This window comes from Sciurus carolinensis, unplaced genomic scaffold (genome assembly GCF_902686445.1).
Source record: "Sciurus carolinensis unplaced genomic scaffold, mSciCar1.2, whole genome shotgun sequence".
Lineage (NCBI taxonomy): Eukaryota > Metazoa > Chordata > Mammalia > Rodentia > Sciuridae > Sciurus > Sciurus carolinensis.
The window spans coordinates 74,600-146,688 of NW_025920273.1; the positions used below are offsets into that span (position 1 = coordinate 74,600).

A 72,089-nucleotide genomic window follows, 5' to 3' on the forward strand; every position below is an offset into this window, starting at 1 on the left:
TTTAATGATTAAATGACTATGGGTCAAAGACAAATTAAAAGGTAGAATTTGTTTAAATGATGACAACTTATGTCAGATTCAATAGTGGAGGAAAGCAATAATTCAATACAAGTTATATCAAATATGAAAGACTGCAAAGAAACATCAAATTGAATTGTAGAAAAAACAATAAAACAATAAAGAAGAAAAGATGCATAATAATATCAAATCAGTTATAAAGCTTATTAAGTTGTAAAGCTTGTTATAAACAGAAATAAAGAAAAAATATGAGTCCTGGGGCTGTAGCTCAGTGGTAGAGCTCTTGCATTGCATGTATGAGGCACTGGGTTCAATCCTCAGCACCACAATAAATAAATAAATAAATATATTTTGTCCATCTGCAACCAAAAAATATATTTTAAAGAAGAAAAAAGTATGTGAGGAAATGATTAAAACAGTGAGAAAAAACTGGAATTAAAAAGACTGGTATATTTCCCATATGGAATAGCATTATTTTCCATGAAGATGTCAATACTTCCCAGTTTGAAAACCTTTTGTGATGGGCTGACAGATCTGGCTCCATAAGAATGTTATAGGCCAGACTCTAAGAGAAATGACTGAACAGACTCCATTTTGTTCTGGGACCCCATGATATGTAGGAAATAATTTTCTCCCACGGGAACACTCCGCCTCTTGCCCATCATCAGTTACTTAGTGTGAAATATTCAACAATACAAAATGACAATTCCTATGTAAAGAAAAACTGCTCTCTTTTGATTGCTATTACTCCTTAACAATGTACCATGTGAACAGTGATTGTGTGGATGTTAGTAAACATTCTTTAGTTTGTACCTAGGTAAGGGTCATTTTGCAGGCTATAGTGTTAATCAAGTCTAGAGTTCTCAAAGTCAGTGGTTTCACAAGGCACATAGGCTACCCAGTTCACTTATTTCTTTCATGTCCTAGGGGGTATGCAGGCAGTAGTAGTAATTCAAACCTTGGGTACTACACAGGTAATAGGAGCTACTCAGATCATAAAGACAAAGCAGTTTATTATACTCAGTAAAAATAAGTAACCAGCCATAGGGGCTATGTAAGTTATGGAGGTTGCACAGGCCATGGAAGCTTCTCAGTCCACCAAGGTTACTCGGAGCATGCAGCCAACCAGGAGATTTAGGCAACTCATTCATAAAGGCTATTCAGGCATAATGGGGTATTTGACAATAGGATTATCCAGGTCATAAATATTAGACTGATAATAGAGGTTACTCAGTTCATAGAGGCTAATCAGGCCATTGAGACTATAAATTTTATAGCGGTTACTATGGTCATTTAGGCTACTAAATGGGTAGGTCATAAGGGTACACAGGTCTTAGTGTATATCCAGTATCCAGAATATCTGACTGATTTAATCAGTTATTTTCTGCTGTGACTAAAATACTTGAGAAGCACAATTAGAGGAGGAAAATTCTATTTGGGTACTCATGGTTTTAGAGGTCTCAGACACATAAAAGAAGGTTTCATTCCTCAGGTCTTGAAGTGAGGCTGAACTCATGGCAGCAGAGTGTGGTGGAGAGAAGAGGCTCAAGACATCACACTAAGAAATGGGGACTTTGCTCAGTTTTCCAAATATAAATTCCAATGACCCACTTTCTCCAGTCACACCCTACCTGCCTGTAGTAACTAGACAGTCAATCCCTATTTGGATTAATTCACAGGTTGGGTTAAACTCTCATAACCCAATCATTTCACCACTAAATATTCCTACTTTTTTATATACTGAAGTCATTTAGACGACTCAGGTCATTAAGTTTAGGCAGCTCATAAAGATTGCAGCAATAATTGAGGGTAATGGGGTCTTTGAGGCTATGCATGCCATAGAAGATAGAGTGCATGCAGGCTAATTAGAATATAGAATATTTGCACATTGAGGTAATTTGAGTGATAGAGGCAATTCATGCCATAGAATTTATGCAGGACATCAGAGCTACTAAGGTTTTTTAGGCAACTCAAGACGTAGACATCACAGAGGTCATAGAGGTAATGCAGAAAATAAAAGTTATGTGATCATGGAGACTTTAATTGTCATAGGGGTTACTAAGATCATTTTGGTTACCCAGGTCATAAAGGCAACAATGTTCATAGATGCTAACCAGGCCATAGATCTACTGACATCACAATGTCTCTTTTGGTCATCTAGGCACTTCAGGCCATAAAACCCATGAAGTTGATAATGTCTATGCAGTTCATAGAGGCTCTTTTGGATATAGAGGCCAGAAAGGTCATAGAGGTTACTCAGACCTTAGAGAAAAACAGGACATAGAGTCTACTCATGACATAGAACTTACACAGGATGCTAAATAGGACACAGAGGCTACATGGTTATTGGATTTACTAAGGTCATTTAGGCTAATAATGCCATATACACTAGGCAGGAATTTTAGGATACTTTGGCTATAAAATCTACAAAGATCAAAAGACTGCTTCTGTGATAGAGGCTACAGAGTTCAGAGAGGCCACTAAGTCACAGAAGCAGTGAAATCATGATGACTACTGAAGTTATAAAGGATACTGACATAATTTAGGCTACACAGGGCTTACTGGTCACCCAGGTCAGAGGAAATACTCAGGTAGCACAGGCTTCAGTTCATACAGGCTACTCGAGTAATAGAGAATCCACAGGTTTGTGAGGTAGCTCAGGTCACTGAGTCTACTTGATCCACAGAGACTTCACAAGCCTTACAAACTACTATGATCATTTAGGTCTCTGAAGCCACACAGGTTACACAGGCCACAGAGACTACTAACATATTTTATGATATAAAACACAGTCTATTGTGATAACCAAGGTTATTCAGGTCATAGTGACTACTGAGATCAGAGAGAAAATAGAAGTTATTTAGGCTACTTGGACCATAAATGTGACAGAGGTCAGAGGGGTTTCATAGTCATACAGGCTTTTCAAGCCATAGAGGCTATATAGATTATTGAAGCTCTGCAGGCTATAGAGGTTAGACAGGTTTAGAGGCTTCAAAATTATAGACATTGTGCTGGTCATTGAGCCTACTCATTTTATACAATCTGCTAAGGTAATAAAGGGTTCCAAAAAAAAGAGGCTTTATAGATCACATGTGCTATGGAAGTCATAAGGAATACTTGAAGTTACATGTGACAAAGGTGCTGGAGGAAAATCAGATCACAATCATTTATCGAGTCGTAACAGCCATACCACTTATAGAGATTGTAAATGTCATTGAGGTTACTCAGGTCTTAGAGTCTATGCAGGTGATGCAGGCTAAACATCACATAGAAACTACACAGGTCATAGATGCTACTCAGGTCATAAAGTATATGCAGGTCATGATCATAGAAACTATTAAGGTCATGGAGGATGTACTATTCATAAATCTAGGCAGGTCATAGGAATTATTAAAGGTCATTTATGTTATGAAAGCCATATATGCTTAGCAGATTATTTAGGCTCTTCAGGAAATAAAAGTTATACAGTTATAAAAGCTGCTCAGATGATAAAGGATACACATGCTTAGAGAACATGCAGTATAGAGAGGTTTCTCAGGTCATGGAGAACATGAAGGTCATGGTGGTTACTTATGTCCAAGAGGATAGTGAGGTCATTTAGACTACTCAGGCCATGAATTTTTGGGGAACACTTAATACATAAACCATATAAATAGTCATAGAGACTACAGAAAACACATAGGTTGCACAGGTCACAAGGATTACTAAATAAGTTTAGGATATGCAGGCCATGCTCTCTAGGTAGGTCATACAGTCTTCTTTGTCACAGAATCTGTGCCAGTTATAGTGGTTACAGAGATCACAGAATTTTGCAAGTCATACAGGATTTTCAGGCCATAAAGGACATGCAGAACATATAGGCCATATAGCCTACACAGGTTACTGAGGATACACAGTTAGAGAGGTTACACAGGCCCTACCAGCTAGTAGGTATTAGAGGTTACTCAGTCTATTCAGACTACTCAGGCCATAAAAATTATATGTGCCACAAATACTATGAGGTCATAGAGGCTATGCAGGTCAATGCATATATGCACATGAAGCCTCACTCTAGTGTGTCATTCACTTAGTACAGCACACAACACTCCCACAATATCTAACATCATTCTCTCCCACTCCATGCTGGAAAAAAGACCTTATTTATTTGTTGTACAGGGGGATGTTGGAAAGAGTTTCTGTTTTGCTTGCTGGGGCGGTGGACATCAAGAACCCTCTCCCCAATGCTTATGCACACTGACAGTGTCTTCAATCTTTCTTTGTCCATATTTGTTTTTGATGGAGATACTGTACTTCCCAGAGTCCTCAAAGATCACCACCACCTTGATGGTCAGGCTGACACATTTGGTGGGCTCCACCTTCAAAGAAAAGTATTTACTGAGTTGTCTTTGTCATTTGTCATTCTTGTACTGAACACTTCAGGTTCAGGATTTCCAAACAGCATATGGGTCAGATTCAATGCCTTCAAAGGGAAATGGTGGGTAGAGAAGGAAGAGGTAGAAAAGGGAAGGTCAGCTGTCTCCCACAGGAAAGTAGTCCTTGGGCTCACTCAATAGTAGTGTTATTGTGTTCAGTCTAAGAATTTCCTACACCTTGTCAGTGAGTCCTATACAGCATCACAGTGCTCTATCTATGCCATGACAGCATTTCTACAAACATCATAGAGCCCTCCCTATACACCTCAGAAAGTCATCCCTACTCAAATCAGCTAGCTCTCCCTACACCTAAGAGAACTCACCTATGTATTTCAGTCCACTCTCCTTACTTACCTCAGAGTGCCTGTTGGGACTAATGACATGTTAACTAACTCAGGCTGACTCCTTACTCCCTGGTGGATGAGCAAGATTAAGGCCTCAAAGGCGGTTTCAATAGTTAATGATAATAAATCAGACCACTGTCAGGGATTGGTTAACAGTTCCCCAAATATGATCAGCTCATGCTTGACATATAGTGCTATGGGACTTTCACCTGTGTGAACCCCCCATGCCTTGCTGACCTTTAAGCTGATTGGTTCTCACCTAGTCCCCACCCTACATAAAAGTGTGTGTGAGTTCCTGCTGTGACTGGTCTCCCTGATGCTCTGATTGTCCTCTGCCTGGAGGACTGGGTGCAGGCAGTCAGTCAGCCCTACCTATCCTGGTCTGGCCTTGTTGGGGAGTGCCCCCTTCCCTTGCTGCTAGACAAGAAGAGCAAGGGAGCTTAAGACCCTGACAAGTGCCTTCCTACATAACTCAGAGAACGCTTCTACACACCTTGGAAAACCCTCCCTACACATCTCAGAGACCCTACTATACACACTTAAGAAAGCCTTTCCTAAACATTTGAGGGAGCCCTCCAACACAACTAAACTATACACTTCAAAAATACCTCCCCCCATAACTCAGTCATTTCTACACACCTCATGGAGCCCTCTTTATACAGCTCAGAAATTTCTCCCTACATAAGAGAATCCTCCCTACACACCTCAGAGACCCTTTTTTATACAACTCAGATAACCCTCTCTACTCACTTCACAGTACCCTCACCATTAACCTCATTGAGTCTTCCCTATATGTGTCAGAGTGCCCATGCTATACACCTCAGAGATTTCCCCCTACATATCTCAGGCAGCACTCCCTATAAACCTCAGAGAGTCCTCCTTACACCTCAGAGAGTGCTACTTGTAAACCTCAGAGAGCCCTGCCTACACACCCTGGAGGTTCCTCATACACTGCTCTGACAGTCTTTCCCATTCACTGTCAAATAGCAGGGGCAAGGAGTGCTCAGTTCATGGCAGCTCACCCAGAAACTACAGGAGGTCTTTATTTCCAGCCATAAGCCATGCCTAAGTCAGTAAAGAATATGTGTGTAGTTAAGCTTTCTATTTCACAGCAAATATATAAACCTGTTTCTACATTCCCTGTTTTTAAGACATGAATCTCTTATCATTTCTTCTTACAAATCCAGAGAATATATTGTCTGATAGCTAGCAAACTGTATGAAGCAAAAGCATTCTTGATGCTTGTTTAAAACATTTTCAGCATATGGTAAAGCAATTGCTATTTCTCAATTACTTCTTTATATGATAGCCATGGTTATTCCATTTCAGGGGCTCTCTGGGCCTTTATTAATTGCTAAAGGGAAGGTCTCTAAATTTTTGTATTTTGACCTAATAAAATTCTAATAAGTATCTATGTCCCTGTAACAATTAATAAGAATCACTGGAGCAACCAGAGAAATACCAATTAGATATCAATAATTATATCGATAGGCAAACATTAAATTTTTAATAAGTGATTTCTCATTATATATTCCAAAATGACCCTGAGAAGAGTGAAGAATTTCTTTCATATGTTACATAAAAGTCATGACTGCTCACACTAAAGGGGGTTTTCACGTTAAAAGGGAGGAGTATGGGCATGTGGATCCACCTTCCTCTTTCTCAGCTATTTCTGAGTGTCCTCAAACCAGGGGCATCTGTCCTCATGGGCCCTGAGGGATAAAAAGAGCAGGTGAATGAGTGACAAATGTCTTCTGTGATCTCAGAGGTGCTGTTTGAGGATTCAGAATACTGAGCATTTTTCTTGATTTTGATTTTGATATTGCAGTGCTGAGGATTGAACACCAAGACATGCATATATGAGGCAGGCACTCCACCCCTGAGTTATGTCCAGAATATGAGGCCACTCCATCCTCTGACATTGTAAGGAGGATCACAATGACCAGAGAGAAGCAGGCAGCATGGTGGAGGGAGATCACAGTGACCTGTGGTCTGAGCCCTGATGCATCCTTCTGTCTCTTGTGCTCCCGTGCTTGCCATGAGGCATGGGCTCACATGCCCCCTGCATGACTGCATACTGCCTCAGCTCCTCATGTGGCAGCCTGCTCTCACATTGCCTACCATTATGGTCACCACATCAGGCAGGCCATGAATCACCTTGCTGCAATCTGTAACAAAATTAACTGAGATAGGAAGGCAACGGCAGTATATTTCTTAGCATCATGTGGCACCAAGGTGGAAATGGGAAAGGGTATGTGCTCCCTTGGAGAGGATGGGAAAGAAAAAGATACATCCATTTTGAGAAAGGATCCAAAAGTCATGGGCAAATAGACAAGAATAGCAGGTTTTGTTCAGGGGGCAGGTGAGAGGACATGTATTTCATTGGTTTTAGAGGCCATAAGATGGGTGTCATATTAGTATTATAAAATACAAGGGAGCTAGTATATTAGTTTTAGATGCTAGGCTAGGGATAGCATATTAGATTTAAAGGTCACAGCACAACTGCATAATCAATTGGATTTTATATCATATTAGTATTCATATCCTCTGAATGACTCTGGTATCCATTTCTGATACTGTAATAGGCAAACTATATTAATATTAAAGGCCGGATTCAGTTCTAGGCTTCACTCTCCTGCTTAGGAGCCCCAAGTTACTCTGTTGTAAAGGGGATGAAGATCCCTAGGGAGAAGGTTTGACTCCCGAATACCCAGAAATGGAACTGTTGACATTCAAGGATGTCACCATTGATTTCACTGAAGAGGAGTGGAAATGCCTTCAACCATCTCAACAAAACTTATATAGAGATGTGATGCTAGAGAATTACAGAAACTTGGTCTTCCTGGGTTAAATATTTTGTCTTCAATATCTGAGGTTGGAACGGAACTGGCCCGCTAGTGAGAGCCTGTCTGAACAGAGCACGCTCCGAGTCCCGGAGCCCCTGCAGTGCAGTGTACTCCTGCAAAGAACCAGCGGAGAGGCTCGATCTGCAGTCAGCCTCAGGGATAAGGGCAGGGCAGCCGGAGACCTCTTCAGGCGGCTCTCCCCACTCCAGCTGCAGGCTCTCTTCACGGGGCGATCCAAGATGGCGGTCTAGAGGGAGACTGCACCTCCGGTCGCTCCACAACCCAGGAGTTAAGAAGGGGAGGCATTGAGAGACTCGGACTGAAGTGGAGCCACGGGGCGATCCAAGATGGCGGCCTAGAGGGAGACTGCACCTCCGGTCGCTCCACAACCCAGGAGTTAAGAAGGGGAGGCATTGAGAGACTCGGACTGAAGTGGAGCCACGGGTGAGTCTGCCCACTGGGTAAAGCTCGGCCCGGGTGGCAGGCCCAGATAGAGGTGGCTTATCGGAGCCGGGCAGGGCAGCTAGAGTCATCCACAGGCAGTCCTGCGCACTCCGGCGGTGGGCCCCGCCCACACAGCCAGCTTCTCCAGGTTCTCGGAACGGAACTGGCCCGCTAGTGAGAGCCTGTCTGAACAGAGCACGCTCCGAGTCCCGGAGCCCCTGCAGTGCAGTGTACTCCTGCAAAGAACCAGCGGAGAGGCTCGATCTGCAATCAGCCTCAGGGATAAGGACAGGGCAGCCGGAGACCTCTTCAGGCGGCTCTGCCCACTCCGGCTGCGGGCTCTCTTCACGGGGCGATCCAAGATGGCGGCCTAGAGGGAGACTGCACCCCCGGTCGCTCCAGAACCCAGGAGTTAAGAAGGGGAGGCATTGAGAGACTCGGACTGAAGTGGAGCCACGGGTGAGTCTGCCCACTGGGTAAAGCTCAGCCCGGGTGGCAGGCCCAGATAGAGGTGGCTTAGCAGAGCCGGGCAGGGCAGCTTGAGTCTTCCCAAGGTAGTCTTCCACACTCCGGCAGTGGGCTCTTCCCACACGGCCAGCTGCACGGTGCAGGCCCACAGTGAGAGCATTTCCGCACAGAGCCAGTTCCAAAACGTGGAACCAGTAGGGGGCTAGGGGCAGTATTCTTCGAATGAGCTGCTTTATCAGATTCCTCCAAGACATCAGGCTACTGAAGGCTGGGAGGTGATACACTGGAAATCTACTGGGACACTATAAGCCAATAGTGGAAAACTGCAATATCTCAGGGTCCCACTGACAACTGACCATTATGAGAAAACAAGGGAAGAAAATGTCCCAAACAAACCTAGATACTACATCAATAAAACCCAATGACAGCAGAGCAGAAGAAATGTCAGAAAGGGAGTTCAGAATGTACGTAATTAAAACGATCAGGGAAGCTAATGAGGAGATGAAAGAGCAAATGCAGGCATTGAAGGAGGAGATGAAAGAGCAAATGCAGGCATTAAATGATCGCACCAATCAACAGTTAAAAGACCAAATACGGGAAGCAAGAGATCATTTCAATAAAGAGTTAGAGATACTGAAAAAAAACCAAACTGAAATCCTTGAAATGAAGGAAACAATAAACCAAGTTAAAAACTCCATAGAAAGCATAACCAATAGGATAGAACACCTGGAAGACAGAACCTCAGACATTGAAGACAAAATATTTAACCTTGAAAACAAAGTGGAACAAACAGAGAAGATGGTAAGAAATCATGAACAGAATCTCCAAGAACTATGGGATATCATGAAAAGGCCAAATTTGAGAATTATTGGGATTGAGGAAGGCTTAGAGAAACAAACCAAAGGAATGAACAATCTATTCAATGAAATAATAACAGAAAATTTCCCAAATCTGAAGAACGAAATGGAAAACCAAGTACAAGAGGCTTATAGAACTCCAAACATACAAAATTACAACAGACCCACACCAAGGCACATTATTATGAAAATACCTAACATACAAAATAAAGACAGAATTTTAAAGGCCGCGAGAGAAAAGAATCAAATTACATTCAGAGGGAAACCAATAAGAATATCAGCAGATTTTTCAATCCAGACCCTAAAAGCTAGAAGGGCCTGGAACAACATATACCAAGCCCTGAAAGAAAATGGATGCCAACCAAGAATCTTATACCCAGCAAAACTTACCTTCAAATTTGACGATGAAATAAGATCCTTCCATGATAAACAAAAGCTAAAGGAATTTACAAAAAGAAAGCCAGCATTACAGAACATTCTCAGCAAAATATTCCATGAGGAAGAGATGAAAAACAACGATGCAAATCAGCAACAGGAGGCGCTAGCCTAAAGGAATAGCCAAATAAAGGAGAAACCAAATCATGTCAAAAACAAATATGAGTCAATTGACTGGGAATACAAATCATATCACAATAATAACCCTGAATGTTAATGGCCTGAATTCATCAATCAAAAGACACAGACTGGCAGATTGGATTAAAAAGAAAAATCCAACAATATGCTGCCTGCAAGAGACACATCTCATAGAAAGAGACACCCATAGACTAAAGGTGAAAGGATGGGGAAAAACATACCATGCACACGGACACAGCAAAAAAGCTGGAGTATCCATCCTCATCTCAGATAATGTGGACTTCAAACCAAAACTAGTCAGAAGGGATAAAGAAGGACATTACATACTGCTTAAGGGAAGCATAAATCAGCAAGACATAACAATCATAAATATCTATGCCCCGAACATTGGCTCATCCACGTACGTCAAACAAATCCTTCTCAATTACAGAAATCAAATAGACCACAACACAATAATACTAGGCGATTTTAACACACCTCTCTCACCACTGGATAGATCGTCCAAACAAAAATTGAATAAAGAAACTATAGATCTCAACAACACAATCAGCAATTTAGACTTAATGGACATATATAGAATATACCATCCAACAAAGAATGAATACACTTTCTTCTCAGCAGCACATGGATCCTTCTCTAAAATAGACCATATTTTATGCCACAAAGCTACTGTTAGTAAATACAAGAAGATAGAGATACTACCTTGTACTCTATCAGATCATAATGGATTGAAATTAGAAATAAATGACAGAATAAAAAACAGAAACTTCTCCAATACCTGGAGACTAAATAATACACTATTATATGATGAATGGATAACAGAAGACATCAGGAGGGAAATAAAAAAATTCTTAGAAGTAAACGAGAACAAAGACACATCATATCAAAATCTCTGGGACACTATGAAAGCAGTACTTAGAGGAAGATTTATTTCATGGGGTGCATTCAAAAAAAGAAGTAGAAATCAACAAATAAACGAGTTAACACTACAGCTCAAAGCACTAGAAAAAGAAGAGCAGACCAATACCAAAAGTAGTAGAAGACAGGAAATAGTTAAAATCAGAGCCGAAATCAACGAAATCGAAACAAAAGAAACAATCGGAAAAATTAATAAAATAAATAGTTGGTTCTTTGAAAAAATAAATAAAATTGATAAACCCTTAGCCACACTAACAAAGAGAAAGAGGGAGAAAACTCAAATTACTAAAATTCGGAATGAACAAGGAAACATCACAACAGACACGAGTGAAATACAAAACATAATTAGAAGCTATTTCGAAAATCTATACTCCAACAAAACAGAAAACCATGAAGACATCAACAAATTTCTAGAGACATATGAACTACCTAAACTGAACGAGGAGGACATACACAACTTAAATAAACCAATTTTAAGCAATGAAATAGAAGAGGTCATCAAAAGCCTACCAACAAAGAAAAGTCCAGGACCAGATGGGTTCTCAGCCGAGTTCTATAAAACCTTTAAAGAAGAGCTCATTCCAATACTCCTCAAACTATTCCATGAAATAGAAGAGGAGGGAACCCTACCAAACTCGTTCTATGAAGCCAATATCACCCTGATACCTAAACCAGACAGAGACACATCAAGGAAAGAAAATTTCAGACCAATATCCTTAATGAACATCGATGCAAAAATTCTCAACAAAATTTTAGCAAATCGCATACAAATATATATTAAAAAGATAGTGCACCACGATCAAGTGGGTTTTATCCCAGGGATGCAAGGTTGGTTCAACATTCGGAAATCAATAAATGTCATTCACCATATCAACAGACTTAAAGTTAAGAATCACATGATTATTTCAATAGATGCAGAAAAAGCATTTGATAAAATACAGCATCCCTTCATGCTCAAAACACTAGAAAAAATTGGGGTAATGGGAACATTCCTAAACATTATAAAGGCCATCTACGCTAAGCCCATGGCTAATATCATTCTAAATGGTGAAAAACTGAAAGCGTTCCCCCTAAAAACTGGAACAAGGCAGGGATGCCCTCTTTCACCGCTTCTATTCAACATCGTCCTTGAGACTCTAGCCAGAGCAATCAGACAAACCAAAGAAATTAAAGGGATACGAATAGGAAAAGAAGAACTCAAACTATCCCTGTTCGCTGATGACATGATTATATATTTAGAGGAACCTGGAAATTCCACCAGAAAACTTTTAGAACTCATAAGTGAATTCAGTAAAGTAGCAGGTTACAAGATCAATGCTCATAAATCCAATGCATTTTTATACATAAGTGATGAATCTTCAGAAAGAGAAATTAGGAAAACTACTCCATTCACAATAGCATCGAAAAAAATAAAATACTTGGGAATCAATCTCACAAAAGAGGTGAAAGACCTCTACAATGAGAACTACAGAACACTAAAGAAAGAAATTCAAGAAAACCTTAGAAGATGGAAAGATCTCCCATGTTCCTGGATAGGCAGAATTAATATCGTCAAAATGGCTATACTACCTAAAGTTCTATACAGATTCAATGCAATTCCAATTAAAATCCCAATGATGTACCTCGCAGAAATAGAGCAAGCAATTATGAAATTCATCTGGAAGAATAAAAAACCTAGAATAGCTAAAGCAATCCTCAGTAGCAAGAGCGAAGCAGGGGGTATTGCAATACCAGATCTTCAACTCTACTACAAAGCAATAGTAACAAAAACGGCATGGTATTGGTACCAAAATAGACAGGTAGATCAATGGTACAGAATAGAGGACATGGACACAAACCCAAATAAATACAATTTTCTCATACTAGACAAAGGTTCCAACAATATGCAATGGAGAAAAGATAGCCTCTTCAACAAATGGTGCTGGGAAAACTGGAAAACTATATGCAATAGAATGAAACTTAACCCCTATCTCTCACCCTACACAAAACTCAACTCAAAATGGATCAAGGACCTTGGAATCAGACCAGAGACCCTGCATCTTATAGAAGAAAAAGTAGGTCCAAATCTTCAACTTGTTGGCTCAGGATCAGATTTCCTTAACAGGACTCCCATAGCACAAGAAATAAAAGCAAGAATAAACAACTGGGATAGATTCAAACTAAAAAGCTTTCTCTCAGCAAAGGAAACTATCAGAAATGTGAAGAGAGAGCCTACAGAGTGGGAGAATATCTTTGCCAACCATACCTCAGATAGAGCGCTAATTTCCAGAATCTATAAAGAACTCAAAAAACTCTACACGAAGAATACAAATAATCCAATCAACAAATGGGCTAAGGAAATGAACAGACACTTCACAGAAGAAGATGTACAAGTAATCACCAGATATATGAAAAAATGTTCAACATCCCTAGTAATAAGGGAAATGCAAATCAAAACCACCCTAAGATTTCATCTCACCCCAATTAGAATGGCGATTATCAAGAATACAAGCAACAATAGGTGTTGGCGAGGATGTGGTGAAAAAGGAACACTCATACATTGCTGGTGGGGTTGCAAATTAGTGCAACCACTCTGGAAAGCAGTGTGGAGATTCCTCAGAAAGCTTGGAATGGAAACACCATTTGACCCAGCTATCCCACTCCTTGGCCTATACCCAAAGGACTTAAAATCAGCATACTACAGAGATACAGCCACATCAATGTTCATTGCTGCTCAATTCACCATAGCCAGATTGTGGAACCAACCTAGATGCCCTTCAGTTGATGAATGGATAAAGAAACTGTGGCATATTTATACAATGGAATATTACTCCGCAATGAAGAATGATAAAATTATGGCATTTGTAGGCAAATGGTCGAAATTGGAGAATATCATGCTAAGTGAGATAAGCCAATCTCAAAAAACTAAAGGACAAATGATCTCGCTGATAAGCGGATGAGGACATATAATGGGGGGTGGGAGGGGCTAGCATTAGGTTTAGGGTTAGGTTTAGAGTTAGGCTAAGGAGAGCAGTAAGAATGAAGGAAAGAAGGACTGTGTAGAGGGAAAAGAGGGGTGGGAGGGGTGGGAGGGGTGGGAGGGGTGGGGGGGAGGGGAAAAATATAATAAACATCATTACCCTATGTAAACGTAAAAAAAATAAATAAATAAAAAAAAAAAAAAAAAAATATTAAAGGCCACAGAACAGTTCAGCTATCTGTTTTCCATGCTATTGTATGCATATATCTGTAAAAAAATATGGGAAGCACAAGGCCCTGGGTTGGATACCTAGTACCACAAAAAATAAAAAAAAATTAAAAAAAGAATATGGGACAGCACTATGGATACTATAATATATTAAAGGACACAGGGAATGTATTTCAATAATTTAACATGGCTTAGTAAGAATATATCTTTAGTAATAAAGACCACATGGAAGTTATTAGTTTAAAAGGGCATGTATTTATTATATTCATATTAAACGCCCCAGGTCAGGGCTTTAATTCTATTAGATTTTGGTGTGATAGTATGCACAGCGTATTATCAGGAACAGTCACAGGGCAGCAATTATAGCATTTGGGATGGTTTAGTATGGATAAAACATCAGTATTGAAAGACCACAAGACAATTTTTTTTTATTGTAAACAAATGGGATACATGTTGTTTCTCTGTTTGCACATGGCGTAAAGGCATACCATTTGTGTAATCATAAATTTACATAGGGTAATGTTGTTTGATTCATTCTGTTACTTTTCCCTTCCCCCCCACCCCTCCCACCTCTCTTTTCCCTCTATACAGTCCTTCCTTCCTCCATTCTTGCCCCCCTCCCTAACCCTAACTCTAACCCTCACACTAACCCCTCCCACCCCCCATTATGTGTCATCATCCACTTATTAGCCATATCATTTGTCCTTTGGTTTTTTGAGATTGGCTTATCTCACTTAGCATGATATTCTCCAATTTCATCCATTTGCCTGCAAATGCCATAATTTTATCATTCTTATGGCTGAGTAATATTCCATTGTATATATGTACCACAGTTTCTTTATCCATTCATCAATTGAAGGACATCTAGGTTGGTTCCACAATCTGGCTATTGTGAACTGTGCAGCTATGAACATTGATGTGGCTGTATCTCTATAATATGCTGATTTTAAGTCTTTTGGGTATAGGCCAAGGAGTGGGATAGCTGGGTCAAATGGTGGTTCCATTCCAAGTTTTATAAGGAGTCTCCACACTGCTTTCCAGAGTGGCTGCACTAATTTGCAGCCCCACCAGCAATGTATGAGTGTACCTTTCTCCCCACATCCTCACCAACACCTGTTGTTGCTTTTATTCTTGATAATCGCCATTCTAATTGGGGTGAGATGGAATCTTAGGGTGGTTTTGATTTGCATTTCTCTTATTACGAGAGATGTTGAACATTTTTCCATATGTTTGTTGATTGCTTGTAGATCTTCTTCTGTGAAGTGTCTATTCATTTCCTTAGCCCATTTGTCGATTGGATTATTTGCATTCTTGGTGTAGCGTTTTTTGAGTTCTTTATAGATTCTGGAGATTAGTGCTCTATCTGAAGTATGATTGGCAAAGATTTTCTCCCACTCTGTAGGCTCTTTCTTCACATTGCTGATAGTTTCCTTTGCTGAGAGAAAGCTTTTTAATTTGAATCTATCCCAGTTATTGATTCTTGCTTTTATTTCTTGTGCTATGGGAGTCCTGTTGAGGAGGTCCTAAGCTGACAAGTTGAAGCTCTGGACCTACTTTTTCTTCTATAAGATGCAAGGTCTCTGGTCTGATTCTGAGATCCTTAATCCATTTTGAGTTTAGTTTTGTGCATGGTGAGAGATATGGGTTTAGTTTCATTCTGTTGCATATGAATTTCCAATTCTCCCAGCACCATTTGTTGAAGAGGCTATCTTTTCTGCATTGCATATTTTTGGCCCCTTTGTCTAGTATGAGAAAATTGTATTTATTTGGGTTTGTGTCCATGTCCTCTATTCTGTACCATTGATCCACCTTTCTATTTTGGTACCAATACCATGCCGCTTTTGTTACTATTGCTTTGTAGTAGAGTTGAAGATCTGGTATTGCGATACCCCCTGCTTCACTCTTTCTGCCAAGGATTGCTTTAGCTATTCTGGGTTTTTTATTCTTCCAGATGAATTTCATAATTGCTTTCTCTATTTCTGTATGGTACATCATTGGGATTTTAATTGGAATTGCATTGAATCTGTATAGCACTTTTGGTAGTATGGCCATTTTGACAATATTAATTCTTCCTATCCAAGAACATGGGAGATCTTTCCATCTTCTAAGGTTTTCTTCAATTTCTTTCTTTAGTGTTCTGTAGTTATTGTGGAGGTCTTTCACCTCTTTTGTGAGATAGATTCCCAAGTATTTTATTTTTTTTCGATGTTATTGTGAATGGGGTAGTTTTCCTAATTTCTCTTTCTGAAGATTCATCACTTATGTATAAAAATGCCTTAGATTTATGTGCATTGATCTTATATCCCGCTACTTTACTGAATTCACTTATGAGATCTCAAAGTTTTCTGGTGGAATTTCCTGGTTCCTCTAAGTATATAATCATATCATCAGCAAATAGGGATAGTTTGAGTTCTTCTTTTTCTGTTCGTATCCCTTTAATTTCTTTGGTCTGTCTAATTGTTCTGGCTAGAGTTTCAAGGATGATATAGAAAAGAAGTGGTGAAAGAGGAAATCCCTGCCTTGTTCCAGTTTTTAGGGTGAATGCTTTCAGTTTTTCACCATTCAGAATGATATTGGACCATGGGCTTAGCATAGATGGCCTTTACAATGCTAAGGAATGTTCCCACTATCCCTATTTTTTCTAGTGTTTTGAGCATGAAGGGGTACTGTATTTTATCAAATGCTTTTTCTGCATCTATTGAAATAATCATGTGATTCTTGACTTTAAGTCTATTGATATGGTGAATTACATTTATTGATTTCCTGATGTTGAACCAACCTTGCATCCATGGGATGAAACCCACTTGATCATGGTGCACTATCTTTTTAATGTTTTTGTTTGCAATTTGCTACAATTTTGTTGAGAATTTTTGTGTCAATGTTCATTAAGGATATTGGTCTGAAATTTTCTTTCCTTGATGTGTCTCTGTCTGGTTTAGGTATCAGGGTGATATTGGCTTCATAGAATGAGTTTGGGACGGTTCCCTCCTCTTCTGTTTTATGGAATACTTTGAGAAGTATTGGAATGAGCTCTTTAAAGGTTTTGTAGAACTCAGCTGAGAGCCCATCTGGTCCTGGACTTTTCTTTGTTGGTAGACTTTTGATGACTTCTTTTATTTCATTACTTGAAATTGGTCTATTTAAATTGTGTATGTCCTCCTCGTTCAGTTTAGGCAATTCATGTCTCTAGAAACCTGTTGATGTCTTCGAAATTTTCTATTAGTTCTGCCCTCGGCTCGGTGAGCGGGGTCGCATCCTGGAAGTAAAGGGGCCATGTTGGTGGGTGACCCTGAGAGAGGTGCCGGGCCAGCGGTGAGTCCTGAGGAGTGGTAGCGCAGTCCCGCGAGCGTGACACCCAGCCCCTAACAGTCCCCCGTGGCCCCATGGAGCCGAGAAGGGGTGCTGAGTCTCTATCAGGCTCTGCTGCGCCAGGGCGAGAGCTTCAATACACTGATTGAGACTTCTACTTTGCCTCCATCCACCATGAGTTCCGGAAAAATCAGAAGCTGGAAGATCCTGAGGCCCGAGAGAAGCAGCTGGAGAAGGGCCTTGTCTTCCTCCACAGCAAACTAGGGGGACTTATTTAGGATCCTCCCCTTTCCCCTCCCACCCTAATTTCAAGGGAAAGAGAACAAAGGTGCCTTCTGCAGATATTCCTGCTCCCTTTCAGCCTCTCCTCAGAGATGCACTAAGACTCCGCAGGTGAGCAATGGCAGGCGCTGTTGAGCGCAAAGGCAAGAAGTATGACAATGGCATTGGCACAGCCATTGATTTTGTGCTCTCCAATGCCCGGCTGGTGCTGGGGGTGTGTGGAGCAGCCATGCTGGGCATTGACACACTGGCGGTTAAGCGGATGTATGATGGGCGATCAGTGCCCCAACCAGCCCCACTTGCCTGAGTCATTCAGGGAAAAGGAAATGGGAAGAACCAAACTGGATGGGCTCCCCCCGACTGCTGAACAGGGACATTAAGACAGGCCTGAGCCAGTCCCTGAAGACCCTTCCCACAGACTCTTTGGCCTTTGACACAGGTGAGAAAGGCTTGTACCCTGTTGGAACTGCCTCTGGATTGAGCCCTACTCCTTGGTTGCACAGACATTTCTTGAGTGCACACATCTGGGCATCGTGCAGGAGAAACTTCTTACTACTGGAACTGGGCAGCCATCCCTGCTGGAGAGCAGTCTCAGTCCAAGAAAGCTGCCGTGGACATTTGTGCTGAGCTCCGGAGCTTCCTACGGGCCAAGTTGCCTGACATGCCACTTCAGGACATGTATCTGAGTGGCAGCCTCTATGATGACCTGCAGGTGGTGAGTGCTGACCACATCCAACTTATCGTGCCCCTTGTGCTGGAGCAGAACCTGTGGTCATGCATCCCTGAAGAGGACACGATCATGAATGTCCCTGGCTTCTTCCTGGTTCATCGTGAGAACTCAGAGTACTTTCCTTGTGGCAGCAGTTACTGGGACTGCTTTGTCATCGGGGGCTACCTCTCCCCAAAGACAGTAGCAGACACTTTTGAGAAGGTAGTGGCTGGCTCTATTAACTGGCTGGCCATAGGGTCCCTCTTGGACTATGTGATCTGGCCAGCTCCACCTCCAGAGGCCCTGACACTTGAAGTGCAGTATGAGCAGGACAAACATCTTGTCATTGACTTCCTACCATCGTTGACCCTTGGTGACACAGTTTTGGTGGCCAGACCACACCAGCTAGCCCAGTATGACAACCTGTAGCGGCTGAGTTTGCGTCCTGCCAAGACAGCAGGTCTGCAGGCTTTGGACCAGGCTGAATCAGGCTGCCAATCGCTGTGCCTCAAGATACTCAAGGCCATATGCAAGTCTACTCCAGCTCTGGGCTCCCTCACTGTCAGCCAGCTAACCAATGTCATCCTCCACTTGGCCCAGGAGGAGGCTGACTGGTCTCCAGATAGGCTAGCTGACCATTTCCTGCAGGCTCTGAGGGGACTCATCAGCTACTTAGAGGCAGGAGTCCTGCCCAGTGCCCTAAACCCCAAGGTGAACTTATTTGCAGAGCTCACTCCTGGAGAAATAGACAAATTGGGATACACTCTCTATTGCTTATTGTCTGAGCTGGAAATGTTGCTGCAGACCTAGGGCAGTGAAGGCCAGAGCAGAGGTTGGGCGGTCAGGCACTGGAGTCACCAATGGAGACAGCTGGCTACATGGCTGGTGCCTCACAGGGTCCCTAGGTGCCTCCTGTCTTGCTGGTCACCTTCCTGGTCACTTCATGCTGATTAGAGTGACATCTCCGATCTCCTATTTTCTCACCCAACCCTTTTTATTTTTGTTACCAAACACTGTGCTCCCTACTTCTCACCTTGCTCCAGACTTTTTTTCTGGAATAAATTGAGGCAGTACAGTGCTGGTCTGAGTTGCTGAGACAACTTGGGTGTTGTGCATTTTGGCCCAGGTTTCCTTTTGCCTCTCCTGTTCAGTGTCTTTTCCTCTCTTGTTCACGCCTTCTGTTTTGCTCTTGTCCTTGGAGCCTGTCTACCTAATCAAGGTGTTGCCTTTTAGTTGAATATCACAGAAGAGCTATGACTGCATGTTTGCAAGCTGAACTTTGCAGAGTTGAGTGCTGAGAGAGTATTTAAGGTTTCTTGGGATGAGGCTGTTGGAACCAGCTTTTGACCCTGGTTCCTGGAAAACAAATCCATTCTCCCTGCCCCCTCAACTCATATTCTTAAGTGCTGATAGCATCTCTCCTGGGAACACTGTATTCAGCCCACACAGGATAAATGGATGCGGAGCTATTTGGAGATTATATTTCTTAGTGACCACCAGCAAGATCACAGGATGGGATGGGAGGGATGGGTTCAGAGGGCCTGGTGGAAAGCCTGGTGAAAGGCCTGCATGCCCACTGTCTCTCTCTCTCTGGCTCTTCGAGTCAGACAGATGAGAGAGGGCTGGGCCTGTGAGGATGTTCACATGGATGTTGGTTTTTTTCTCTTTCCTTCTCTGTTGCCAATAGAACAAGGTCTTGTAGGAACAACAGCCTCAGCAGCAAAGGCTCAGTGTCAGCTGGAAAACCCAGCCCCGGCTCATGCCTGGTTCCTGTGTTTTCTCCCCCAGTGGGCCCTGCCTTTCTAGAATGCTGCCATTGAGCCACGGACAGGCCCAGCAGCCAGCCCTTCTTCCTGCAGTTTCTGCCACAGCAGTGGGAGAGGCATGTTTGCTGAGCTCTCCAGGCATCTCCAGAGGCCAAGGGGCAGGTGTACATGCACAGCCTTCTTCCCCTGGTCCTGCCTTTCACTTGGCAGCCAGGCAGATCTGTGCTGTTGAGGGAGAGAGCACCCAGATAAAAATGCAGGAGAGGGAGGCTGATAATCCCCACATTCCTTCTTGTTTCATGCTGCTAAAATTGCACTATTTGTGGCAATGTATGTGTATCCTGAGGGTGGGGAGGAGTGTTTGATACACATCAGTGTGTCTTCCTGTTTTGTGTTTTTTCCTCTGTTGGAAGCAAGAGGCTGAGAGCAGTTCTGTTTCTGATCTGCTTATTCAGTATTTAGTTCTCCTCCCATCAAGTCTTTCATGAATTCTTCACTACCTCTCCAACAGTGAGATTCTGGGAAGCTCTCTGCAGCTGTCTCATTCCTTCCCTGACAGTGACATGAAATGATTCTTTAAATAGCACTGACACCTCAGCAACCCAGAGTTTAGGGTAGAGATAGATGCCCCCCCCCCATTGTCAGACAAGAGAAAGTTGAGAACTAGGGTAACCCTGCCTATTTAGTCTCTGCCTCTTCTCTGGGAATCCAGTTGTTTCTTTGTATGCACTGAGCAAACTGAAAAGATGGAGGCAGGAACCTTGAGAGAGCTGGGCTTCTGGTTGTCCGTCAGAAGCAGAGGGGTGTTTAAAACAGCTGATGCCTAAGTACCACCTGTGACTGGTGTAGGGAGGAGCGGAGCCTGACTGAGAGCTCCGCCAGAGCCCAGCAGAGTGGAGGGCTGATAGCAGCAGAAGCCGACTCTTTGTTGAGATAACAGATTTGGTTTCCCTGCTATGAGTATTATAAAACTTAAAAATTTCCTAAGCTGCCATCTCTGACTAAATTCTATATGAATCATTGGAAAGAACTCAAAAAGAAGGGAAAAAAAAAAGCTTTAAAGACCCTCAAGATTTCAGGGAGTCCAAATTATCAAAGTCAAGCATACCTGAATTTAGGAAAAGCAATGAGTTGATTTCCTATCTTTCAGGGCAACTCTGACTTAGTAACTATGCTTCACAAAACCATAACTTTACCATCTTACAAGTGAAAGCCTCTTACAAGTGCTTAGAAGGAGCTTGGCCCTGGTCCTGGGGGTCAGCTGATGGACTGGGGTGGCTGTCCTCTTGCCATTTTCCTCATAAAATGTGAATGAAGACCAAGTGCTCTGAGCTGCTTGGATGTAAGAGAGCAAAATTCTGCCTTTTTTTTTTTTTTTAAATCTTTGGGGGAAGATGCAGTGGCTGTCCCGATCACTCTGCCTCTCTGTTCAGTAACTCCCACTTTCACCTTGAAGGAACAGCAACTGCTCTTCCTTTTCCCTCTGGAGACCATTTTGGCACCATCTACATTAGGCAGCCATATACTTGGCTTGATGCCAAAAAATGCTCTCACTGTTATCTTGAACACCTGAAAATTCCGTGTTTATTTTGGTTCTTCCCTGTTTTGCCTCTTCCTAAAAAATGTGCTCTGGATAGCAGTATTTTTCTTTTTATACTAGGTTGTGATTAAAACTAAAGAAATGGTGAAAAAAAAAAGACATTTTCTATTTTTTTGTAGTATATATTTTCAAAATAGCTTCTAATTATGTCTTGTATTTCAGTCGTGTCTGTTGTGATATTTCCTTGTTCATTCCGAATTCTAGTGATTTGGGTTTTCTCTCTCCTTCTCTTTGTTAGTGTGGCTAAGGGTTTATCAATTTTGTTTATTTTTTTGAAGAATCAACTATTTATTTTGTCAATTTTTTGTATTGTTTCTTTTGTTTCAATTTCGTTGATTTCAGCTCTGAGTTTAACTATTTTCTGACTTCTACTACTTTTGGTGTTGGTCTGTTCTTCTTTTTCTAGGGCTTTGAGCTGTAGTGTTAGGTCGTTTATTTGTTGAGTTTTACTTCTTTTATTAAATGTGCTCCACGAAATAAATTTTCCTCTAAGTACTGCTTTCATAGTGTCCCAGAGATTTTGATATGATGTTTCTTTGTTCTCATTTACCTCTAAGAATTTTTTTTAATTTCCTTCCTAATATCTTCTATTATCCATTCATCATATGACAGCATATTGTTTAATCTCCAGGTGTTGGAGTAGTTTCTGTTTTTTACTCTTTCATTTATTTCTAACTTCAACCCATTATGATCTCATAGAATGCAAGGTAGTGTCTCTATCTTCTTGTATTTGCTAACATTAGCTTTGTGGCATAATATACGGTCTATTTTAGAGAAGGATCCATGTGCTGCTGAGAAGAAAGTGTATTCGCTCTTGATTGGATGGTATATTCTATAAATGTCTGTTAAGTCTAAATTATTGATTGTGTTATTGAGATCTATGGTTTCTTTGTTAAATTTTTATTTGGAAGATCTGTCCAGTGGTGAGAGAGGCGTGTTAAAATCACCTAGTATTATTGTGTTATGGTCTACTTGGTTTCTAAAATTGAGAAGGAATTGTTTGACATACATGGATGAGCCACTGTTTGGGTCATAGATGTTTATGATTGTTATATCTTGCTGATTTATGCTTCCCTTAAGCAGTATGAAATGTCCTTCTTTATTCCTTCTGACTAACTTTGGCTTGAAGTCCACATTATCTGAAATGAGGATGGATGCTCCAGCTTTTTTACTGTGTCCATGCGCATGGTATATTTTTCTCTATCCTTTCACCTTTAGTCTATGGGTATCTCTTTGGATGAGGTGTGTCTCTTGCAGGCAACATATTGTTGGATCTTTCTTTTTAATCCAATCTGCCAGTCTATGTCTTTTCATTGAAGAATTCAGGCCATTAACATTCAGGGTTATTATTGAGATATGATATGTATTCCCGGTCATTTGGTTCATTTTTAAAATTTTATTTATTTTTTATTTTTTTGACACAACTTGGTTCCTCCTTTATTTGACAGTTCCTTTAGGATAATTCCTCCCTTTGCTGATTTGTTTCTTTGTTTTTTATCTCTTCCTCATGGAATATTTTGCTGAGAATGTTCTGTAATGCTGCCTTTCATTTTGTAAATTCTTTCAGCTTTTGTTTATCATGGAATGATTTTATTTCATCGTCAAATTTGAAGGTAAGTTTTGCTGGGTATAAGATTCTTGGTTGGCATCCATTTTCTTTCAGAGCTTGAAAAATGTTGTTCCAGACCCTTCTAGCTTTTAGGGTCTGGACTGAAAAATCTGCTGATATCCGTATTGGTTTCCCCCTGAATGTAATTTGGTTCTTTTCTCTCACAGCCTTTAAAATTCTGTCTTTATTTTGTATGTTAGGTATTTTCATTATAATGTGCCTTGGTGTGGGTCTGTTGTAATTTTTTGTATTTGGTGTCCTATAAGCCTCTTGAACTTGATTTTCCATTTCATTCTTCAGATTTGGGAAATTTTCTGATATTATTTAATTGAATAGATTGTTCATTCCTTTGGTTTGTTTCTCTAAGCTTTCCTCAACCCCAATAATTCTCAAATTTGGCCTTTTCATGATATCCCATAGTTCTTGGAGATTCTGTTCATGATTTCCTACCATCTTCTCTGGTTGTTCCACTTTGCTTCAAGGTTAAATATTTTGTCTTCAATATCTGAGGTTCTGTCTTCCAGGTGTTCTATCCTATTGGTTATGCTTTCTATGGAGTACTTAATTTGGTTTATTGTTTCCTTCATTTCAAGTATTCTGCTTGGTTTTTTTTCAATATCTCTAACTCTTATTGAAATGACCTTTTGCTTCCTGTATTTGCTCTTTTAACTGTCGATTGGTGTGATCATTCAATGCCTGCATTTGCTCTTTCATCTCATAATTCAATGTCTGCATTTGCTCTTTCATCTCATTGTTTGCTTCCCTGATCATTTTAATTATGTACATTCTGAACTCCCTTTCTGTCATTTCTTCTGCCATGCTGTTTTTGGATTTTATTGATGTAACATCTAGATTTGTTTGGGGCATTTTCTTCCCTTGTTTTCTCATATTGTTCAGGAATCAGTGGGTCACTAAGATATTGCAGATTTCCTCTACTGACTTATAATATCCATGAAGATTGGTAGTATATCCCCTCTTATCCTTCAGTAGCCTGCAGTCTTGGAGGAAGTTGATAATGTGGTGCTCCACAAGGAAGCTGCCTCTAGGATTGGTGACCTTCAGGTGGGGCATATTTCCTGATAGTGGGCAGAGGTGCCTCCACTTGTTGACCAATGGTCATCCAAAGGGGAACTAGGCTGTGGGCTGAGGCATGGCCCATTTGTTCCTGTGTCTCTGGTTTTACCATCCTTGTGGGAAAACCTCACCCGGCAGGGAAGACTCACCCAGTGGGGAGGTCTCGCTGGTCAGTTCCCCTCTTAGAGGTTCCCCTCAATCTACAACTACTGTCTGGGCTGGACTGTCTTCCTCTGCAACGTTCCCAGGGGCTAGGACCTACCTCCTGGGCCTGGGAGCCTCACCCTTCATAGATGAGTCTCTTTAGGCTGCCTCTCCTCAGAGAATCTGCCCGCAGTCCTGGAAACTTCACTCCCCCCCTAAGTGTGTCTCGGTGCGGCTCCTCCACCAAGAAGCCGACTAGGTCCTGGGACCCTGTTCTGCACCTAATCACCTGGCTATGCGGCCCCTCCTCTGAGCAGCCACCTGGAGCCCCGTACAATAGCTCCAAGACCCAGAGACCCGCCACGCACCTCTTCCTCTCGACAGCTGCCTCGTGTTCTGACACAGTCACTAGGAATCCAAGCAACTCACTTCGCGTCTCATCCTCCCGCCAACCGCCAGTAGCCCTAGGCAGTCACTCCGAGTCCAAGTGACCCGCCCTGTTCCTCCTCCTCCTTGGGGTAGCCCCCTGGGTGTTCAGGAGCGGTCGCTCGGTAACCAAGAAACTCACCTAGCTCCTCCTCCAGGCAGGTCACCGGTGTTCAGGAGCGGTCGCTTTGAGTCCAAACAACTCACCACTCACCTCCTCCTCTGGCAACTGCCTGTATCTCTGATGCTGTCACTCCTAGACCAAGTGACCCACCGCGCTCTTCCTTTTCTTCCGGGCAACCCCCCGGTGTTCAGAAGTGATCGCTCTGAGTCCAAACAGCTCGCCATGCAGCTCCTCCTCAGGCAGCTGCCCGGAGCCCCAGTGGTTGCTCCAAGTCCAAGCGCTGTGCTGAGCTGCCTCCTCTACTATAATCCCAGTTGTCCGTGTTTACCGCTCCAGTGGGGGAGGGGTATCTCATCGGGAAATTCTACTTCACAAAGTTCCCTGCATTCTGGGGCTACCACCCCATCCAGGACGCCTCCCCAACAGGAGAGACTCACCCACCCGGCGGCTTTGAGTTGGTCCCAAGTCTCTCACTATCTCCTCTTTTGAATCCTGCATCCTGGAGCAACATGAAATGCAGCCACCCTCTAGTCCGCCATCTTGAAACTTCCCGGACAATTTTAATATTAGTTTAATTTTAATATGTTATTATTAAAAACCTTGAAACCTCCCCGACAAGTTTAATATTAGTTTAATTTTAATATGTTAATATTAAAAGCCATACAGCATCTACTACTTTAGTTTCAAGTGGGAAAGTAAAGATACAATGTTAAAACTACAGGTCACAGGTCGTACTGAGGATTGTGTGTGAAAGCCAGTGGCCACATGAGGGTATTATGTGAATGTCCTCAGTCATGGTAAGGGTATTATGGCAGAGTCAGTTACTACAGCAAGGACATTTTGTGAGTGTCAGAGGCTAAGTGAGGATATTAAGTGACTGTCAGAGGCCAACTCTGTATATTATGTGAGTGTCAGAGGCCAGAGTGAGGGCATTATGTGAGTTTCTTAGGTCACAGTTATGATATTATGTGAGTGTAAGGGCTCAAGTGAGGTAACATTGGGATTTTTTTTTTTTGGATTTGATATATTTCTTGTTCTTTTTATTTTTATTTATTTATTTTATATTTTTTTTATTTTTCAGACTGTGATTAATTTTGATTAATTGTACACAAATATGGTACAACTTTACATTTCTATGATTGTGCATGATAAAGATTCATGAAATCATACATATACATAGGGTAACCATGTCTGTCTCATTCCCATTTTTTATAACCCTTCCCCCTACCCCTTCTCATTTCCCTCTACATAATTCAAAGTTCCTCCATTCTTCTCTTATCCCCCATCCATCACCCCCATTATGTATTATCATCCACTTAACAGAGAAATATTTTGGCCTTGGTTTTTGGGATTGGCTTATGTTACTTAGCATGATATTCTCCAATTCCATTCATTTGCCTGCAAATGCCATAATTTTATTCTTCTTTATGGTTGAATAATATTCCATTGTGTATACGTATCAAAGTTTCTTTATTCTTTCATCTGTTGAAGGACATCTAATTTGGTTCCATAATCTAGCTATTGTGAATTGAGCTGCTATAAACATGGATGTGGCTGAGTTAATGTAGTTTGCTGATTTTAAATCCTTTGGGTATAAATCAAGGAGTGGGATAACTGGGTCAAAAGGTGGGTCTATTTCACGTTTTTTGAGGAATCTGTACACTGCTTTCCAGAGTGACTGCACCAATTTTCAACACCACTAGCAATGTATGAGTGTGCCTTTTTTCTCCACATCCATGCCAACACTTTTTTTATTGCTTGTGTTCTTGACAGTAGCCATTCAAACTGGAGTAAGATAAAATCTTAGGGTGGTTTTAATTTGCACTTCTCTAATTACTGGGTATGTTGAACACTTTTTCATATGTTTGTTAATTGCCCATATATCTTCCTCTGTGAAGTGTTTGCCCAGTTCCTTGGCCCATTTGGGTTCTTTGTATTTTTGGTGTAAAGTTCTGTAAGTGCTTTATACATTTTGAAGCTTAGTGCTCTTTCTGAAGTGTGTGGAAAAGACTTTTCCCCACTCTGTAGGCTCTCTTTTCAGTTTCTTGATTGTTTCCTTTGATGATAAAAAGCTTTATAGTTTGAATCCATCCCATTTATTGATCCTTGCTTTTATTTCCTGTGCTTTAGGAGTCTTGTTCAGGAAGTCTGGTCCTAAGACAACACAATAAAGATTTGGGACTACTTTTTCTGCTATTTGTTGCAGAGTTTCTGATTTAATTCCTAGGTCCTTGATCCATGTTGAATTGAGTTTTGTGCAGGGTGTGAGAGATGTTTGATTTCATTTTACTGCATATGAATTTCCATTTTTTTCCAGCACCATTTGAACAGGCTACATTTTCTCCATTGTACGTTTTTGGCACCTTCATCTAGTATGAGGTAACTGTATTTATGTGGGTTTGTCTCTTTGTTTTCTATTTTGTATCATTTTTCTGCCTGTCTATTTTGGTGCCCGTTATCGCGCTCCCTCTGGCCGCAGAGAGAGACACGACAAACGTCTGAAGCTTTGGAAGTTTATTATGCACAGTCCCTCTCCTACACTTCTCTTACTCCCAGCTTCCGCGCACTCCCAGCTTCTCTTCTCTCAGCTTCTTCTCTCAGCTTCTTCTCTCAGCTTCTGTGCACTCCCAGCTTCTTCCGCCCTCAGCTTCTTCCGCCCCAGCTTCTTCCGCCCTCAGCTTCTTCCGCCCCAGCTTCTTCCGCCCTCAGCTTCTTCCGCCCTCAGCTTCTTCCGCCCTCTTACTCTCTCAGCTTCTTCTCTCAGCTTCTTCTCTCAGCTTCTTCTCTCAGCTTCTGCGCACTCCCAGCTTCTTCCGCCCTCAGCTTCTTCCGCCCCCAGCTTCTTCCGCCCCTCAGCTTCTTCCGCCCCAGCTTCTTCCACTCCCAGCTTCTTCTACCCCCCAGGCTTATATACACTTTAACCAATCAGGGGGGGGCACACGAGGTAAACCACGGACAGCTGCAAGCATAGAATAGGTAAACGAGGGGGGCATGCTCTAATCACATCGTTAACTAGCCAATCATTGGAATTCGCTGGTTGTTTACTGTATAGCTGGCCGCTTTTGGCTCAGCGTCAGGCGCCATCTTGACCGTGCCCAAGGCTGGGGGTCCTGGAAACCCCGACAGATCCCCCTTCTTTATTATTAAACTAAGGCTCGGGACCGTGTCTGTCTTAGGTTGAGTGGTCAGCATATGTCCTTACCCGTCATCAGAGCCTGCAGAGCATGCTGCAGCTCCTGTCTTAGGTTGGTACACAGCCACCTCCTTCATTACCCGTCTTTGACTACCGGTCCAGCATCAAGAGCCATACTAATGGGGGGCTGTCAGCCTTTAGGGCGGTCATGGCCTGATGAAAGATAATTTGATCTCTCTATTGGCTAGCTCGTAGATGCATGCCAAAACGAATGAAGAGAAGGAGGCCAAGGCAGAGGAGTACCACCATAGCTCCTAAGCCTGCCTGCTGTTTGACAAATCTATAAACAGAAGAAAAACCATATAGCCATATTAAATACAGAAACAATATACATCCCAGTAGTGTTACAATACGGGCAACACAAAACAGCTCTCAGGGAATAAACGCATCCCAGTCCCAAAAGTTCCTGCAAGGTATCCACTTGTTCTTATAGTGAGTCCACTCTCTGATAAAGTCTCCATGGTCTGTAAGGCTGCAGCTGCATTTTCGGCCAAATGATCGTTGTTATGGTTGTGTCAATGCTGCTACTGCAAGGACTGTGATGACAATGATCACGGCTGTTGCAATGTCAAAGCCTCTCCTGCTTCTCGACAATAGCACTGGCAATTCTACATCTGCAACAGAAACTAGGACTGGTAGGAAGATAGAAATGTGCAAATTGCACGGGTGGCAAAAGAACCATTCCAGCATTGTGAGAGATAGCACACGGTTAGTGAACAGTTAAGAGGTGTTATTAGAAATGTTAGTTGGTAGAAACATAAAAGGGAGGAAATACACAAGCTGACGTGGGAGGAAAAGCAATATTACAGCTAGGGTCAGCAGAACGAGTTGATCTACTCTGGGTCTGATTTGTAGTATGATTCCAACGGCAAAGTGCAGAAATTCCTCCTGTTAAAGCAAAGAAAGACTAGAGATATCCTTGTCACCAAAAACAGCACGACCTGAAAAATCATCAGTAGAATTGACAGGCTTGTAGAGGAATTGGTGAAAAACAAGAAAAGAAAGGATAAGAAATGTGTTAGTTAGAAGTAAAAAATATGGCCAGGCTAACAATGGCCCATAGGTTCCGGGTTTGCCTTTCCGTCTGAGTTTTTGTTATTGGAGGAAGGCTCAGGCTCGCCATTGCGAGGAGGAGCAGCATCACTTGCATGCTGCTTTCCCTCAACAGTAACCAATTTGCACTCGTTAGCCCAACGTGTTTCCCTTCTGCGCCTTGGGCAAAGTCCTGGGGCATAAGGTGTAACAGATTTTACTATAGTTATCTCTTATCTTTTGTTAGGGCATTATCTCCTTGCTGCTGATTTTGTGCATCTATTGAAGCGTATTGGCCTTCTCCTATTAACATCTCAACATTTCTATCGGGAAACCTTGCCACTATGTTTCTGCAAGCAGTTTCAACAGCTATTTCTTGCCACTGAGCTCTCCAATTAGACATTGTCCTCCAGATAACACTGCTCTGCATACCTGTTTCCAAATAGTCTTAACTGCCTCTTTAAAGTTTTTTCAATGGTTGATGGTATCTCCATTTGCTCCTCAAATACGGGCAGGTTCTACAAATCTTGAAGCTCTTTCTATTAGGCTTAGGTTTCTCCTACCTTTTCCCCTTGTTCTTAAGTTTTCACTACCACTTAGTTATTCCTTTTGGGGGTTCTTTGTGTTAGACTTAGTTCCCTTTTTTCCCTTGTTCTTAGATTTTTTGAGCAATTATTTTCTAGGTCACCACCACCCAATTTTTCCTCACTTTATTCTCTTTAAGAGTTCTTTTCTGTTGCTATTAGATCCTGTTCATGAAGATCCCCCTTGTGGCACACTGAGCAGCTTTTCTTCTATAAACCCTGGGCTTATTTCTACTAGGGTTTGAACATATGATCATACAGTGGTTTCCTTATTTTCTAGTCCTTCCTCAGTGTTTCTACTGTAGGGTATTCAAAAAGCCCTCATCCAAAAACCAAGGGGAAACCTTTCCATAGTATCGAGAAATGCTCTAGCTGTTTTTATTTTCTTTAATGGCGTCTCATGGTTTTTTAATAGCTCCCTGAGGGGTTGCTGCATTCTGAATAATGGCGTCTCATGGTTTTTTAATAGCTCCCTGAGGTGTTGCTGCATTCTGAATTTAGACGTTTCAGACCCCATTGTTACTAATTTGAATAGCTTTAGTTATGGCAGTTACAATAACAAACAGTGGCCTAGCTGCCAGGAGCAACGAGATTACTGAAAGGAAAACTATCAAGTGTGCCTTAGAACCCTAATTGGACTGCTTCAAGCGTGTTTCTACTTTCACTTTAATTGGACCGCGTTCCACGCGTCAGGACCGCTGATGGCGTATCCCGATACCTTTTAACCCGCGTTCCACGCGTCAGGACCGCTGATGGCGTATCCCGATACCTTTTAACCCGCGTTCCACGCGTCAGGACCGCTGATGGCGTATCCCGATACCTTTTAACCCGCGTTCCACGCGTCAGGACCGCTGATGGCGTATCCCGATACCTTTTAACCCGCGTTCCACGCGTCAGGACCGCTGATGGCGTATCCCGATACCTTTTAACTTTTTTATAACCGGTTTAACTTGTATAAAAAAAAAATTTTTTTTAGATATCTTACCTTGTTTTCTTTATAAGGTTTTCATCTTCCCGGGTTTCGGCACCAGTTATCGCACTCCCTCTGGCCGCAGAGAGAGACACGACAAACGTCTGAAGCTTTGGAAGTTTATTATGCACAGTCCCTCTCCTACACTTCTCTTACTCCCAGCTTCCGCGCACTCCCAGCTTCTCTTCTCTCAGCTTCTTCTCTCAGCTTCTTCTCTCAGCTTCTGCGCACTCCCAGCTTCTTCCGCCCTCAGCTTCTTCCGCCCCAGCTTCTTCCGCCCTCAGCTTCTTCCGCCCCAGCTTCTTCCACCCTCAGCTTCTTCCTGCCCTCAGCTTCTTCCGCCCCTCAGCTTCTTCCGCCCCCAGCTTCTGCTCTCAGCTTCTGCTCCCACTCCCAGCTTCTCCTTCCTACTCCCAGCTTCCGCGTCAGCTTCTTCTGCTCCCTTACTCTCCCACCCACCAGGCTTATATACACTTCAACCAATCAGGGGGGGGCACACGAGGTAAACCGCGGACAGCTGCAGGCATAGAATAGGTACACGAGGGGGGCATGCTCTAATCACATCGTTAACTAGCCAATCATTGGAATTCGCTGGTTGTTTACTGTATAGCTGGCCGCTTTTGGCTCAGCGTCAGGCGCCATCTTGACCGTGCCCAAGGCTGGGGGTCCTGGAAACCCCGACAGCCCGTATCATGCTGTTTGTTGCTCTTCCTCTGTATTATAGTTTAAGGTCTGGTATTGTGATACCCTCTGCTTCACTCTTCCTGCTCAGGATTTCTTTGGTTATTTGAGGTCTCTTATTCTACCAGATAAATTTCATGATTGCTTTCTCTATTTCTGTGAGGAACATCATTGGGATTTTAATTGGAATTGCATTGAATTTGTCTGGTGCCTTTGGTACTATGGCCATTTTGACTATATTAATTCTACCTATTAAAACACATGGGAGATCTTTTTATCTTCTAAGGCTATCATTAATTTCTTTAGGGTTCTGTGGTCTTCATTGTAGAGGTCTTTCACCCCTTTTGTGAGATTGATTCCCAAGTAATTTTTTTGAGGTTACTTTGAAAGGAGTGATTTTTCTAATTTCTCTTTTAGAGGATTTATCACTTATGAATAGAAATGCATTAGATTCATACATGTTGATTTTATATCTTGCTACTATGCTGAATTCATTTATTAGTTCTAGAAGTTTTCTGGTGGAGTTTTTCGGATCTTCTAAATATAGAATCTTGTCATTCGCAAATAGTGATAGCTTGCATTCTTTTCCTATTTATATCCCTTTAATTTCTTTAATCTGTCTGATTGTGCTGGCTAGTGTTTCAAGGACAATGTTGAATAGAAGTGGTTAAAGAGGGCATCTTTATCTTCTTCCAGTTTTTAGAGGGAATGTTTTCAGTTTTTCTCCATTTAGAATTATGTTGGCCATAAGCTTATCATAGACAACCTTTACAATATTGAGGTATGTCCCTACTATCTCTATTTTTACTAGTGTTTTGAGAATGAAGGGGTGCAGTATTTTATCAAAAAATCTCCCAGCATCTATTGAGATATCCCTATGATTCTTAACCTTAAGTCTACTAATGTGATGAATTATGTTTATTGATTTCCAGATGTTGAACTAACTTGAATCCCTGGGATAAACCCAACTTGATCAAGTTGCACTATCTTTTTAGTATGTTTTTGTGCACAAGTTTCCAGAATTTTGTTATGAATTTTTGTGTCTATATTCATCAGGGATATTACTCTAAATTTTTTTTCTTGATTTATCTTTGTCTGGTTTTGGTATCAGAGTGATACTTGCTTCACACAATGAGTTTGGAAGGATTCCCTCCTTTTATATTTCATGGAATACTTTGAGGAATATTGGTATGAGTTCTTTAAAGTTCTTATAGAACTCAGCTGAGAATCCATCTGGTCCTGGACTTCTCTTGGTTTGTAGCTTTTTGATGGTTTCTTCTATTTCAGTGCTTGAAATTGATTTGTTTAAATTGTGTATGACCTCCTGATTCAGTTTGGGAGAATCAGTTGGATTAAGTTTTGTTGTATTTTACATTAATTTCTAATCATTCCATTATGATCTGATTTTTTTTTTTTATATTTACTGATGGTTGCCTTGTGGCATAGCATATGGTCTATTTTGGAGAAGGATCCATGAGCTGCTGAGAAGAAACTGTGTTCACTTGATAATGAATGAAATACTCTATATATGTCTGCTATTTCTAAATCATTGTATCATTTAATTCTATTCTTTTTTCAGTTTTTGTTTGGAGAATCTATTCAGTGCTGAGACCCATGTGTTAAAGTCACCCAGTATTATTGTGTTGTGGTCTATTTGTTCCCTGGAATTGGGAAGGATTTTTTTGAGGTACATGGATGCACCATTGTTTGGGGCATAAATATTTATAATCATTTTGTCTTGCTGGTTTATGATTTCCTTAAGCAGTATGAAATATTCTTATTTATCCCTTCTGACTAAGTTAGAATTGAATTCCACTATATCTGATATGAAGACAGAGCTCCCCACTTTTTACTGAGTCTGTGTGTGTGGTATGTTTTCCCCCATCCTTTTACCTTTAGTCTGTGGATGTCCTTTTCTATGAGATGAGTCTCTTGGAGGCAGCATACTGTTGGATCTTTTTACTTCAATCTGCCAGTTCATGTCTTTTAATTAATGAGTTAAGGCCAGTAAGATTCAGAGTTATTACTGAGATATGATTTGCATTTCTGGTCATTTTGGCCTATTTTCAATTTTTAACTTGACTTGGTTTCTTCTATGAGTGGCTTTTCCTTTAGGGTAGTTACTGCCTTTGCTGAATTATATTGTCATTTTTTATTTCCTCCTCATGGAATATTTTTTTGAGAATGTTCTGTAGTGCAGATGTTTTATTTGTAAATTCTTTTACCTTTTGTTTATTTCAGAAGTATTTTATTTCAACATCAAATCTAAAGTTTAGTTTTGCTGGGTATAAGATTCTTGGATGGGTTCAATGTTCTTTCAGAGCTTGACATACATTGTTGCCGGCTGTTCTAGCTTTTAGGATCTGGGCTGAGAAATCTGCTGATATCCATTTTGATTTCCCCCTATATGTATTCCAATGCTTTTCTCTCACAGCCTTTACAATTCTATCTTTATTTTGTATTTTAGGCATTTTTATTACGATGTGCCTTGGTGTGAATCTGTCAAAATTTTGTGCATTTGGGGTTCTGTAAGCCTCTTGTATTTGATTTTCCCTTTTATTTATCAAGTTTGTGAAATTTTCTAGTATTATATAGTTGAACTGGTTGTTCAGTCCTTTGTTTGTATCTCTATGCCTTCCTCAATTCCAATAATTTATTAATTTGGTCTTTTTGTAATATTCCATAATTCTTGGAGATTCCATTCATGATTTCTTACCATCTTCTCAGTTTAGCCAACTTTATTTTCAAGATTAAATATTTTGTCTTCATTTTCTGAGAGTCTGTCTTTCAAATGATCTATTCTGTTGGTGATGCTTTCTATTGAGTTTTTAATTTGGCTTATTGTTTCCTTAATTTTAAGTATTTCTGTTTGATATTTTTTCAGAATCTCTATCTCTCTCTCTCTTTTTTTTAAGAGGATTTTTTTTTTTTTGCAGTGGTGGCAATTGAACCCAGGACCTTGCCTTGCAAGCACTCTACCAACTGAACTATATCTCCAGCCCCTTCTATCGCTTTATTGAAAGGTTCTTTTGCTTCCTGCATTTGCTCTTTTAATTGTTTATTGTAGTGAACATACATTGCCTGCATTTGCTCTCTTATCATTTGCTTCATTGATCAATTTAATTATGTACATTTTAATTTCCTTTTCTGACATTTCAACTGCCATTCTGTCATTATATTCTATTAAAATAGCATCTTGGTTTGTTTGGGACACTTTCCTCCCCTGGTTTTTCATATTTTTTCTGTATCTTCCCCTCTAGCACTGAGGATCTGAGATATTTTAGTTTCCACCATGTAACTTTATTGTGACTACAGGTTTCTAATACCTCTCCTATAAAGGGGAGATCAATTTTAGCAGCACTCAATATGAAAAATATGCAGCCCTTAACCAGATAGCCCATATGAAGATATTAACAGTATTTTAATAAATAGACTGAATGTGTTTGAATATTATCTACAGCATAGCCAATAGGCTTGAAATGAGATCTACAATTTCTAATGGTGGACAAAGAGGATGGGGAGAGGTGTAGAATGTAACTGTTGATGGAATAAGAAGTGAGTATATATGGGTACTAAATCATGGAAAGAGCTAAAGCAGGATGAAAAGAAATTGGTTGTTAGTACGAGAAGAGGGAGAAAGAAACTCTGAAGTAACAGGTAAATAAAAGGAAAATAGAGTGAGAAAAAATGAAGAAATAAAAAATTTTAAAAAATCTATAATACAACAGTCATTTGTTATTCAAACCGCCCAGTCTTCAGTATGCTGATACAAAAGAGGTACATGACAAACAGCTTCCACTGTCCAGTAGGCATCTCAAGATGGGAGTTGCCCCACCTAAGGATGGTGGCTTCCCCTTGAGGGATAATCTGAGGTGACTGCACCAGTTTCTAAACATGTTGATAGATGGGGGGCCACAGCACAGGTACTGAGTCTGCATGGAGTGTGGGTGGCCCAGTGTCTGGCAGGCTGGGGTCCAGAAGTGGCAGGCAGTTTCCAGGTTGGGATTTTGACTTGGTAAATATTTATGATGTGAGGAAAAGCATGGCACACACTACAATCTCAATCAAAATATCTTGATTTGTGTATGTATACACATGACTTGGAGGGACATGTTCAACTTGCAACTGGATGACTTTGTCCTTTGGCTGTGTAAGGTATAAAGCCACCTTTCTCTCCCGCTACAGGAATAACCTCTTGTGGGTCCTGTGTCTGCGGAGCATTTTTCTGGGAGTTATCGACGAACCAAAACTGCCCCTAACATCTGGCTAACATCTGGTGCTGAAAACCTGTATGGTTTTTTTTCCGCTGACTAAGCAAGCGGAATCCCATCCGATGGCTCCTGCGCCCGCAGATACAGGCTCACCTTCCATTTACCTGGATGCCCAGTTTTCTGCATACAATACCTGACTCAAAAATTGGTGAGTTCCCCTTAGGCAGGCCCCTGACCACTTAAACACATCTCGGCCACCCGCGGCTCCTGCCACAGCCCCCCCTTATTTGAGAAGCGGCCATTCCCATGGCTCCCTCTCACCACCCCGCGGCTTCCCCCTCGCGGCTCCCGCCGCTCAACTGCCGAGGTGTGGGGGTACCTCCTTGGCCTTTATAGTTGGTCTTAGTTGCTGGGTGGATTCCTGAATTTTATGGTGCTGAGATTCTTTCTCAGGGTTTGAAGCTCTCTCTCTTATTTCCACTGCCTCTCGCTCAAAATCCTGGCCAGGTCTTCAAACTCTCTCTCAGCTGTTTGCCCGGTTAAACATTGGTTTCAGGTGACGACCAAACCTTTGTTCTAACCTCGTTGCCTGGCACTGTGGTTCTTGGGACACCAAATCCACTAGCCAGGTGGGTCTCGGCTTACCATGGGATTTGTGACGTCCAGCCCAGCAAACTCGCCCCTGAGATGCTTATTAAATCATTTCAAACCCCGTCACCTATTCCCTGAGTCAGAGCTAAATTGTCCTTTAGATAGTAAGTCAGAATGGTCTACTTATGACACCCTAAATTCTAGCTTTGTACTAGGTGTAATTATATGCCTAATTGTACTAGTTATAATTAAGTACCTATGTGGGCAACCTGGTGAATGGAAAGGAACTTTTCCCCTTCGTGTTTTTTCTTTCTTTCAGGCTAAACCTAATCTCTGCTCTCCCCAAAAACCTGAACCTGTTCTCTTGGCTTCTCCCCCACCTTTTAACCCTTCTTTCCCTTCCGAGTTTGATCCAGCCAATGAGTTATCTCCTTACAAGCCTCCTACTGCAGAAGCCCTTGTCCATTCTTCTTCTTTGCCTCATTCTGTTTCTCCTTCCGCTCCTCCATTCAGCCCACCAAGTTCCCCCACCATGCGGTCCCATGCACATATCTTAGCCCTTTATGGGAGGTGGCTGGAGCGGAGGGAGTAATCAAAGTTCATGTCCCCTTTTCACTGTCTGATCTGTCTCAAATAGAGAAGAAGCTAGGTTCTTTCACCTCCAACCCTGCAACCTTCATTAAAGAATTTCAGTACCTTACCCAGTCTTATAACCTTACCTGGCATGACATTTACATAATCATGTCCAACACCCTAACCCCTGAGGAACGCAGGAGGGTCTGGGAAAAGGTGTGCAATTATGCAGATGGCATTCATCAATCGACCCCAACCCATTCCATTGGGGCTGAAGCAGTATCAAATAGAGAGCCCCTATGGGACTATAATACTGAGGATGGGTGTCTACAGCGAAATAGGTTTCAAACTTGCATCCTTGCAGGTCTACGAAAAGCTACTATTAAACCCATTAACTATGATAAACTTCAGGAAGTAATACAGGACAAAGATGAAAACCAGTCAGCATTTCTAAGCCACCTTACAGAGGCCATGCTTAAGTACACCAACCAGGATCCCGAAACCCCAGAGGGACAGCAACTACTTATGACTTATTATTTTTCCCAAAGTTACCCTGACATAAAGATGAAATTGAGGTAGTTGGATAGGGGGCCCCTTACCCCACAGCCAGGGGTTCTAGCAGTGGCATTCAAGGTTTATAATGGAAGGGAAGGAAAAAAACAAAAATTAAAATACCAAATGCTGGCCAAAGCCTTTCAGCCAGCTAGACCTGCCCAACTGTCCACCGCTAGGGGCGCCCAAGCTCCCAGAACCTTCAAGCTCATGCCTCAAGTGCAGACAAGAGGGCCACTGGGAATGAGCCAGCCCCAACCCCCGGCAGCCCCCAAGTCCTTGTCCAAAATGCCACCAACCGGGCCATTGGGCAATGGATTGCCCTGGTGCTCAGAGAAGTGCCAGGTCATCCTTGGCCCCTCCCTCCGGCGACTTGCTGGGATTGGCAATGGATGAATGAAGGGGCCCGGGACTTCTGCACCCGACGACCATCATGACTCAGGAGCCCCGGGTGACCCTTACGGTGGCAGGCAGGCAGATCCCTTTCCTTGTAGACACTAGAGCCACATTCTCAGTGCTGCGGGAATTTTGGGACCCACTTCCCCTGCCAAATCCCCTTTAGTCGGGGTAGAGGGAAAACCATATAATCCCCGACAAACCCCTCCAATAAGCTGTCATATAGGACAAATTGGCTTTACTCATTCCTTTTTAATAATTCCTTCATGTCCCATTCCCCTTCTGGGAAGGGACATCCTAACCAAATTGGGTGCCTCTATTTCCTTCTCACCCACCATGCGCTTAGCCAAGACTCCTCTGCTATTCCTCTCCTTATGACTCTACAGAAATATACAGCTCAAACAGAGTCCTCATATCCCCTTCCTCCCTCCCTGGTTGACCCCAAGGTCTGGGACACTCATACACCCTCTGTAGCTAAATGCTCACCTGTACTCATTCATCTGAAGGACCCAACATCCTACCCAGCCCAGGCCCAATATCCCCTTCCCCAAAGGAGTCTTAAAGGACTTCAACCAATCATCCAGGATTTAAGGCAGAAAGGCTTCCTGTGCCCTGCCAACTCGCCTTATAACACTCCCATCCTGGCTGTTAAGAAACCTAATGGATCTTACCGTCTAGTGCAAGACCTCCGCATCATTAACTCAGCAGTGGTCCCCATCTTTCCCATTGTATCCAATCCTTACACCCTACTTTCTTCTATCCCTTCTTCCACCACATACTTTTCAGTGCTAGATTTAAAGGATGTATTTTTTACTGTCCCACTTCACCCTGATTCACAGGATCTCTTTGCTTTTACTTGGACTGACCCTTTCACTCGAGTTTCTTCTCAGTTGACCTGGACAGTTCTCCCACAGGGTTTCTGAGACAGTCCTCATCTCTTTGGCCAAACATTATCTCAGGATCTTGCTTCTCTCACATTCATTTCCTCCTTTCTCTTACAGTATGTTGATGATCTTCTTCTATGTAGCCCCTATCTTGAAGATTACCAAAGGGACACAATTAAGCTTTTAAACTTTCTGGCTGACAGGGGTTATAGAGTTTCTCCAGCAAAAGTGCAACTTTCCCAGCCTCAGGTTGTTTACTTAGGTGTCAGCCTCTCACCTGGATTTAAAGCCATCACTGTAGAGAGAAAAGCATTAATACAGGACATGACCACTCCATCCACCAAAGAAGAAATCCTTTCATTTTTGGGATTAGCAGGATATTTATGATCCTGGATCCCCAATTTTTCCATCCTAGCAGCTCCCCTATGAGACTTCAAAGGGTACTCCCACTGAACCTCTCCTCAACACAGTGAAAGCCACTTTCCAGATCTTAAGGAAAGCCCTTCTTCAAGCCCCAGCCCTACATCTCCCTGATTTAACCAAACTATTCTACCTGTTTGTCTCTGAGAAAAGTGGGTTCACCCTGGGGGTCTTAGGACACATGTTTGGTCCCACTTTTGGACCAATAGCATACCTGTCAAAGAGGTTAGACCCCACTATAAGGGGCTGGGCACCATGTCTTAGAGTATTAGCAGCAGCATTTGTCTTAATTCAGGAATCAAAAAAACTCTCTTTCGGGGCTCCCACCAAAGTGCTTTCACCTCATCATCTGTCTAAGCTTCTTACTTATAAAGGTTTGCAAATGCTACCACCCTGTCGGGTGTTAACCTTACAAACCACTCTTATTGAGGACTCTTCCATTTCCTTCAAAACATGCTCTCCTTTAAACCCAACCACCCTCTTACCCCTACCTTCCAATATACAGGCTTCTGCAACCCACAGCTGCCTTGAGATCCTGGAAGAGTTACTTCCCTACCCCTCAAACGTCCAGGAAGGAGCTCTATGCAACCCTACTTTCATATGGTTCACTGATGGAAGCTCATTTCTCCATAAAGGAATCCGTGGAGCTGGATATGCCATTGTCTCTCTTAAAAAGGTAATAGAGTCAGGACCACTACCCAACAACACCACCAATCAACAGGCGGAACTAATTGCCCTTACCTGCGCATTCAACCTTGCAAAGGGACAATCCCTCACAGTCTACACCGACTCCAAATATGCTTTTCACATTATCCTCTCTCATGCTGCTATCTGGAAAGAGAGAGGCCTTCTTACTACAAGAGGAAACTCCATCACCAACTCTAGTTACATTCTAAAACTCCTTGAGGCTGTTCACCTCTCAGCAACTAGAGACCTTGTACATTGCAGAGCCCATCAAACACATCAATCATTCATCTCTTCAGGTAATAACAAGGCAGATGAGTAGGCTAAAAGGGCTGCCCTCTTGTCCAGGCCAACCCCTATTATGGCTCTCCATAAGCCTTTGCCTTCACCACCCCCCAACAGGGAAATACTTTCCTATCTCCATTGTCTGTTTCACCCCAACCTTTCTTCACTCTTACAATTTGCTAAAACTCACCTGCAACTGTCCTCCTCTGATATCTCATTTCTAAAGGAACTCTCTTCCTCATGTAAAGTCTGCCTGCAAACAAATCCTACAGCTGTCACGCCCCCCATTTTTCCAACTCACCAAGCCCGTGGCACCATTCCAGGGGTAGATGGCAGCTTGACTTCACTCACATGCCCACAGTAAGAAAGTCTAAATAATTATTGGTTATGATAGACACCTTCTCAGGATGGATTGAAGCCATCCCCACCTCCAACAAAAGGACAACTGTCTCTATCTTCATCCTTTATGAAATCATCCCTCGCTTTGGAGTACCTACTTCCTTCCAGTCAGATAATGGACCTGAATTCATTTCCCAACTCACCCAACAACTTGCCAAGGCTCTCGGGGTCCCTTGGCATTTCCACATTCCTTTTCACCCAAAGTCATCAGGCAAAGTAGAAGGAGCAAATCGAACTCTTAAAAATGTTTTAACCAAGCTCTCTTTAGAACTTCAACTCCACTGGGTTAAACTCCTGCCCCTTGCTCTTCTGCATCTTCGCTCACTCCCAAAGAAACCAACTAATATTTCCCCTTTTGAGTTAATGTACGGTCGTACCATCCTGCCACCTGAAATAGTGACCCTTCCTTCCCTTCTTCCTTCTTAAATATGCATTCCTCTCCTAAATCACATTCAAGCATTTCTATGGGGTTATGCTGACTCCACCCTACCCAAACCTTTATCTGGCATCCTTACCCAACCTCTTCAAATAGGAGACCAAGTTCTTATTTCTCCTCCTCAGGAAGCTATAATCCCTCTATCTCCCAAGTGGCAGGGACCCCCATACAGTGATCCTAACCACACCAACAGCTGTCAAGGTACAAAATCTACCAGGATGGCTGCACATTTCTCAGATTAAGTTCTATTCTCGGTCCACTAACCCTTCTCCAGCTCCTAATCCACAGACTTCTTCCATCCGATACTCAGCCACTCCTGTGGGACACCTTCATCTCAGACTGAAGATCATCAAGTCCTCCACCCTTCCTCCCATTCTAGAAATTGGGAGCCAGACGATACCAGACAACCATGCCCAGCCATGAGGACTGGAGTCCTGCTTATAATTTTCCTAACCACTGAATTTTCTTTCCAATAGAATGCCAGCCGAAAAGGGGAGACCCCTGTCTTTTACTTCCATGTCAATTAATCAACTTGTATTGCAGAAATATCAGGATCTCACAAAAAATTGGAGCCTGGCTGCAGATGTGCCTCCAGGATTGGAGAATGGCTGTAGATGTGCCTCCAGAGAAACTATCAAGTCTCCAGTTCTTCCTGCCACAATGATACCAGCTCTACGTCCACACCCAGCAGGAAGTAATTACAGAAGATTGACCTTCATCCATGTACCCAAAAAAAGAAAAAAAAAATTATTTTTATAAAAAGGAAATGGGGGAATGTAAGGTATAAAGCCACCTTTCTCTCCCGCTACAGGAACCACCTGTCAATCTGCATTATGCCCGCCTCTCCCGTTATAGGAACCCGGCCTCCTATGCCTGCCTCTCCCGGCTTACGTTGCCGTAATCTTCTTGCCTCCCACATTACGTTCTAATATGTCATTGGTCCATCAGTCAGTCTGTAATAATTCTCCTCTGCGACTGGTTCTTCCCAGCCCGCAAAATTCGATACTGAGGAGAAACCCTGCGCCATTTTCTTCTTTTCCTTCTTCCCTTTTCCCCTGAGCAGACGTGAATCCTCCACATAAAATAAAGTTCCTTATGTGGGACCTGCATCTGTGGAGCGTTTTTCTGGGAGTTATCAATGAACCAAAACTGCCCCTAACATCTGGCTAACAGGCTGTATTTTTATTTTTCCTGTAATGTACATTAATTGTAATATACATTACATTTATTTTTCCTGTAATGTACATTGAAAAAAAATAAAAGCTATTAAAAGAGAGGTCAAATGTAATTTGATTATATGTAAGTGTGAGGTACCACAGAAAGTGTATTTGTGAGTGTATTAGGCCACAGTCAGGATATTATGTGGGTGTCAGAGAACACATTGATGCTACTATACAAGGGTCAAAGGTCATAGTGATACCGCCATTTACCGGTGACGAGTTCTGCTCCTTCTAATGTTGAAGATGGAGCAGTAGAGAAGCAGGCCAAGGCAAGCATATTAAGCAGGTTTTATTTAAAGGTAATAATACAGACTTCTCCTGGCAGGAAGAAGGGGGCCATGGCTGATGTTCTAAAAATCCCCAGAAGTGAGCACACCCTCCATCTTTTATAGGTTAGGGTCTCTTTTGTTCTCCAGTTCTCTCCTCCTTATCTCTACTTCCTGCCTACGTGACTAGGCCTGGTTTTGCATTAAGTGAGAAGCCATGGGCAGGGGGAGGGCCAAGGTGATTCAGGCAGGCAAGGGCCCAGGGGGCATTAATTAGCAGCTCCATGCTAGCACTCCTTGATAAAGGCAGTAAATTTGGTAATCAATGGGCTCTGGAGCTCCTTGATATTCCATTCTTCCAGGGGCAGTCTCCAACTTCCAGAGGCAGATGACTTTATGGACTTCCATTTCCTCGATATGACCCAATCCCCTATTTCTGCACTAACTACCTGTCCTTAATTCTGGCTTCATTTCCCCCTTTAGCTTTAGGAACTCCTAACTGCTGTAAAGAAAGGGGGTGCCGATTGTTCTGGCTGCTTTGAAGCTGAAAGGGGGCAGCAAGGGGCAAGCAGTTTGGAGTTCCTTTTTTAAAAATCGGGTCAATTGAGGGGTCCAAGGTAGAAGTCTGGTTGGGGAAGAGCAGGTTGTAAAGTCATCTGGGGGTGGGTGCTTCTATGATAGAAGAACAAAAAGACATGAGTACTGAAATGAGATTGGTACAAAGTAAATGTTGCAGCATCTGGAACATGCCACTGAGTATCATGAAAATGACAAGGCAATCTCTCACCAGGAGGTGGAAGAACTGAGAAATTGTTCCCATAACGAGGCTGGAGAGAACAAGGCCTTTGTTTGGGGACTTTAACATTGTCCAGGTTATCAGGAATGTAAACACAACATTTAACTCTTAATGTCATAGATGTCCCCAGAAAATATAGTTAAGCTACTTAATGTCATCTGATTTTTGTAAAATATCCCTTTATAGGTATAACCTGTGTTTAGTAGAGATCTCTATACTTCTGTTACTTAGGGCTAGATAATCATACGAGCAAACATAGATTAAGTCTACCTGTGTAGCTTAGGAAGGTCTTAAACTGACTAAAAACTTCTGACTCTGGCAGTTTCTCTTGATAGTTAACAGGCACATTTGCAGAAGATTCTTTCTTTCATTTGTAGCTTCCAGTCTTTATTCTAGTGGGCTAATACAAGTGTACATCTTAAGTTACATTTAACTATTATTTCTTTTAAATGCCCAGGAACGGCTATATTTTGGTTCTAACTGTTTTGCTGGGTGTCTAAGATCAAGATGTTCAAATTGACCTGGTTCCTGTCTTGTTTAAGAGTCAGCTGAGTTCCCACAGGGGCCACTCATAGAGAACTTAAGAGCAGCTTCTTAGCTCCACCAGTGCCATTGGTTAGGCAGGGTCTCTTTGATGAGGTGACTTCCTTTGGAAGCATCAAGGGATGTCTCCCTTTTTTTATGACCCTCCTCTGCAACAGATGCACTGAGTAATTTTTCATCCTCTAGTCTCAACAATCTCCTTGATCAGGAGGTTGTGTGATCCAGAGTTGCAGCGCTCCTTTGAGAAGTCCTCTTATTTCCTGGGTTCAGGCTGATTTTGAGGGCAAGATACTGTTTTTTTTCTTGGACTCTGTATTTAATTCTAATTTCTAAGTTTGATCTTAATCATCCAGCAAGCCAGTCTCACCAGTCATAAAGTAAGAGTACTAGGTTTTAACTTCAAAGTCTATAACTTTACAATTATTTACCCTTTTATCTAACTGGAGTCTGCATTAGTACTGGAAGTTACCACTATCTGTTCTGGTATCTGTTACCACTATCTGTTAGGTGATGGCTTATTATCACAAGTTACGTAGGTTGTGTGTTCTTGAAGCAGCTACTTCTGCAAAACATTAACAGGTAACAGTTTTACAAAATGAAATTAACAAGAGTAAAAATATATTCAGCTTGTAAAATAGCTATCTTGAATTTTGACTGAGAACCACATTATATCCCCTATTTGAGATCACAACTACTTTTACAACAAGAACCAATCTTTTGACTATAACTTTAAATATGCTGAAGTCTGACCTATTTTGGAGTCACTCTAACATGCAGTAAGGTGGGAGGCAGAGCCTTATCTCAGGTAAGGCGTGACTCTTTACAAATCTTAAGTGTTCTAATTTTGATGTTGATCTTTGCTTCTTTCTTAAATATCATTTTAAGAAGTTCACATATACTGTTTCCTGAATCTATATAAACTTTATAATTAACACAATTTAACATTGTATCTAAAACATGAATCAAAGAAAGGCTGAGAGAACTTTTAACTTTCCTTTTGTGTGTCAAAGTGGCAAAATGTTTTCATGTTTCACAATATTAACCTTTAAACAAATCAGGCTCTAACTTTTATAAATACATTTATATTTGAAATTCTTTATCTCAGTGTAAAAAGTAACAAATTTTACATATACCCTATTGATAGCAGATCCTATAATAGAACATTAAATGATAGAAATAAATCCCCAATAAAATTTACTCTTTATAAGTTTAAAATTACCATTACAGACACGTTTAATCTGGAGAATAGCAGCTTGATAAATTCCCTGCTTTAAAACTTGCACACCTGGAAAATATGAACACATTTAATATACAACTAGTGACCATTTCACAATTACCTTGACACTTTTATCTTACCAAATTTAGTTTTTAAAGAAAAAATGTAGACTCTCTAACATAGTACAATACTCTAACAGTAGTTTAACCATAATTGTATAAACCCCAATTTTTAAGCCTAATTGTTCTAAAGAGTAAAACTTAATAGACATAAAGTTAAGAGTAAATTAGTGTTTCTAAGAAATCCTTGTCATTTTACCATATAGATTAAACTTTGGTTTATATCAGAACATTAGTATTTCACCTTAGGAAAAACCTTAAATAGCTTTAGCTGTCTCACATACATACAACCAACTTAGTTACACACAAACTTGTTGAAACTTGCCCTTTACTTACACACAGACTTTCTTAGTACTTACTTAGACCCTCATGTATTTCATCACACAAGCACTTTCTTACCCAGAAACATTTGCTTTTCCCTTTTACTAATTATATTTCCATACCCAGAACCTTTTATTTTCTCTTTCCTATGTGTTGACCCCTTTCTGTTCACATTCTGAAACAACTCTTATGAAATTTCTGAATTTAGATAAATTACTCTATTTTAATAAGATTAAATATTTTGTTGTTTATAGTACTCTAATTGAAACACAGTTGAAACTTTTGGAACCCTTTGTATATAGAATTGCACTTGTTAGGACATAACTCTTAGTAACCTTGTTTTTAGTTTAGTGATGACACAAAGTAATTGTAAACCCTTTTTATTTACCAACCTATGAAAACACCAATAATGTTTAAGTATGTTACCCCATGTAATTTAAGGAGTTAAAAGTACTCGATGTTATTTAACAATTAGCATTTTAACTTTATAAATTAATCAGATGTGTCCACAAACACATTTGAATAATCCCATACATGTTAACTCTAATTCACTTATTCTGTAAAAACCAAGATATCAGACAAGTGTCCTGAACAGTATTTGCTGTCTCTTTCCTGTTGAAGAAAAGTCCTAGAAACAATTGATATTAGACATTTTATTAACATCAATATTTTATTATCTTGACCACCTAGAGATTTGCGAGTTATTTTCAAAGACATTTTACTTTTATTAGTGTACCCAATTTGAATTGAACCTTTTAAATTACATGAATTAAAAGTATCTGGATCCATTTTTAAATTTTAATTTTAGGAGTACTCAGTTTTGATACAGACAAAACATGACATAAGACAGCACGACATACAAATAACACAAAATCAAAGGCCTTGTAACTTTATAGGTGAATCTCCATTGCAATGTAACAGATGTTCAGAAACTCTAGTTGAATAAAAAATAGAACTTATCAAAAAAATCATGAGCTCAAAAAAGTATAGAATTAAAAAAACAAGAGTCCTAGAAAAATGATATGGCCATTAATTACTTTAGTAAGGCTGTTAATTACTTTAGTAAGGTACCATAAAATTTACTTTTGGAGTTTAGGTAAGATACTTTTTACCTTTTTTTCCTTGGGTTTGAGACTGGTCTCCTACTGAGCCTCTAGGCTTCCTTTATTTACATTTCAATGTAAGCCTTGACTGAGATCTGGAAGGATCTAACAGGTTTTAACAGAAACCGTGTGCCTAGGGCATTTTAGCCATCTCATCAGGACAGGTTGGATGTCAAAGAAAATTATGAGACCTTATTTTCCATTACTTTTGAGAATGAAGCTACTTTGATAAGTTCCTTACTGAGATATGCCATTGGTTATTGAGCTGCCTATGGCTACTTATCCAGGATTTATTTTCCCCTTTGTGACAAACAGGTTAAATGTTGCTTCATAGGTAAGCTGAGGACAGGAGCTTGAAGTAAGGCCCCTTCTTGATATTCCTGGGACAGAATATTGTCCTATAGTGGCTATTTTCTGTAGTATTGAATGTGTTGATGACATAATTAAGCTTTATTTTTTGAGATCTTTTAATTCCTATTAGCTAAGAAGTTTAGGAGCTCCATAATGGCCTTTTGATATTCCTCCTGGGTGGAGGCACATAAAGGATGTCATTTACTTACTGGAGAACAATCACAGATGTTTTATCTCTGAATTTTGTTAAGTCCTTAGCTAAGGTTTGTCTGGAACAGGTGAGGGCCATCTAAATCCTGAGGCAACACTGTCTAGGTTAGTTGAGATACAGTATCTGGTTCCTCAAAGGCAAACAGAAATTGCTATTCAGAGTCTAGCATAAACAGAAAAAGCCATCTTTTAAATCTAACTTAGTAAACCAAACAGCAGTTGGAATCCAAGTTAAAAGTGTATGGATTAAGAACTACAGGGTGGGGGAAATTACTGCTTCATTATTCTAAGGTTTTGGACTAGGCAGTTTGCTTTTTAACTCCTAAAATGGGCAAATTGCATGGAGTATTGCAAGGCATTAAAAGTTTCTATCAGTTTGAATGATCTTTAATAAGTCCTTTTTCTTGCCTATATGTTCCCTTTTCTTTCTTTTGATGTCTATAAAAAAATGGAAGATGCAAGCTGGAGAAGATCATCTGAGGATTGATCAGGGCCACGTGCCAATTTTTGTAATTTTCTCTAAATATTTTGGGCTGGTTAAATGATAAATTTATACTTTAAAAGTAGGTGGCCCTTTATGGATTCAGGATTCAGAGTGGTGTGTTTTCTTATTGCTTTCCTAAGTCTCTCCATGAAAATAGTAGGACTTTCCTGAAGGCTGCATAATAGTTTTTTTTAGGCATCCTACTCATTACTTGAATCCCAGTTAGGATGGTTTCTGGGAACTGCCTGTTCTCTAGATGGTTAATAGCATAATTTTCCAGGTGAAGTCAAAAACCTGGCATAAGTTTTGAAACATCTCAATATTTATTAGGATCTTCCAAAAGCCTCCTTAAACTTATTTGTGTCTGTCTTAGGTTGGGAGGGTTCCCTCAATTTTTCTCCCTTAGTAGGCAATTCCTGAAGGCTTTCACTTCTCATGGTAGAGATTATTGATGTCAAGCATGGTAACATATGAAAGGCACTTTTCTTGCTCATTTGCAATTTAGCAGTATGCAGGCTAGTGGTGAACCTGGCAATACTGTTGAGAGAGAAGCTCCCTTCTGAGTTATTAGGGACATCTCCCTAACTTTGAGCTTCCTTATGTTCCAGAAAAACCCATCTCTCATTACCTGGCTTTGCCAAAGTTATTTCTGGCCTTCTTCGGCAAAGTGCTAGGGTCCTAGTTTGCCCTGTGCTAGAGACCCTGGGAGGATTCAGACTTAAGGGCATTACTGCTTTCCTCCTGCCACTATAAACTCCTAATTATGAAAATGATGACAAAAGTAAAACATGTGCCTTTTGCCTATCTTTTTGCCCTGTAGACTAAAGGAATCTCCGGAGGGTGGGGGGACATCTATTGGTTGTTAGGTGTATAACACCCTTTGCTTGGAGTGTCTCACTGGAGGGGTTTTTAAATTGCCTCCCTGTTGCAGCTTAAAGAGAACACTGTGATCACATTTAAGCACAGGAACAGTAATGGGGAGACTGTACATGTCTAGACTAGTGACGGCTAACTATGCGAACAAAGGGAACCTAGGCATTTTCATACTAATAATCCCAGGCCTTAATCCTACAGCTTGAATTCCTAATGTCTGACTGGCAAGGGAAGGGGAGCATCCAGGAGGGAGTGGATGTGTGGGAGTATTGTGCACTGTGCGACCCATATGGAGAAAAAGGTAATTGGCGCTTTCCCTCAGTGCCACTCGACTACTGATCACTCTGGATACCCCTCAGGGCTGTCGGAAGGGGGATTCTGGAGAAGGAACCTTTGGGGTCCACCTGAGAGTAGCATGGGCCGAGAACCCCGCAGTTGTTCCAACCCTTCCTCCACCTCCACGCATCCTGGGCAGATCAGGACTAGGGACACTGTGTACTCCTGGCAATTGTGCTCCAAAAGTAGGAAATGGCTTAAGCAGATTCCAACATGCCTACAGAGCAGGTGATTGGAAACTTGCCTGGGCCGGGAAACCTCTCACCCGAGTCTTAAGAATGGCGGCTGAACTAACTGCATTTAAGTAGCTGATGGGTCCCCATTTTGCCCTCCAAAAATAAAGAGACAGAAAGAAAGATGCACCTCAAACAGATGTGGGGTGTGTGGAGAGAGAAGCTTACTTACCTTGGTGTAAACCTGGGTGGGACCTCCAAATCTGATACCGCCGTTTACCAGTGACGATTTCTGCTCCTTCTAATGTTGAAGATTGAATACTAGAGAAGCACGCCAAGGCAAGCATATTAAGCAGGTTTTATTTAAAGGTAATAATACAGACTTCTCCCAGCAGGAAGAAGGGGGCCATGGCTGATGTTCTAAAGCCCAAGAAGGGAGCGCTTCCATCTTTTATAGGTTAGGGTCTCTTTTGTTCTCCAGTTCTCTCCCCCTTATCTCTACTTCCTGCCTACGTGACTAGGCCTGGTTTTGCATTAAGTGAGAAGCCATGGGCAGGGGGGAGGGCCAAGGTGATTCAGGCAGGCAAGGGCCCAGGGGGCATTAATTAGCAGCTCCATGCTAGCACTCCTTGATAAAGGCAGGTAAATTTGGTAATCAATGGGCTCTGGAGCTCCTTGATATTCCATTCTTCCAGGGGCAGTCTCCAACTTCCAGAGGCAGATGACTTTATGGCCTCCATTTCCTCGATTTGACCCGATCCCCTATTTCTACACTAACTACCTGTCCTTAATTCTGGCTTCAATTGTTAGGGTATTATGTGATATCATGATAATAATGTAGGTATTTTCTAAGAGTCAGAGGCTAACTGAAGCTACTATGTGATTGTCAAGGGCAAAAGTGAGTGTATTTTATGAGTGTTAAGGAACAGGATATTCTGTGAGTGTCAGAGGCCACAGTAATCATATTATATGAATGTCAGAATCCATATTGAATTTATTACATGAGTGTCAGAGAACCAGTATGGATATTTTGTGTTTTATAGTCCACAGTGTGGTCATTGTGAGTAGCTAAAGGCACATTATGTGTATCGTTAGTACTTCAGGTCACACTGAGAGTATTATGTGAATAACAGAGGTCACAGTGAGAGTATGTTGGGAGGGCCAAGGACATAATGAGGATTTATGTGATTGTCAGAAGTCACACTGAAGATATTATGTGAGTTTCAATAGAAGAGTGAGGATATTATGTGAATGTCAGAGGTCACACTGATATCATTATATGAGTGGCAGAAGCCACAGTAAGGGTATTGAATATCAGGGAACTCAGAGAAGATATTGCCGGGGCCCAGCCCTAGCAGCAGTTGGGGGTCCTAGGTGGATGGGAGGCATTGGTGTGGTGGAGAAACAGCACACAGAGACACCAAGTGTTGTGAGACTGACTCTGAATCTTTATTTTTCTCCCAGACTTTTTTTTAGATATTTTTCTTTAGTAATGATTATATCATTTTATAGTTAGTTTAGAATAAGAAAAACCTTCAAAAGTACAATCTATGCTTCTTCTCAAAGTACACATTCTCTCTGTATGACAGTCCAGACCAAAACAACCTTATTTCCAGGCTAGATTAAAACAACCTCATCTCCCCGCTAAACTGAAACAAACTTATCTCCCAGCTAAACTGAGGGCACCATGATCTGCAAGCCTTCAACCTCCAGAACAAACATATCACTAGATTTTCTGAGAAACCACCCCCGCCATGAACTCCAGTGTTTAACAGTGAAAAGTTTTTACTATTATTAAAGGGCAAAGAAATCAAATTAAAGTTAATATTTAGTCTTTTCTAATTTCATATATTAGTGGAATGTAATATTACTCAGATTCTCAAAGAATTAGACTAAACATAGGAAAATGCAAATTATATGTATGACTAACATAAATGTTTTTATTATGTAAAGTACCTCCAGAACCAACTATTAAAACTAGGAAAGCAGCAAAGGCTAAACACCACATCCAAGCTCAGAGGAATGCCTCTTTATCCATCTATTATTATACTAAAACAATCACTGTCTCCTTTTAACTCAAGCACAGTTACAACTGTTTATTTTCATACTTTTTATCTATGGATTACTGCTAAGTTTTTATTGTGCACTATTTTGTGTCCCAATACAGTAAAACCTTCCCAATGTTTTTTTCCAATAAGTTTCTAATGATATATTGATTATTAATATTAAAAAGCAAGTACACATGGAGACATGCACGCCTATGGCCCCCAAGAGGGAGGACGATCAACAGAATCATGTCAAGTGTTGAGTCCTCTATTCCAACAAACCTTGTCAAGTGTCAAATACTGTACTCCAACAGAGATGTGTCAAATGTCAGAGTGGCAGAAAATAGATGTGGCAAGATATTCAGTGAGTGTCAGTGGTAAGAGTGACAATATTTTGTGAGTTTCAGAGGCTAAAGTAAGGTAAATATATGTGTCTCATTTTCCACACTGAAGGTATTATATTAACATCAGATGCCACAGTGAGAATATGTGAGTGTCAGAGATCACAGTGAGGATATTATATGAATGACCGAGACCAAAATAATGATATTATATAAGTGTCAGAGGTCAAGGTATGGACAGTGTGTGTGAGAGACCACTCTGAGAGTATTATGTGAAAGAGGACAGACACAGTGAGGATATTCTGTCAGAGATCAGAGGTCAGATTAAGGGTATTACTTGAGAGGCAAAGGTGATACAAAGTGTATTATGTGGGTTTTGTAGGTCACAGTGAGGGAAACATGTCTTTGTCAGAGGTCAAGTGAGGATATTATGTGTTTTTCAAAGTTCACAGTAATTATATTATTTGAGTGACATAGGCCCCAGTGAAAATATTATATGAGTGCCAGAGGCTAAATTGAGGATATTTTGTGAGTGGTAAAGGCCAGCCACCATGAGTGTTCCAAGTGAATGTCAGATGCTGCATTAAGCATATTATGGAGCATCAATATCCAGTTAGAGTGTGTCAGTGTAGGAGGCCACAGCGAGGGTATTATGTGACTGTCAGACCTCATGTTGTGGATATAATGTGACTATCAGAAGTTACATTGAGGCTATTATATAAGTGTCAGAGGCCACAGTTCAAATACTCTATAAATGTATGAGGTCACACATGAGAACATTTTATGATTGTCTGAAACATAGGAAAGATAGTATGTGCATGTTAGAGGTCACAGCAAGGGAATCATGTGAGTGTTAGAGATAAAAGTAAGGATATTATGTCAGTTTAACAGGTCAAGTGAGGTAATTATGAGACTGATAGAAGTTCAATTTAGGGTATTATTTGAGTGTCAGAGGCAAAGTGAGACTATTCTGTGTCAGAGGCCATATTGAGTGTATTATGTGAGTGTCCAAAGTCACAATGAGGGTATTATGTCAGTGTCAGAGGCAACATTGAGAGTGTTACATGAGTGATAGAGGCCAAATCAGGTACAATAGGACTGTTGTATGCCACACTGTGGTCATTATTTGTCAAAAGTTACACTGGGGATAGTATTTTAGTGTCAGGAGGCACACTTAGGGTCTTATGTGGGTATCAGGTGCTGTATTGAGGTTACTATAATATTGAGGATAATATTGAGGGTATTATGTGAGTGTCAAACTCAGAATGAGTTTATTATGTCAGTGTCATGTGAGGGTATTATGTAAGTTTCTGAGGTCACAATGAAAATATTATGTCTGTGTCTGAAGCCACACTAAGAGTATAATGTGAGTATCAGATGCCACAAAAGGGTATTATGTGAGTATCTGGAGTTCCACTAAGTGTGTTATATTCATGATAGATGCCACATTGAGGATATTATGTGAGTATCACAGGACAATTTTAGGGTGATTTGTGTGTCAGATGACACAGTGAGGATATCATTTCAGTGTCAGAGACCAAATGAGAATTTTATGTGTGTCAGAGATCAGAGTGAGGATATAATGTGACTGCCACAGCTAATAGTGAAGATAATGTGTGAGTGTCAGAGACTAGTTAGGATATTATGTGAGTACCAGAGGCCCCAGTGAGGGTATTATGTGAGAGTCATGTGCCAAATGTATTAGGTGTCATGTGCTCATGTATTAGGTGAGCATCAGAGCTCCAGTTAGGATATTATGTGAATGACAAGGCCACAGTGTGTGTTTTGTAGTGTCAGAGCCCACAGACTGTTTTGTGAGTGTCAGAGGCTACTGTGTGTATTATGTTAGTACCAGAAGTCAGAAGTAGGATATTATGTCAGATATTATGAATCAAGTGAGCACTTTGATGATGACATAGAAGTTTATTATGAATTTTACTATCAAAAGCTATCTTTAGCAATGAAAATAACTACTATCACAAGAAATAAAATACACAATGTCAGAGGTAAAGGGAAGACTATCTCTGGTGGGGTAACTGGTACAGCTTACTGCTTAGGTTCTCAAAGTGTGGGAGGTAACATAGAATACTTTAGACCTAGAAAAGTGAGAAAATATCCAGCAGAATTTGAGTGTAATGGTCTAATAGTTTCTTGAACTCCTCCTGTGTCTGGTATTTTGGTGCCTGAAATTTATGTTGCTTCCAGGACAAATGGCTCCCTTTGAAAGGATGGAATCAGAGTTGGGTCACCATTTTACAAACTGGGAGACATTGTTCAATGTCCTCTGGCTTGTTTTGTGGTAGCTGAGCTGACTCCTTTTCTTGAAGGTACACAGTGTACATTGGGAATTCAATCTTTTCCTGTATGGATGGTGATATTGTTGGGCCATATTCCAGTTTTTGTGACTTTTCTCCATATATAACAGGGTATTTGGTAATATGCTTCCTGAAACAAAAGCAGGTAAACTGAGTCACTGCTCTTGGAGGCAGTTTTATCACTTAAGATGGTGCTAGAGTTGCAGGAGCAAACAACCCCAAATGACTCTTTCCAGGGTTTTTCCAAATTCACACTAGAACTCTGCCTCTAATAACCCTGCCCTTCTATTCACAATAGTATATCTTCCCAGAATTGGATCCAAGAGCTGCAAGATGCCAGGCTTGTTCATTCTGGGACCAACGTGAAGACCCCAGTAGAATGGGCAGAGATTTATCTGCATACACCTTCAGTCTCCCACCACAGGTGCTGTCATCAGAAGACTCTGACTCACTGGGATCTGTGTTCTCAATCTGGGTAAGAAGACTGTGGGCATGGAAGATCATCTCTGATTTAGTCATGGTGAGCAACAGGAAGGTTCTGAAAAACTTCAGGTTGTACAGTTCCTGATACCTCAAAAAACTTTTCTGAATAGAGGTATAGACACATTTAAAAATGGAGCAGATTGAATGGTGGACATTAGAGTGAGGTAAAACACCATGGGTTTGGTTCTAACCTATAGATGGAACCTCTCAAGCTGCATGCATTATGTGCAAAGGCATTCTAAGGAGGTCATATTCAGTAGAGCCAAGAGGCAAGCCTGTTAAGCACATTCTTTGTTAGGTGGCTCCCTACACTTGCTGTTCAACCTCAATATAGAAAATTGTGGACAATCTTGGGGAGGATTGGCTTTGTTTGAAGGAGAGATCCTCACAAGTCCTGGCTCTGAGACCTCAGCCACAACTGTGTTCCTTGTTTACCTAGAATCCCCCAAAAAATCACTGGATTTCTTCTACAGGGTAAGCCACAGATTTGAGTCATCTGCTGTGTATCCCACAAGGGTAGAATCTGACATTTGCCCAGACATACTCTACAAAAACTCTCCACTGACTGCTCTTGAGGCAGGAGTCCTTTCTCTTGGCCTGAAGACCTCTCAATTCTTTTCTTGAAAATACTTTTCCTCAATATCTGATTGGAGGTTTCTATACATAGAGAAGGACAGGAGCATGTGATCTGTAACATCACATGTTCCTCATCTGCCTGGATTCCTGGTGGGTTTGACTAACTTCTTAACAATAATGGAAACTCAGAGTGGCTGGGAGTTTTACTGCTTTCTAAATGATAGCCAAAGTCCCTGCCCATTGTAGGTGATTCATATATATTCAAGTTATGAATGAATTGAAAAACTTACTGCCTACCTACTGTAGAACCATGGTCCAATCAATCTAACCAAGGTCCCAGTTTTGGCTAGATGCTTGTCATGAACCCTTCCAGATGCAATGTAAGACTCCTTTCCAAATGTGGAAACTGCTTTTCCTGAGGTTTCAGAGCAGTGAGGTCTGAAGCAGAGAACTTTCTCACAGGGGATGGGACAGGTCTACAGGGTTGACCAGACTTCTTGGCAGTCTGCTCAACAGGTCTAGGCCTGAGGCAAACATTCTGGGTCTCATCCTACTTGTTTTTTAAGCAAACAGGCAAAGTTGACATCTGAAAACTCTACTTTTCATAGAGTTGACTGAGGTTCAGAGGACGCCTGGCATTCCCTAAACCAAGTAGAGAGATGGCCATGTTCCTGGTCTTGACATGGTTTATTTACACAGCAGCTCCAGTCCCTTCGGGGAACTGGCCAAATTTTGGTAGGAATACAAAATTTATGGACAAAGTGGATGTTCTCCTGTAGAACAGGTGCCAGATCATCCACAAGCTCCTGCAGAATGAGTACTCTTAAAGTTTCTTGTTGACAGGGCACATCAACGGATGAATCTTCTTCATCATTTCTCTAGGATAGGTGATCACCTGGGGCTATGTCAACATGGAAACACTGACCATCTACAAAATGACTCACTGACATTACAGTCAAGTGAAAACAGAATAAATGTTTTTTCCTGTATTTATTTATGGGATATGAGAGACACATACACACACACACAAACAACTGGTAAGCGTCAAGGGATATTTAAAGGGGAATCTATGTGGTGGGTAGACTCAGTTCATCTGCAATGGCCTGTGTTTTCTCACCTCTATCTCCATGGGAAAAATCACCAGAGCCATTGGAACCCAGCACTGATTCAGATTTTTTATACTCAGGAACCATTCTTACTCAGAACTTTCCTGTGATGTGAACATCAAAAGATCAGTAGGCAACAAGAATTCATGGCTGCACACTTGCTGTCAAAACACAAATGAGCAGACTGAAAACCTATCTGGTCTGTGGGTTCCTAGTTATTAATGTTACAAGTTCTTAGTGTGCCTTTGTCAAGGATGTGAATACCTTGGGGACTCCTTACCTTAGTTCCTTTCTCACAGAAAATGATTCCAAAGGCCAGGTGTAGTGGTGCTTGCCAATAATTTTAGCAGCTCTTAAGGCCGAGGCAAGAGAATCATGTGTTCAAAGCTAACCTCAGTAAAAGCAAGATGCTAAGCAACTCAATAAGACTCTGTCTCTAAATGAAAACACACAATTAGACTGGAGATGTGAATTATTTTTCAACTGTCTCTGAGTTCAAACCCAAGTACTGAAAAAAAAAAAAAGCTTAGATAGGCCCCTGTGGGATTCAGGCTGCTCACATCTTCCCATGACATATGCAAAAATGGACACAGTTATACCAACACACCCTGGAAAAAGTTCCCAGATAGACATAGGTAGAGCCTGCTCCCCTTGTTTGGAGGAGACAGAGCTTGTTTCAAACCATCCTCTTCTCACCATGTTGTGGTCCTAAAGAAGTCATTGTGCCTCACAAGTCCTCCATAGCATCCCCAAAATTTCCCCAGGGATTATTTTAGCATCTGCTTTTGAGGTTGTTAACAATTATATTAGCCCATACATGCACCTACTTCCTGGGAAAACCAATTGCTACAGTCCTTTGTCAATAATGCACAAACTTTCATATGCCAAAATATGGGAGTGTGAGTGATAAAGGATGACATACAATTCTTTCTTGACCTAAGTCACACAGAGAAAGGAGAAAAGTAAATTCTTCTCTTGACCATGTTTCCACACTGCACCACTTGAAGGTTTTATGACTTCAGTTTAGAGATAGCATCTCATTGTCACTGACCTGTGACTGACTTCATGTGCAATTTGGAAATGTCACAATGTCTATTCCAATTGTTTGATGTGAGTATACTACAATGGATGCCAAACACCAGAGTGTTTTTGTACCCAAAACCTGTAACTACCCACCTGAAGTAGATTCTCATTTTTCTTCACACTAAGAATATTATGTGAGTCCAAAATGAGGTATTATATGAATGTCAATGACACAGTTAGTTTATTGTTTGAGTTTCCCAGTTCACAGTGAGGATATTATGTGAGTATCAGAAGGCATATTGAAGGTACTATATGAGTGTCAGTGTCCACAATTAGTGTATTATGTGAATGTCAAGGTGATAGTGAGGCTATTTTTTGAGACTCATAGGCCAAGTGAAGATATTATGTGATTCAAGGTCAAAAGTGAGTGAATTATGTGAGTATTAGAGGACACAGGATACTATGTGAGTGTCAGATGCCATATCAAATTTATTGTATAAATATCAGAGACCCTTTGAGGATTACATGTAAATTTCTTGGTCCACAGTGAGGGCAGTATGTGTCAGAGACCACATTGTGGGTATTATGTTATGTATCAGGTAAAACTGAGGGTATTATGTAACAAAAGTCACAGTGAGCATAATGTGAGAAAGACAGAGTCCACTCTGACATTGTTAATTGAGTGATAGAGACCACAGTGAGTGTACTTTGTGAGGGTCAAAGTACATGAAGATACTATGTGATTGTTAGAAGTCAGAGTGAAGATATGTGACTTTCTATAACACAGTGAGGATATTGTGGATTGTCAGAGGCCATAGTTAGGGTATAATGCAAGTGTCAAAGGCTACAGTAAGGATATTATATGAATGTAAGAGGCCACTATGTGGGTATTGAAATTCAGAGGCCTCAGGGAAGATATTTAATGAATGAGACTGGAAAAGTGAGGATATTATGAGAATTTCAGTGGTAACAGTGATATTATGTGAGGGTCCAAGGCTACAGTGAGAAAATCATGTCAGTCTCATTGGTCACTATGGGGCATTAAATTAAGGTGTTACAACAGTGGGGATATTATGTGAGTGTCAGAGCCCACAATGAGGGAATTATATGAGTGTCAATGTTACAGTGATGGAATTAGATGAGTGTTTGAAGTCAGGGTTAGGATAGTATGTGAGCATGTGTGGTCACTGTGAGGGTATAATGGGAATGTCAGAGGACATAGTGTATTTAGTGAGTGCCAGAGATGAGAGTGAGGATATAATGTGAGTGACACAGGCCCCAGTGAAAATAATATATAAGTGTCAGAGGCTAAGATGAGGACATTTTGTGAGTCAGAGGGCACAATTAGGCTATCAAGTGAGTGCCAGATGCTGCATTGATGGTATTATTTGAGTGATAGTGTCCAGAGTTAGTGTGTGTCAGTGTAGAAGGTCACAGTGAGGTTATTATATGAGTGTCATAGCTCACATTGTAGATATTAAGTGACTGTCAGAGGCTCCATTGAGGATCTTATGTGACTGTCAGAGGCCACATGCAGATATTATATGAAAGTATGAGGCCACAGTGAGGATATGTTATGAGTGCCTGGGTCACAGTGAATATATTTTATGTGCAAATGTTGGGCAAAGTGCAAACATTACATGAGTTTCAGAGCCAACACTCAAGGTATTATGTGATTATCCTATGTCTCAATGCAGATATTTTATGTCACAGACCCAGTTGAGAGTATTATGTCAGTGTCACATGTCACACTGAGGATACTATGCCTTTGTCAGAGTCCACTCTGTAGGTGTTATGTGAGTGTCAGATGCCAGAGAAAGGTATTTTGTCAGTATTAGGAGTTACATTGAGCATATTATAAACATGACAGGAGCTATAGTGAAAACATTAGGTGTCGGAGGCCAAGTGTGGATATTATGTGACAATGGGAGTCAGATATTATGTGGATGTTATGTGACTGTCACATGCCATAATAAGGATATTAGCTGAGTATCAGAGGCTGCACTTAAGATAATATGTAACTATTAGAGACCATAATGAGTGTTCTGTGAGTGTCTTATATCACAGTGAGGGTAAATTATGAGGGTTAGAGGACCAAGTTAAAATATTATGTAAATGTCTGAAGTCACATTGAGAATACCATGTCAGGGTCAGGTCAATTGTGGATATTATGTCAGTGTAAGATATCAGAGTGAGGGTCACAGTGAGTATATTATGTCAGTTTTAGGGGCCAAGTGATCATATTTTGTGAATGTCACAGTCCACAATGATGTTTTACATGACTAACACAGGTTACAGTGAGTGTATATTGTGTCAGAAGTCACAGCGAGGAAAGTATGTCAGTGTCAGAGGTCACAATCAGGGAAATATGTGAGTGTCAGATGCTGGAGTGAGGACACTCTGTGAGTGTCAGAGGTTGGAATGAGGGTCCTATGTTAGAGGTAGAGGTAATATGAAGGGTATTATGTGAATGCTTGACATCACAATGAGAACAATGTTTAGGTGTCAGAGGTCAAGTGAGAATATTATGTGAGTGTCAGAGCTCACAGTGAGAAAATGATCTGAGTGTCAGAGACCACAGTAGAATATTTCATTAATGTCCGAGGCCGCAGTGAGTGTTTGATGTCAGTCAGAGGTCCCTTTGAGCTTATTAAGTGCTTGTCAGAGGTCACAGTGAGGGTATTATATTTGTCTCTGATGTCACATCAGGGTGTTATGTGAGTGACAGATATCATTGTGAGGATATTATGTCAGTGCCACTGGTCACAATGAGGGTTTATGAGGGTCAGTGTCCACATTCAGGGTATTATGTGAGTGTCAGAATTCACAGTAGTGTATGTCAGTGTAGGAAGTCAGAATGAGGTCATTATGTGGATATAAAGTCCACAGAAGGGTCTTATGTAAGGGTCAGAGGCCACAATATTAGTATTATATGAGTGCCAGAGACCACAGAAGCTATTTGAATAAATGTGGTCACACTGACTGCACTGTCAATGTCAGGCCACACTGTGGATATTTTGAGATTGGAAGAGGCCATTTGAAGACATTATGTGTGAGCAAAGCCACAGTGAGGACATTTTGTAGTTACCAGAGTTCACAGTGAATGTATTATTTGAGTGATGCAAGTCACAGTGACAATGTTATGTCAATGTCAAATGTCAAAGTGAGTACAATATGTGAGTAGAGGACACATTGTGGTTATTATATGAATGTCAGATATTTGTTGAGAAAATTATGTGACTGTCAGAGGCCAGACAAGGTATTATGTAAGTGACAGAGGCGATAGTGAGTGAAGAATTTTGGAAAATACTATTTCTACAAGACTGTTCCCCAAGATAAATGTAAGTTCAGTGTGACTTGGGAGGAGTAGGGGAAACTAGACAAGCATTAACCACCCAGTACACACTTTCCAAATAATGGGTCCTAAAGGAAAGGGGTGGATACTGAATGCTGGGTTCTGGACTTTGACCTTCCCCCACAGCAAACTAGTCCTAAGTAGAGGCACAGCAAATGTCAAAACTCTGGAAAACAATGGATCCCAGAAAAAGAAAATAAATGGGCTAAATTTGAGTACTCATCCCTCAGGATCTGGACTCCTACCTCCCCAGATAACAATGAGTTTCAACCTTTTTACAACTACTTTCCTAAGTTAAAGTTTTAACCTGCACAACTGGTTCCTGACTGGTCAAACTGCAAGTCTGCAGTCTTCAATGAAACTATAAAACCTTCTATAACCTGGGGACATCTCCATACTCAGAAAATGGTACCTCCTTTGCCAGATAGGTTGACTTTGCTGCAAAAAAATGGAAAGCTTGCTGATCTGAGATTTCTTTCTCATCTTCTGTCTCTGTCATTTGTGGGTCATAAGCTTACATTGAGTGTAATATGTGAGTATCAGAACAGAGTGAGTATATTATGTGAGAGTCAGAGGTCACAATGTTGATTTTATGTGAGTGTCAGAGGCTACATGAGAGTATGTGAGTGTTCAGGTCACAGTTTGTATTTTATGTAATGTCAGAGGCCAAGTGAAAATATGTGACTGTCAGAGGCCAGAGTGAGGGTATTATGTAAGTAAAACAAGTCACAGTAAAGATACTATGTGACTGTCAGAGGTTACAATGAAGGTATTATTTGATAGTCAGAGGTCACAGAAAGGTCATTATGTCAGTGCCAGAGGCCAAGTTAGGATATTGTGGGAGTGGCAGAAGCCAGAGTGAGAAAATTTTGTGAATGTCAGAGGGCAAAGAGAAGGCATTTTATGATTGTCAAAATCCACAGTGAAGGAATTAAGTGAGTGTCAGAGATCACACTGAGGATACTTGTGAAAGCCAGAGGTCACAGTGAGAATATTATATCAGTGTCAAAGACCAAGTTACAATATTTTGTAATTGTCACAATACACTTTGAGGGTATTACATCAGCATCAGACACCACAGTAAGAATATTATGTGAGTTTTAGAGGTCACAGTGAGAATATTATCAGTGTCAGAGACCACAGTGACAGTATTTGTGAGTGTGAATGTCAGAATGAGGATATGATGTCAGGATCTAATGCTAAGTGAGAATATTATGTCAGTGTCATGGACCATAGTGAGTGTATTTTGGGAGTGTCTGGGTTTAGAGTGAGTACATTATGTTAGTGTCAGAGGTACTGTGAGCATACTATGTAAATTACAGAGTGAGGGTATTATATGAGTGTCAGAGCACACAGTGAGTGTATTATGCAACTGTCAGAGGTCAATTGAAGATATTTTGTCAGAGCCACAAAGATGGTGTTATATGAGTGTCTGAGGTCACACTGAGGGTATTACGTGTCTGAAGTAACAGTGAGTGTATTATATGACTATAAGAGGTCACAGAAGTGTATTATGTGAGTGTCTCTTGTCACACTACTGGTATTATACATATGTCAGAGGACACAGGGTATTGTGTGAGTGTCAGGGCCCACAGTGATGGTCATGTGTCAGTGTCAGAGGTCACAGTAAGTATATAATATGAGTCTCAGAGAGTACACTGAGGGTTTTATATGCATGAACAAGACCATAGTGAGGATATTATGTAAATGTCAAAGTATATATTGATAATATTGTTAAAAGGTCAGAGGCCAAGTGAGTTGCATCAGAGGACACAATAACAATATAAGTTCCAGGGATCATGGGGAGAACATTTTGTGAATTTCAGATCCACAGTGAGGGTATATGTGACTTTCAGGGGCCACAATGAGGATATAATGTGAGTATCAGAGGTCACAGTAAGGGTATATTGTGTGTCAGAGGTCAAGATGAGGATATAGTGTGAGCACCAGGGGGCAAGTTAGGATATTATGTAACAATGACAATCACAGTGTGAATATTATGTGAGTGTCAGAGGTTTTAATGCAAGTATTAGATGCCAAAGTGAGAGGACTATGTGAGTTTCTTACTAACACAGGGTATTATATGAGTGTCAGAGGACTCAGTTACTGAGTGTCAGAGGTCATGTTGAGGATAATATGTTAGGGTCAGAGGCCACAGTGAGGGTATTATGTGACTTTCAGAGACCATAGTGAGAATATTTTGAGAATGTCAGAAGCCATACATATCCAAAGCCACAGGAGAGTATTATGTGATGGTCAGGGTTCATAGTGAGGGTACTTTGTATTTGATACAGACCAAGTGAGGATATTATTTGACTGCCAGAGACCATAGGGAGGTTCTTATGTGTTTGTCAGAAGTCACACTGAGGAGAGAATGTCAGTGTCAGAGGTCAAACTTAGGGAATTATTTGAAAGTCAGAGGCCATACTGAGGATATTACATATTAGTGACCACAGCAAGGGTACTCTGTGAGTGTCATGGTGACACTGAGGGTATTAGATGAGGTCAGAGGTCAGGGTAAGGATATTACATTAGTGTGGGAGGCAACTCTAAGGATATTATGTAAATGTCAGAGGAAATTTTAAGTATAATGTGAGTGTCAGAGGTCAGAATGAGTGTATTAATGAGTGTCATAGGTGACATGAATGGTATTCTGTGAGGATTATGTCACAGTTAGACAAATATATCAATGTCTCAGGTCAAGTGAGGATATTATATGAGTGGGAGTGCTCACAGTGAGAAAATTATGCAAGTGACAAAATCCCCAGTAAAAACATTATATGAGTGTCAGAGACTGAAATGAGAATAATTTGTGATTTTCAGAGGCCATATTGAGGATGTTATGTGAGTTTCCTATGTCATAATGTAGATATTGTGTGAGTGACAGAGGCCCAAGTGAGGGTATTATGAGAGTGTCAGAGGACACAGTGAGGATGTTTTGTAAATTTCACCATACAAAGTGAAGTTTTGTGAGTAACACAGGTCACAGTGAGGTTATATTATGGGTCTCAGAGTTCATAGTGAGGATCATATGTGAGTGTCAGAGGCCAAGTTAGGAAATTTGTAATTATCAGAGGCCCCAGCAAGAATATTATGTGTCACATGGCATAGTGAGGGTATAAGGTGAGTATCAGAGATTTAGTGAGGATACAATATGAAAGGCAAGACCACAGTTTTATGTGAGTGCCAGAGGCCACAGGACAGTTTATGTGTCTAAGGTCAGAATAAGAATATTATGTCAGTGTCAGAGGTCAAGTAAGGCTATTCAGTGAGTGTCTGACACCAAAGTTAGGGTATTATGTGAATGTAGACCTCTGGGAAATTTAAGCTCCTCAAAGGCTTCAAGAAAAGCAGGCTGATTCTGTGACTTACCCTATGCCCTTCACGTGCTGTGTAGTCACATAAATTGCCTCATGTTACCTTGTAAAATACCATGTTAAGAATGTGATAGAATCATCATTTTGTAGATGAGGACCTTCATGGACTCTATCCAAGGTCAAATAGGCAGTAAGTGAGAAAGTCAGGAATGCTCTTAACTTCTTCAAGTTCCAACAGTGTCCTCTGGGAAAGAGAAAAGACAGCCATAAGCACTATAAAATTGTAAAAATCAAATGAAAATATAAATGAAGTGTTTATATTTTGAGAAAGTGTTTTATGAATTCAATAAATGTTATTTTTGATGTTGTTGTTGTACTAGCCATACACACACTACACAAAGTCAGCATTATATAGAAACTACTCCATTTTTGGAAAACCCAAACAAGGCTCATCCATGCATGTCACAGATTGTATGACTCCCAACACTGAATTCAATTTTCTTATCTATGTATGAAGCCTGAGGACTTGCTCTCTTAGGTGCATTTGAAGCATGACATTCTTTGCTGATTCTGAGATGTTCAAAATGATTGTTTCACATCCTCTTGAGCAAGCATTGCAGGGTTGTGCACACTGTGGAGATTTTATCAGTCTTGATTAATGACTTGAGAAATGTGATGACAGAATTGTCAAGTTCATGTCAATCCCCTATTCAAATCTTATTGCCAAATGGTCTAGCCAAAGTGGTGCAGTCCATCCCTGTTAACCTTCCTATTTTAGGTCTCACTGTGAGCTATCTTGTCAGACCTTGGACAAATTTCTGCACTATTTCTTTCATCTGAAATAGAGAGAAGCAATGTTTGAAATTATGAGGTGTACAATCACCATCTCTGTCAGACACTGTTCCAAGAACTTGACAGGTCTCTTTTGTACAACTCAATGAAATGTAATTCATTTTCTTTATTTACACTTGAGGATTAAAGGGATCTTGCAGGGCAGTTGAGATGGTTTGCTTACAGTACTAATAAGTTATATGAATATGGTCAAACTCCCTCTAGAATCCCTAACTCTTCCACAGCTGTTACACTTGCTGCATTCCTTCAAGCCAGGGCAGGAGAGGTGCTCAGGCTATCTACATTTATATCACCTAGGTAGGTGGGAAGACTTGTTTCCCAAAGCTCTCTTTCATCTGTGGAAACACATGATCATTTTGGAGAATGAGTGGTGGGGATTAAAACTCCATCCTCCATTTGAGGAATGAGCTCTCACCTCTCTCTCGGCCAAGGTAAGCATAACAACGTAGCCACAGGCATGACGTGAGAAGAAACAAGTCAGTATGCTTGATTTCAAATTTCTTAATTTCAGAAATTTGGAGAACATATTAGTTCATTTTAAAATCTACATTTTGTTTGGGTCATGAGGTTTAGATTGTAGAGCAGCATTTTTTATAAAAGAGAATTTAATTATACATAGTATTTGTGTTCCTTTAGACAAAATTATACATACAAAGAATTTTATTTCAATCACCATTCTCCATTCTCCTCTTTTTCTCCCTCCCCATTTTCTCCATCCTTTACTCCACTGATTTCACTTTTACCCCTTTATTTACATATTTTTGATTGGTTCTTTCTATGTAGAAATAAATGTGAAGTTCCCTTTGATACATTTATGTCACTTATATAACATGATTCTGTTTGATTCATCCCTTAATTTCTTCCCCTTCCTATCCTTCTTCCCTCCCTCTCATTCTCCTACATCTCCTTCACTGATCTTTCCTATATTTTTGTAATATCCAATCCCTTCCTCCTGCCTCCTTTCCATTATTTTGCTTTAGCTTCCACATGTGAGAGAAAACATTCAGCATTTGATTTTCTGTGTCTGGCTTATTTCATTTAGATGATTTTCTCCATTTCCATCTAGTTACCAGCAAATACCCATTTTATGTATTTAACACATTTTCTTCATTCATTCATTTATAGACAGGAATCTGGGTTGATTCAATTATTTGGCTATTGCAAATTCTGCTGCTCTAAACATTGTAATACAGAATAAATGTACACTGTTTAAAGTATGCCCCAACACAATTTGCACTGTTTTCTCAAATGACTGGGCATTTGAGGCAGTGGCTTCCAGGTATGCAATAACTTTACTTACAAAGATTAAATTAAAATGTTTAGGTACACCCCAGGTCAACTCTATAACAGCTCCAGGAAACAGCCTTGGTCTCAGTATTTGTTAAACTCTCCCCCGGCTGTTTCCAACATGCACACAGGGTAAAATCCACTGTTCTGCAATGGAGATTCTTAGTGTGGTCTCATCCAGCATTAGCATTGCCTGGAACTGTGTTAGAAATGCCCATTATTAGGCATTGTCCATGACAATCTAAGGCAAAACTTGTAGTGGTAACAGCAATCTGTGTTTACAAACCTTCCAGGAAATTCTGGTGTGGGTTGAAGAATTCTCATAGAGGCACTAAGTTTTGAAAATGAAAATGGTCAAATAAGACATCTTATCAGTCTGCCCCTTGTACCCTGGAAAGATGAGGGAGTGGTGAACAGCTTACCACTAAATTCTCTTCAGAGTCTGACCTTCAGAACTTTGGTTTGCCTGTCTATCACCAGTCCTCTGGTTTCTATTGTCCTGTCCACTCTTGGACAGTTCCATGGTAGATGGCCCACAAGGATAACCACAACTGTTGTTCCCTTCCTGTATGTGCAGGTCACACTTTACATAAAAGGTGAATGTTGGGCTGGGGATATAGCTCAGTTGGTAGAGTGCTTGCCTAACAAGCACAAGGTCTTGATTTCAATCACCAGCACCCCCCAAAAAATAAAAGTGAATGTTAATTATCTTGTTAGTTTTCTAGAGGTATTGTTATGAAGTACCATAACCAGATGCCTTAAAACAGAAATTTATTGTCTCACAAACTTAAGTCTCAGGTTAAGGCATGGGAAAAGTTAGGCTTCCTCTGAAGGTGCAATTCAAGGATTCTTTTCTAAAACCGGTAGATGGAGAGAATAACCTCACCCTTCACAAGTAATTTTCCCTGTGCCCATGAATATGTCTAGTTTCTCCTTTTACTAAGACACCACTCACATTGGATTAGGGGCCCAGAACACTCCAGTAGGACCTCATCTCAACTAACAGCATCTACACTGACCTTATTTCCAGTGAATGGTACTTTCTGAGATATTAGGCAGTAGGACTTCAAATATGATTTATGGAATAGCCAAATTAAACACATAACTCTCATGAATCTAGTCCCTAAGACTTGGTCTTACAAGTCCTCACAGCTAGTTTTCACTGTCTGGAAGCTGTCATATAAAGTGTAGCTACACTGCTGGACACTTTCTGAGTCCTGGACATTGAGCAAGAGGGGAACCCACTCCATTCCCAGCCATTCTAGTTGAGGCCTCAGATGTGGGTACAACCATGTTGGGTTGCTCCACCCAGCTCTGCATAGAAATGGCCAGCCACCACCACACCATGCCCAAATTACAGAATCATGGACAACAACAACAACAACAACAACAACAAATGACTCTTTTATGCCACTAAGTTTTGGGAAAGTTTGTTACATAGAAGGAAATAATTGCAACAGGTGTTATGGAATCTGGTTATCAACACATAGTAAGACCACCAGAGACTAAAGTAGGAAAAAAGTTTATTTTGGGGAGAGAGAAATAAAAAAAAGCTGACACATCAGGACCACTACTCCAAATGGGACAATAGTAGTGAGTGACTTCAGCAGGCTTGCTTTTAAAGTGAAAACCATAAAAATATTCTGGCAGGCTTACAATACCAACCCTTTTTAAATTTTTCCCCAAGGAATGCAAGTATCCAGCTCCAGCTTATCTATTTCAGGCTGCACCTGGTGGGTTAGCAGGGTGGACTATGCAGGGGGAGCCAGACTACCCATATCTGAAACCTGCAGGTTCTGGGCCCTACAAAGGGATGTGTTATTTCACAGAAATGGTCAAAATGTCCTTAACTCATGGCCACATTATTTTCTCTCAGGTACTGTCCTTGTATTTACCACAGTCACCACAACTCAATGATTTTATTTGCACACATTTTGATTTGGTCAATTTTAACTAGATTTATTTGTTTTATATCAGAGGGTCTCTACATTTTTCTTTTTTTTAAGGGGCTCTCTACTCTTCCACACAGATCTGGGCCTTCATAATTAAGGTTAGATTCCTGTCACTGGAAACCTTTCATCAGAGTCCAAGACCTGTCTACCACTCAGATAAAATATGTGGGTCCCACTGAAGGATGATTAATGGAAATGAGAACAGAATTCCTGCTTGAGAAGTGTGGGCTCTTGTGCAAGAGGGCACAGAAGGGGACCATGTGCATTTGGGCTTGAAGTCAGTGCTTAGCCGCACAGAGCCAATCATGAGCACATTAGGACACCGGACCCTTGGGAATAAGAGGAGAAATGAAAGCAGGGAGAGTCCTTGGCTAGGGGGAAATGTATAATAACCAACATTGAGAGTAGGTGTCTTCAAAAGAATTTAATTTTAGCTAAATGAAGAGCTTCAGAGAAGAACAAAGTGATCACTTAGAAAAGGAGCAGAAGAAAATTAAAGCAGAGAGGTGATGAGAGAAGGTGTGTGAACACAAAACTCTCCTTTCCTCCTTTGTGGTGGGTTATGGTCATGATCAAGTAGTCCTTATTAATGCTACTGCATGCTTACTGTAGTCTGGTTTGGATCTAGAATGTGACTCAATGTCTTATATATTTAGTGGAGTCTTTAGAAGTGATCAGATCATGACAGCTCTGATCCAGTATAAATATAATGGTGGCTGAATGAACCATGAGAGGTGGGACCTACTAAAGAAAGCAGGTCACTGGGGGCATACCCCCAAAAGTTGATCTTCTGTAGGGCCCCTTTCTTTCTCTGCTTTCTGATGCCATGAGTTGAGCAGTTCTCCTCTGCCTCAACTTTTTACCAAGGTGTTCTGTCTCATCTCAGGTCCAGAACAATAGAGTAAGCTCACCATGGACCAATACCTTTGAACTTGCAAGACAAAGTAAACTTTTCCTCCTCTAAGTTGTTATTGTCAGGTATTTTAGTTGCAGTGACAAATAACAGACTAATGTACCAGTGATGCTCTAATCACTGTATTGTTACTTCTCATGACAATACCAAGGTAGGTCTTGTTGTCCTGGTCTCATTTTATCTATCTATCTATCTATCAATCTATCTATCTATCTATCTATCTATCTATCTATCTATCTATCTAACTTTATTCATTCATTATTGTTATACATAATAGTTGGCTTTATGTTGATAAAATTATAATATCTGGAATTTTACTTATTTCATTTCAGCTTCTGGTGTCCCCTACTTTTCCTCCCCCATACCTCTTCCTATAGTTCACCAGTCTTCCTTTCACTCATTTATTTATCTCTGACTGGAACTTAATAGATATACATAAAGGTGGAATTTACTGTGATATATATATATATATTTTCCTGCCTCTCGATTTATTTATGCAACAGCACAGGAAGACACCAGTACCCATAGATAGGGGCTCAGGGGTCATACCAGTCCTTCTGTCCTCACATTCACAGAGGTTTTTATTATGGAGCCTTCACAGGGACCTGGTCATCCTTGGCAGCCTGGGCACACTTGGCAGGAGCCAGAGTCGATGCTGATACTGGAACTGGAGTTGTAGCCCGAGTCTTGGCTTGGGCTTTGGCCTTTGGTCAGGAGAGCCTGCGTTCCCTGGCCATGTGGGCACGAGCATGCTTCCCATGCTTGGGATGAGCAAGCAAGGCAAGGTGATAAAGTTTGAGGCTGGCACCCTTTGGCATCTTGGGCTTAATCTCCTTAGGCTTTACCAGGGCCTTGACAGCCTTAGCACATCAACACATGGCCTTGGCATTGTTTGCCTGCATCTTTTTCAGGCCCTTCTTCTTGTGCTTCTTGGTAAAATGCATATTCCTCAGGAAATTGAATCCCCTTAAGAGATTCATATCTCTGTGATCAGGGTTTCTTGATTCCATTTCTGTGCCATTTTGGGGATTGGTTGTACATGGTGTGGTTCTTGGACTTGGCCATGTCTGCACCATAAGCTGCTGCTCCCAGAGCAGTTGAGACTGGAAGAGGAAGCTACTGTGATACGTTTATTTATGCACATACCATAATTGTGTCGAATTCATTTGTTATTTCCTCCCCTCTTCTGTCCCTCCTCCCTCCCTCTGCATATTTTTCTTTTTCTCCATTGATCTTACATACAGGCATAAGATATCTGACCACCATTTCTCTCCTGTATATGTTAAAAAATAAGATTCATACAACAGAAAATATCAACTGATTAATGTTTTTTTCTTTTTCAGTGAATATTTTAAGAAATTTATTGATATTAAAAATCTTATTTTAATATTGATATATAAATTACAGTGATTAGAAATATTTCTTAATTATTTCTCATTAATTCAATGTGTGAAGAATCCAATACCACAATATTTAATTAGGTATTTCTTTAGTTTGATTAGTCATTGCTCCTATGAGAGTAACTTAAATAGCATAGTTATCTTCAATATATTTGATCATTGCAAATGTCACCCCCCATTCTGATGAACTGCCAATATGTAAGTGACCACTTTGTTTCCAGACTATTTTCTTAGATGGAAAGATTTAAAAATTTTTATAACCAGAACAGTGAAATTGGCAAGGCATTAATTATGTGAATATTCAATAAAATAATATGACACATGAGATATCCCTCTATAAAAGGAGAGGGAGAGGCATCCAACACAACTGATGTGGAAGTACAAGTTCTCTGAGAAACAAGGAATTGGGCAAAGTATTCTCCCTGCAAAATTCACAATCCCCCCAAAAAGGAACCCACAGACATTGAAGAAGATAAAATCCCAGAAAAGAACTATTAAAAAAGTGATTATTAAAATGTTCAATGAACCAAAAGAAGATACAAGAAACAAATTAAGAGAGCAAATACAGGAAATGAAAGACCATTAAAATAAAGTGATATTGAAAAGAAGACAATCCGAACTCCTAGAAATTAAAAACACAAGGACTCAAATTAAAAACTCACTTGAAATCATCATAGCACTTCACAAATACTAGAGTCAGGATGGGCAGAAAATTTGTTTGTTCAAAACCAGCATTGGGAGAAGCTGAGGAAAAATTGTTGTCTCAAATCATCATCTTTGAAGAAGTTGAGAGTGAGAAAAGCTTTTATAAAAGAAGATGTAAAGTGGGAAAAAAGGAGAAAATATACACATGCAGATTTAGTTAGAAAAAACTTTCAGTCTCAGCTTCCCTGGCATCTGCCTTCTGCAGGAGGAATACTTTGTGCTCAACATGAGAAAGTTCAGAAGTTTAAGTGATTTGTAGCTTTAACTTTGAAATGGACTGTTTCAAATCCTGCAGAAATTCAAGTTATCAGAAAGTTGCCCTAAATTTTGTAGGGAGTGTTTCATGTCTTCAAGTTTTGATTCCTCCTCCTGAGCTAATCCATGCCTGGAAGTTGCCTCTGAAGAGAAGAGCCACAATAGATAAATGCAGTTATACTTTAGAATTTGATGGCTGAAAATGTTCCCTTTCTGAGGGACACAGTTAAAACACACACAAGTAACAAGACAGTAATTGGTATGCATGCCTGTAATCCCTGAGATTTCTGTCCCAAGCTCTATGCTGGCCTGGGCAAAACTAAAACCCTGGCTCTAGAAAGAAGATGGACTGTGGATGCAGTGCAGTGGAAGAGCACCCCAGTTTTATTCACCACAGCAATAAAATAATAATAATTATTATTATTATTATTATTATCATTATTATTATTATTGCAGATGCTTTGGGGGACACATGAACAATAGCATTGAAATAAAAATAAAAATTTCTTGGTGCCAAAATACTTTTTTGTTCCTTAATAATTTAAATTCATCAAAACAAAACAAAACAAAACAAATCTACTCTATGTAGGTTGGAAGTAAGTGTACACCATACCAAGGTTGGGTATTAATCTGATGTGGCAAAAGGTTACATACACTAAAAGGAAGCAGATATTGAAGCTTGTTTAATCACACAGATCCCTAAAGACACTCTCATTGACATATTGTCAGTAATTACACTCAGACTCAGAATATGGGAGATAGTTCTTTATAAAAGGAGCCATTCAGATACAATAGTCAAATCCAAACAAATGTGTGGGGAACATGAAATAGAAGGAGGCTTCTGTTGCCTGTGTGAGAGGCTCTCAGGGTTCAACACACTGAGCCTGGATATTGTGTTGGGCACACTAACCACACCTAACCCCATCCTATGGTAACCTAGCCCCCCTTTCATACTCACCATGTTCCTTTCCCCTTGTTTTTCTGCAAGTGAGCTTTTAACCCATTGGTATGATCTCTGCACATGTTGTGAGCCCATTGGGTCATACAACTATCAGACATTATTTTGCCCAGCAACTGCTTGACAATATAAGCCTGTCTATGTAATAATTAAGTAGATCAAGTTCTCTGAAACTGATCTCCAGAGGTCTTTCT

At 40.8% G+C, this 72,089-nt stretch overlaps 1 protein-coding gene and 1 pseudogene across 1 annotated transcript; both read left to right on the top strand.

Moving 5' to 3' along the window:
- Window positions 1-17,340: 17,340 nt before the first annotated feature.
- On the top strand, window positions 17,341-17,654 carry LOC124975425 (MIEF1 upstream open reading frame protein-like). The gene is given in 3 exon segments (XM_047538154.1): window positions 17,341-17,379; window positions 17,437-17,494; window positions 17,497-17,654. Coding segments are annotated over 3 exon segments (255 nt in total).
- Window positions 17,655-17,776: 122 nt separating this feature from the next.
- LOC124975427 (mitochondrial dynamics protein MID51-like) lies at window positions 17,777-19,177 on the top strand (annotated as a pseudogene).
- The last annotated feature ends 52,912 nt before the right edge of the window (window positions 19,178-72,089 follow it).